Here is a 72,089-nt window from a genome sequence, read left to right as displayed (position 1 = left end):
AAAACTGGCAGCATATCATTATCAAAGGAGATGCTAAGTCCTGTTTTGACCCCCTAACCATATTTAAATTGCAGCCTGATTAGTCCATTGCTACTATTATTAGTAATATACTTAATCTTCGTAAATTCTTTTTTGAATTGTAATTTTAGTTGGGTTAGAAGATGTTGCAATACTGTTTCCCATGAGGCTGCAAAGTATGCAATCAGATTTGTAGAGCATTCTGTTTCAATAAGTGTAGTCTACCTGTAGTAATTGCAAATGCTTGGAAGGCTGACATCCATCATATTTGCTAGTTGAATGATAATGTTGTAGTTTAGCCCAAAACAAAAAAAAAAAACAAAAAAAACAAAAAACAAAAAAAAAAACATTTTTTAATAAAAATTTTCACAAAGTTAACTCCTTTTTTTTATAAATAAAACTAGGTTCCTAAAAGCACACGTAATAAGCTGAATAGTAAAATAAGCTGACAAAATTAAGACCCCGTTTGGTATAGTAGTTTAACAACATATTTTTAGTTTTTAAATAATATTACATACATTTTCACATATTTTTTTCACTCAAACATATTTTCAAAAAATATAAATAGTGTTACTAAAATAACGTTACCAAACTACCTCTAAGCATGCTAAACACACACGTAATATCTAAAAATACAATGACTTGTTTGGTATATATATTTAAATACATATTTTCAATTTTTAAATAACATTATATATATTTTCACATATTTTTTTATTAGTATGTATTTTTAAAAAAATTAAAAACTATTGTTTTAACATATATATCAAATGGTCCCAATTTTTTTTTTTTTTTTTTTTTTTTTTGTCTCTTTCATACGCGCACACACCGATATACGTAGATAAACTGTAAAGCCAAAGAAGATAGAATATAAACAGTATTTCTGATACTCAAAAGATTCTCATTTCATGAAAACAAGAGCACTCGATGTTTTAGCTGGGTGTCGTTGTCTGCCTCTGATGGGTCATGGGTTTGTAGGGGAGAATGATGGACGGCCACAACGTGTCTTATCATGGAATAGGAATTGGAATGATAGAGATGTGATCGTGATTGTGACTTTTGAAGCCATATGAAATCATGGGCGGCTGATAAATGACGTGATTGTATTTGTGGCCACACCTCTTAAAGTCTTAAGGGTGTGCTGACACAAATATGACGTATTTCATTATTTATGCCTATGGGGCCTACAATACCATCACGAGAGTGTACTACCATAACGAGCAAAGTGCTGACAACATGTGATAAATGATGATTGTGCTTGTGAAGCTTGCTCCACTCTATTTCAATTCTTTTTGTCTTTTACTTTTGTTGCTCATAGTTCATAAGCAAAGTTATTATCATTATTACTTTCTTTTTGGGATGAATTGTCATTACCAGCACCCATATGGTACAATTTGTCCATTGGGAACATAAATTAATAATTTTTTTTTAAGAAAATATATTATCATTCTCTTATGAACTTTTTTTTTTTTTTTTTTTTGAGAAAGTATGTTATCATTCTTTTATCATACATAAATTAATAATTAAAATATGTTAGGAAAGAGAAAAAAAATGAACATAAAAAATTATCATTCTTTTATGTATTACCTTTTTGTTAATCAAACTACCAAAAGAGAAAAAAGGAAAAAAAAAAAAGTAAGGTGTGTGTGTGTTTTTCTTTTTGGGACAACCATAACTTTTATTAAGAAAGAAAATTAAGAAACAAAAGGAGTGCAATAATCCCTACAAACATCAACAATAACAGGAGAGAGACTGAACTTATTACAAGAAAAAGGCTTTCTAATACTACCAACTAGCTTAGCAGTATCTTGTCTTAGGACATATGTGATTTGATGTTAGGAATATATGTCAATTTAGAATTAGCTAATCATTTGACAAAACGCATTTTACTTATAATTAGGTAGATTTAAGATGTGTTTAATACTTCAAAAAACAAGGTTTCAAGTTAAGTGTTAAAGCCATGCAAATTTGTCCAAGAAACAAGTGAAGAAGTGCTGGATTTCAAAACTCGACAGCTAGTATCTATCGAGGTTTAAAAAACTGCTAAAGCCTGAAACTCGACAGCTAGCTTGATAGATACCTTATCTGTCTAGGTTTATGAAATTCAGTTTTTCAGAGCTGATTTTCATCCAATCCATGTGTATATCTTTGGGCTCTCTTTTCTCACAGCCCTAAACATATATAAGGATTATTTTAAGGGCCAAAAAAAGTTGCACGAGTGTGAAGCAAAGTTTTGTTCATGCAAATTGTGACTGGAGACAGAATTTGTCCTAGTTCATCTTTCTCTTGAAGAAGCTGCTGTGTTTGTACATTGAAGTGTTTTGTGACCAAGGAGTTTCGCGACCTTCACCGTATGATGAACTGAAGAACTTTGCAGCCAACATCTTTCTCAAGTTGGTGATTAAGTCGTGTACTGAGATTCACGCATCTATTGGTTAGTTATGTACTGGGAGCCGTGCATTGAAAAAGAGAGATTGTCATTACAGAACAAATCCAATTGGGTATTGAGTTAAGGGTTCAACTGTAGGTTGGTATAAGATACTAGAATTTTTTTACTTGTAACCGCTTGTTGTGATAATAGTAAATTTTCGGAAGTGGTGACCTTAAAATCACCCGGTGGGGTTTTTGCCATGTAGGTTTTCCCCATTTGCAAACAAATCACTGTGTCAATTTATTTTCCGCTGCACTTTAACTTAGTTGGTGATTTGTTTATGCTACCACGTGTTTTACATATTAATTGAATTAATTAATTAACTTGGCTAAATCAATTGGTTAATTTATCACGAGGGTCAATATATTGTTGGCCTATCAAATGGTATCAGAGCAGACACACTCTAATTAGGTGTTAATATTTACTGTGTAATTCATCGACCCCTGTTGTTATGGCTGTAACCAGCTTGAAGAGATCTTTGTTTTCAAATGCATCTTGTCTTTCTAATCTCTACTTGTTTGAGTGTATCAGAAAATGCAAGTCTAAAAGTTATTGGAATTCTATTATGATGACTATTGGAAAAGATCTCAGCTTGACAAAGAAGAAACTAGACTGTCTCAAAATGAAAATGTGCAAAGGAGTTCATCTGAAAAGAGTGAAAGTTAAAGATTTTGTTCATAAAAGGAAAATGAGAGAAAACATCATTCCCACTGATCTGTCATCTAAGCATGAAGTGTGCTTTATGATGAAGTCCACATTTAAGGTTATGGACACATGTTTGTGGTACCTTGACAGTGGCTGCTCAAGACTGGAGATCGATCTCTTTTCAAGGTTTTTGAGTCTAATAAAGGTGGTAATGTCACTTTTGGTGATGGGAGCAAATCACATATTAAAGGAAAGGGAGTCATCTCTCTACCTGGACTGCCAGACATTGCAAATGTTCTATATGTAGAAGGTCTAAGAGTGAACCTATTGAGCATAAGTCAGATATGGGAACAAGACTTCATGGTACTATTTTTAAAGGGAAAATGCCTTGTCATGGATGAGTCTGGAAAAAAACTCATAAGTGGTATCCGCACTCTAGACAACTATTATGGCTTAGTTTCGAATGCTGATATTGTGTGCAATAGCATTCATTTACCAAATGAAGATCTATGGCACCAAAGGATGGGACATGCTAGTTACAAATATCTTTCAATTATATCTAAGCATGAGTCAGTTTTGGGGATACCAAAGCTCAGTAGAGTGAGCAATGTGGTGTGTGGACCATGTCAGCTTGGAAAACAGACAAAAGCCAAACATCCGGGCACTCAGACATCTGCTACATCTAGACCATTGGAGCTACTACATCTGGATCTCATGGGTCCAACTAGAATCGAGTCTCTTGGTGTAAAGAGATACATCATGGTTATGGTAGACGACTTCACTATGTACACTTAGGTTATACTATTACGATCCAAGTCTGATGCTCCTAAGCACATTGTAGCCTTGTGCACAAAATTGCAGAATGAGAAGAGCCTGAAGATTGATCAAATTCGAAGTGATCATGGTAAGGAATTTGAAAACTCATATATGGAGTCCTTTTGCACAAGATCATGTATATCTCAAGAATTCTTTGCTCTTATTACTCCTCAACAGAATGGTGTAGTAGAAAGGAAGAACAGGGTTATTCAAGAGATGGCTAGAGCCATGTTGCACAACAAAGATGTGGCTAGAAACTTGTGTGGATAAGCCGTTAACATTGCATTTCATACGGTTAATAAGGTATATTTTAAACCAGGTACCAAGAAGACTCCATATGAGTTATGGAACGGAAGGAAGCCAAATGTGAAGTATTTCATAATTTTTGGAAGTACTTGTTTCATTCTCAAGGATAGAGAGAATGTGAAAAATTTGACTCTTGAAGCAATGAAGGAATATTTCTGGGATACTCCTCTAAAGCAAGGCTTATCAGGTATACAACAAAAGAACCATGAAGGTGATGGAAATGGTGAATGTTGTTATTGATGAATCTTTAGACTCCGGTTTTGAGAAGTTTAGTGAGAAAATCCCCAAAGTGATTCTTCCTCTTGAGCCCATGAAAGTTCAAGAAATTGTTGAACAAGAACCCGCATCTCCAAGTACTCTCGGTACTCCAAGTGTTGTAGAAGATTCAGCAGATATATCTACTTCACCTGATTCTGAATCCCATAAAGAGAAAGGACCTTCCTCTAGGATCAAATTGAATCATCTTCCTGAAGTTATTGTGGGAAACATGAATGAACTTACACTAAGGAAGCGTACAGTTGATATATGCGTTGCTAACTTTGTATCTTATTCTTGTTACTTGTCATAGGTTGAACCCACTAAAGTTGAGGAAGCTCTTCAGGATGAAAGCTGGGTTGAAGCTATGCATGATGAACTGCTTCAGTTTCAGAGGAATGATGTTTGGACTCTAGTACCTAGACCGGAGGGTGAGCACATCATCGGCACAAATGGGATATTCCGCAATAAGACTAATGAGGAGGGTAATATGATCTGCAACAAGGCGTATCTCAAGGATATTCTTAAATGGAAGAAGTAGCCTATGATGAGACATTTGCTCCAGTAGCCCGTATGGAGTCCATCAGAATTCTCCTAGCCCTAGCATGCCACTTGAAGTTCAAGCTTTACCAAATGGATGTAAAGACTGCTTTCTTGAATGGATTCCTCAAAGAAGGTGTATTTATGACTCAACCAAAAGGATTCATTGATCCACACGTTCCAGATAATGTGTTGTACCTCAAAAAGGTACTTTATGGTTTAAAGCAAGCCCCTAGAGCTTGGTATGATCAGCTCACAAAATACTTGGTATCATATGGGTTCACAAGAGGAAAAGCTGATCAAACTCTCTTCATAAAAAGGGAAGATGGCGGGTTGATAGTTGCTCAAGTCTATGTTGGTGATATCATCTTTGGGTCGACTAAGGATGAACTTGCTTATAGTTTCTCAAAACTCATGCAGGGCGAGTTCGAGATAAGCATGATTGGAGAGCTAACTCACATCCTTAGCTTGCAGATTCGTCAACAAGATTCAGATATATTCCTATCTCAATCTAAATATGCGAGAAATCTTGTGAAAAAATTTGGTTTGGAATTTGCTAGTTCTGTTAGAACCCCTATAAGCCCAAATGTTAAACTCACTATTGACTTGTTAGGTAAAAGTGTAGATTCATCTCTTTATAGAAGCATGATAAGTTGTCTTCTTTACCTTACTGCTAATATACCTGACATTAGTTACAGTGTAGGAGTGTATGCTAGATATCAGGCTAATCCCAAAGAGTCTCATATGATTGCTTTGAAAAGAATCATAAAGTATGTTAAAAACATTGCCGATTTTGGTGTGTGGTATAGCAAGGACATAAATGATGTCATAGTTGGGTACTTTGACGCAGATTGGGCAGGGAATGCTGATGATAGAAAGAGTACTTCAGGGGGTTGTTCTATGTGGGTTATAATCTTGTCTCCTGGATGAGCAAAAAGTAGAATTCTATCTCTTTATCCACTACAGAGGCTAAGTACATCGCTGCTGGTAGCAGTTGTACCCAACTTCTATGGATGCAAAAACTTCTCCATGATTATGGTATTTGTCAAAAACATCTCACTATCTACTGTGACAATACCAGTGCTATCAACATCTCTAAGAACCCGGGTCAACATTCTTAAATCAAACACATAGAGATTTGACATCACTTCATTCGGGAGCTTATCGAAGATGGTACGCTCACTCTTGAGTTCATTCACACTGATGATCAGAAGGTTGACTTATTCACCAAACCTCTTGATAGTAAACATTTTGAATTCCTTTGCCAAAACATTGGTGTTATCTCCATGGATTAATCTCCTCTTCTCCTCCTCTTTCCTCATGCATTTGCATCTAGTTTTATACATTGCTTTGTTTAACATGTTTTTGTTTGTTTACTTTTCAATTTTGCTTTATTTTTTTTTTCATATAAAAAAAATTGAAAAATAAAAAAAATAGTGTGTGTTTGTGCACTTTGGTACTTGTGTACCTTGGATGGCCATTGAAACAAAGTTTTCTAAATTTTGTATCATTTGTAGCTTAGATGAGCATCTTTATGCACAACTAAGCAAGTGAGCTTTGTGGGTCATGTTTGTGATGAGTAAGATTAAGTAATCTCTTATACTTAACACTCGTATCACTCTTTTTGATGGAAAAGACTAGAAAATCCTAAGAGAAAGGCATAAATAACCATCTCACCACCGTTGCCCGCCAATCATGAAATGACATTTGTATGCTTTGGCATAGCAAAAATGGAATGTCAAATGCTTAACATCATTGGGTATTTCTTTTCTATCTCTTATATGCCCATGCATGGTTTGCTTAAAAGAAAAAGAATGCAAAGAACAACAAAAAGTAAAAAGAATCAAAATACTTTATACATGATTGCAAGCGTGTATTCTAAGAGATGTGAGAGTTATAGGATGTACCTCAAAGGTGATAATCCCCATCAAACAGTTATGCTTGTGTGAGAGTTAAAATGATTTTCTCATATCTCAAATCGTCATAACATGTAGACACTTATGCAATCTTGCGATTTTTTCATACACAACATGCAATATTATTTGCTACCTTTGATACATGTGCAAGTATAATATGATTTGGCCATCACAAGGAATACTTGTGTTAATGTATGCTCACTAAACTGTCTTAATTTGTTTTCGAAATATAAAATTGGTTACACTTGTTTAGTGTGTGTATGTGTATGTGTGTGTGTGTTTTGGATCTATAAGGTTAACATTTTTCTTGTTGAGAGATAATTTTGAAAGCTTAAAATGTTATTTGGATTTTTGGTTGTATAGCATGTTAGATTGCATTCATGTCTGTGTTTTTCCCTTCTCGAAAACTGTTTTTAAGTAATCTTGACAGTTGCTGGACACCTCTCGATAACTAGGTTATCTATCGAGACCCTTCAGCTACTTTTTATTGCATTCTCGACAGCTTCTCGATAGCTACTTCAATCCATTGAGAAACTTTCTAGATGCTCGATAGATACCTCGATCCATCGAGATCCTTTAGCTGTGGACACCTCTCGACAGATTCTGGACAACTTTTCGACAGATAAAACATGCGTTTTTAATTCTCGATACTTCTCGATACCTCTCGATCCATCAAGAAACTGAGATTTCTTATAAATAGGATCCATGCGATTTCTGTCCCATTTCTCTCCGATCTCTCTCAACAGAAAAGTATCTCTCCTTCTCCCAAACACCCAAAACTCAATCTTTTCATCTTCCTCACTTCGTTTTCGGTCTCAAGATCCGTGTTCTTCATCTGGTATGATGTTTCTCCTTCTTTGTCATGCATTTCATGATCTTTGACCTAACTTTTGGGGTTTTTTGAAATTATTTGAGATTTTTTTTCAAAAATTTTGAGTTTTTGTTAAAGTTTTGGGATGGGTTTTTGTTTTAATGATTTAAAATCATCATGCATTGCATTTCATAAACATTTTAACTGTATTTTCATGCATTATAGATGTGTACTATATACGTTGAATTGTTGTGTGCTGTTAGGTTTGGATTAGGTTGAGCCCATGATAGTTTTTTTTGTTTGCATGTTACATGATCATGCATTTTTATGCATACGTACCTTCATTTCTCTATATTCTTATATATTGATGTGTTTGGTGCCTTTTTGCGTGTCTCTCGTTCTCCCTATCTCTTTCTTTCAGTTAGTTGCATCATGGAACCTAAATGAAAATCCACTCCGTCCTAGAACCCTCTTCGTTCTGGGGCATCTTCTTCTTCTGACCTTACACCTTCTCATGTATGGTTCCATGATGATAAAGCCCGAAAAAGACTTTTTGGAGAACTTTTGTAGACGAGGCATTCATTCGGAACGCCAAGTCATCTTATCAGATTTTTCCGATACTGACCTACCCACTCAGTAGGGGTTGGGGGTCACTATGTGGCATCGCGATCACTTGTCCCTCCGTGCTTATATAGGATTTTTACTCCAATATGCATGGAATCGATACTTCTGTACCTCATTTCTTCTTTCATGTTTGAGGTACGCGTATAGTAGTTACTCCGGATATTGTATCAAAGGTACTACATGTTCCTAGGGTAGCGCATCCTGACTACCCTAGTTGTGCTAGTCTATGGACTGTGTCCAAAGACGAACTCTCGTCTCTCTTTTGTGAGACACCTTCATCTTGGGCTGATCGTCAAAACACCCCTCGCTCGGGCTTTGCAAAAGGTCCAAGATTCCTAAACATGGTGATGACATATATTCTTCATCCTTTATCTCACTATAACTCCATTACAAAGTCTCGTGCTCGATTTTTGTTATCCCTCTTAGAGGATATCTTTATCGACTTCCCTTCTCACTTCATTCTATCCCTTATAGATGTCTGTAGGGATACAGCGACCCGTGATAAGCTCATTTTTCCTTCGGCTATCATGCGGGTCCTTTACCATTTTTCTATCTCATTTCCTAAGTCTCCTCACTTCACGGTGATGTGTGCCATAAATGCAGCTACCGTTCGATGGAGCGAGACACAACTCAAAATAAGGCAGCCTCCAGCTTCTACTGCTTCATCCACCTCCACTTCTTTGTCTTCTGTGGGTGGAGTGACACTTGAGGCCATCATGGCACAGCTTGTGCACATGGATGCTCGCCTTGACACTCTTAGTGATGAGTTGTGTCAAATGAACATCCGTGTTGGTCGTATCGCATGATGACAGGCTGTCATGGGTGGTTTCACTATTGCTTCTTCTCCATCTCCATCGGCTTTCGAGGATGAGAGTGATGATGGCTCTGGTAGTGATGGTGCTGATGAGGACAATGGTGCAAGCTTGCCTAGTGATGATGAGATGTCTACTTGATATACTTACCCTTTGTCACTCATGACAAAAATGGGGAGTAGTTTTGAGATGAGAGTAGTCATACTCATAAGGGGAGGGTTAGTATAGGAGATTTTGTGATAGGGGGAGTGTTTGTGAGGGATGTAGTGAGGATTTTTGTATCTTTTCTTTTGTTTTCATTTTAGATACATTATTTTTGTACTTTGGTCTTGTGTCCACTTAGTGATAACAAACCTTGTACTTGTTGATATATATATATATATATAATATAAATTGAGGTTGTTATTACTTTCTTTCATATATCTTTTCATGTGTTGTTTCGTTTCTCTCTTTATACACATGTTTCTTATTTAATGTATGCAATCTTATACTTTTATTTCACACTAAGATGCTTTAATAAGTTTTGTGTAAAGTGTTTCAGAAATACAGGTTGTCAAAGTCTTCTTACCATAAACTCTCTTCTTGCAAAATTTTTCAAGAGTTTGTGTTAGGGTAGATTTTATTGTATTCAACAAGTGAGTATGAGTTGAGTGATTTATGACTTCTCTCATATGTTCATTTGTTTGTTGTGGTTTTGTCATGAATTGCCAAAGGAGGAGATTGTTAGGACATATGTGATTTGATGTTAGGAACATATGTCAATTTAGAATTGGCTAATCCTTTTACAAAACGCACTTTACTTGTAATTGGGTAAATCTAGGATATGTTTAATGTTTCAAGGAATAAGGTTTCAAGTTAAGTGTTAAAGCCATGCAAATCTGTCCAAGAAACAAGTGAAAAAGTGCTAAATTTTAAAGCTCGACAGCTAGTATCTATCGAGGTTTAAAAAGCTACTAAAGCCCAAAACTCGATTACTAGCTCGATAGATACCCTATATGTTGAGGTTTATGAAATTCAGTCTTTTAGAGCTAATTTTTATCCAATTCATGTGTATATGTTTGGGCTTTCTTTACTCACAACCCTAAACATATATAAAGATTATTTTAAGGGCCGAAAAAGGTTGCACGAGTGTGAAGCAAAGTTTTGTTCATGCAAATTGTGACCGGAGACAGAATTTGCCCTAGTTTATCTTTCTCTTAAAGAAGCTGCTGTGTTTGTACACTGTAGGGTTTTGTGACCAAGGAGTTTCGCGATCTTCATCGTGTGATGAATTGAAGAACTTTGCAGCGAACATGTTTCTCAAGTTGGTGATTAAGTCGCGTACTGGGATCCGCGCATCTATTGGTTAGTCACATACTAGGAACCATGCATTGAAAATGAGAGATTGTCACTACAGAACAAGTCCAATTGGATATTGGGGGTAAGGGTTCAACTGTAGGTTGGTATAAGGTATTGAGATTCCTTTACTTGTAATTGCTTGTTATGATAATAGTGAATTCTTGGAAGTGGTGACCTTAAAGTCACTCAGTGGGATTTTTGCTGTGTAGGTTTTCCCCATTCGTAAACAAATCACCGTGTCAATTTATTTTTCGCTGCACTTTAACTTAGTTGGTGATTTGTTTGTGCTATCACGTGTTTTGCATGTTAATTGAATTAATTAATTAACTTGGCTAAATCAATTGGTTAATTTATCACAAGGGGTCAATACATTCTTGGCCTATCATCTTGGACTATAACGTTACAAACACTACTAATCCAACATAAATTGCAACTCAAAAAACTCTTACTAATTTCTAAACTGTCTCTGATCAAGGAGGATATGGACCAGTCTACTTGGTTTCCATTAGAGCTCATAGAAGCTAGTGAGTCAAAGTAGATTTTTGCATCTCTCTCCATAATAATTCACACCCTATTTTTCTCAAGAGCAATTTGAAGAGCCCATAGAATAGCTGCAGCTTCAACTTGTAAGGGAGAGCACAAATCATGCGGCTTAGCTATACCTGGAACACTTCTCCATTCTCATTTTTAGGTATTACAGCTAAAGTAGAACACTTATGAGAGATTGCAGCATCTACATTCAATTTGATCCAACCTGAAGCAGGGGGAGCCCACTACTTCAATTCACCAGCTACTATGGAAGGCTTTCCATTAATCATTGTAGATACAAATTCTTGATGCATATTGTCAATGTTACTGGCAATAACAACAATGTTAGCTTGGCCACCATTGTGAAGAATTTGATTTCTCAAGTTCCGAATAGCATCCAAGGTGAAAGCCATATACAAAGAAAGCCTAAGTGTTTCTTCTTTGTTGAATTGTTGCCCATATAACAGTGCTTTGATGGTTCTGTCACCACTTTAATGATGTCCTCACATGAGTTTATAGGAGTAGTATCTAATCTTAAATCCCACCTTCCAGCAAGCCAAATTGCCTTGACAACAGGACATTTAATGTGTGAATTAGTTCGCAGGGAATACTAAGCATTTAACATGCCCAGAGTCTATGATAAATCAAAGGATTATACAGAACTAAATACTTTTCTAGATGAGTAAAACAATCAAAAACATAAAAACATAAGTATTAAAACCAATAAATAATTGTTAAGAAAATACCAATAAACAGTTGGGTTTCACCCCTTGCCTTAACAAGGCTTCTAGCAAGCCATAACACAAATAAAACTCTAAAAATTGTAACGAAACTTTAAGAAAACCTAAATTATGTTTTACAGCAGCTCTTCTCTGAATTTTTCCCTAAAGAGCCTTTAAATAGGTCAAGGAATCCTATTACAAGTTGAATTCTTGTTTGGAGAAAATCCTAGGTTTTTAGGCTTCACTTAATCGACATTTTTGGCCCATTTAACTTCAGAATTCGGACTTTTGGTAAACTAAAAAGTTGTAACCATTTAAGTTAGCTTTGTAGCCCAACTTAAATCATCTCAATTGGACATCTGGACCAAAAGTTATGCTCCAAATACTAACTAGTGTGTAAGCTAGAATTCTAATCCGAATTGGACTTGGATTAGGTGCAAATTTCCTTTGATTCCTTGCTCCAATTGGAATTGAATTTAATTGGGTTGGCCTTCTTTGACTTCATCATGGCCCTTGTAAAATTAAATTCCATTAGTTTTCTTCTTTGCATAAATCCACTTATTTAATTTCATTATCCTACAAAAGACAAATTCATGCATTAAAAATCAGTTAAGCACAAAATTGATTATTTAGCATTATTCCAAAATCAACTATAAAATGTATGAATTAACTCAAAATAAGTATGATAATGTTTTCTAATAATGATATAAATATGCAAAATTAAGATATTATCACACTCCCCAACTAGCTCATTGCTAGTCCCTAGCAATTTAAGCAACTCGAGACAAAAACAAAAAATAACAAAAAATTATTACCTTAGTAGAAATAGTTAATCAAAGGTCAAAACACTAACAACCACCAAAGATATTCCACATGCCATCAATACTTAGTGTGTGACTATTTTAGCCAACACAAATACAACCTTATTCTTAAGATAAAATATGGCTTGAATTTCTATCCAGCGTTATGTTTTAACTCAAATCTCATAGTTGTTAACCCTCAACAAATAAAATCACTTCGAAAAGGGTGTAACACTCTCAAACATATGTGAGAAAAATAATATAGAACAAACACTAATATCTCACATATATATATAAGATGAAGAACGGTGAAGCAAAATAAAGGATATTTATAGTCTCATGAAAGGATGCCAAACGCTAAGAATATTACACCACACACATTGATTAGTCATGTCAAGATCCAAACCATACCTTCCTTAAGATCAAATAGGACTTTCATTGGGACGTAATGTAGGGTAAAGAGGAGGAATTTAGAACAAATGGTATAGGTAAAAATAAAAAGTGTTCCCAAGAATAATTAGAGAGACAACTTCTTTTGAATATATGCCAATTAATTTATTCTCTCAAGTTTTTTGAATATCGCACTTTCACTTTTTTTTTTTCTTTTTTTCTTCAAAATTTCATCAACAAATTCATTCTCTATTTCTTCCTCTTTCACATTCCCCTTTTTTTTTCCAACATTTTTCCTTTTTTGTTTATTACTCTTTTTTTTTTTTTTTTTTGAGTCCTCATTCTCTTCCAACTATTTCACCACAAATTTATTGTAATAAGACAATTTGATTGCATTCATTCTTTGAACACCTTAAGAAAGGGTTTGAGAAATGTTAGGTTCTAAAGTCTTAGGATTTTATGTATTTAGAGCTCTAATTTGTATTGTTGGCAAACCATGATCAAAACAATGTGTTTAGAAGTGTTTTAGTCTTGCTCAAAGTTGTGCATTTATGTAAAGTTGGAATCGAGTTTAATGCAGAAAAGATTAATGCATTTCGGCCTGGCTCGATCGATCGAAGCTCGGGCAGAATGTTTTTTTCTACAGAATTTCCAACTCAACCCTAGTTATTTTAAAACGTTTTAGGGTTTCTAATTTGTCCTAAGTATGAAAGGCAAACCCTAGCCACGTTTTAGTGTTGCTCATATTGCGGTTTGTGTAAATTTCTTGTGAGATCTAGAGGAGCTTTCCTTTACACAAACTTAGGTTTTTCAAGGAGAAGATTTATTTACACCTTGATGATCAACTTAGTTGCTGCCATTGAAGCTTAAAGAAAACACAAGCGGGTGTGCTTGTATCTGGTGGTGAATCCAAGAAAGAAGGAGTCTGTGGATTCAGAGCTTGCACGTGGTCGTATCAGTAAATTCTACTGGTTGGTAGCAATAAGAAGTCAAGCGTGGGGGCTTGTAAGTCTTATTGTATGAACTTCGATTCTTTCAAGATAGTGGATTCAAGTTTACCTTGAGGATAGCTAGGTCAAATCCTCCCCAGGTTTTTACCGGTTTGGTTTCCTGGGTGATCATATCTTGTGTTATTTATTTTTCCTCTGCTTTGCATGATTTGATCTTTGTTATTATGATAACCTAGACTTGTTAAATTGGACTAAGTAACAACTTGGCTAATTACCTAGGTTAAATAAGTTGTTTTAAGGGGTCTCAAAACCATCAAGTGGTATCAGAGCGGGTTGCTCTTTTGTTGTTGATCTTTTGATCACGGAGCTGATCCTTGACCCCTGTTGTCATGGAACACGGACACTCTCTAGTTATTCCTCCTCACTTTGATGGGAATAATTATGCTTATTGGAAAATAAGGATGAAAGTATTCCTGAAATCTATTGATGAAAGGGTGTGGAACTCCGTTGAATACGGATGGGAGAAACCCACTACTCCTGTTAGTGAGTGGGAAACTTCTCAAAAAGAAGCAGCTGCGTTTAATAGCAAGGCTATGAATGCTATCTTTAATGTTGTTTCTATGGAGGAATTTAAGAGAATCTCTAATGTTGAGGTTGCTCATACTGCTTGGAATATCCTCCAGACTGTGCATGAAGGCACAAAGGCTGTCAAAATCAATAAATTGCAGTAATTAACTTCTAAATTTGAAAGCATTAGGATGTCTGATGATGAATCTTTTGATGAATTCTATGCTAAATTGAATGACATTGTTAATTCTGCTTTTAACTTGGGTGAAATCTATGATCAACCTAAAATTGTTAGGAAGATTCTTAGATCTTTAACTGAAGACTTTAGAACCAAGTTGACTGCCATTACTGAAAGCAAGGATGTGGACTCCATCCCTGTTGATGAACTTGTAGGATCTCTTCAATCTTATGAGTTGGATATACCCAAAACTACCAAATCCAAATCAATGGCTCTTAAGTCAATTGATGATGTTGAAGGTGGTGGATTTGATGATGAGCTCTCTGCTACAGAGATTGCTTACCTTGCCAAGAATTTTAGAAATTTTCTCAAGAATAGTAACAGAAAGGCAAGAGGCACGAACACTGCTGAACCTAGAAACTTTAGGAAGCATGATCCCACTAAGGTTAACAATAATGATAAACCTAGAGAAAAAGTAGGTCAATCTTCTAATAATTCTTTGGGTTCTCAGTGTTTTGGATGCCAAGGGTATGGACACATGAAATCTGAATGTCCTACCTATTTGAATTCTAAGGGTAAGGGTATGGCTGTAACCCTTAGTGATGGTGAAGTTTCTGATGATGAGTTTGATTGTGATGATGATGGAAACTTTATTACTTTCACCGCTACTGCTGTAGTCGATGAGAGCATATCTGTTGAAGAGAACCCTTCTGATGGGGAACTCTCTGAAGATGCAGATCTTCAAGAGGCCTATAATAAACTTTGCAAAGTTGCTGCAAAGGATGCTATGAATGTTGAACTTGGCCTGAAGAAAATTGAATCTCTTGAGATTGATAAGAAAAATTTGCTTGTAAAACTGTTTGATGCTACTGAACTTTTGAACAATGTGAAAACTGAGAATATGTTTTTACTTGATAAAGTTAAATCTTTGGAACTTGATTTATCTGTTGCTAGATCTGCTAATTCTAAACTTAATCAAATGCTGAGTGTTCAAAAGTCTTCTTCTAACAAATCTGGATTAGGTTATATTGAAAACATCTCTGTGTCTGCTCCCCATTCCACAAAGTTTGTCCCTTCATCTTCTTTTGAACCTTCTGTGAGTGAGATAGTGAGTGAAACTGTCAAACCCCCTATGAGTGAGGTTGTCAAACCCATAGAAGTTTCATCATCTAGGAAGATTAGGGTTGATCTGAAAGAATCTAAGTCTAAGAAGCCTACCCTATCTAAGGACAAGACACATGATAAGCCTGCATGGGTTTGTCACTTTTGTGGAAAGTCTGGACACATACGTCCTAACTGTTACAAGCTGCAAGCTGCAAAGAGAGCAAACAAACCAAAAGTACCTGTGCCTCAAGCACAAGATCCTATGGTACTTATTGGTGAATTGGTAAAGGCTTTAAACCTTTATTCCAATCCTAGAGTTGGTAATCATTCCCATGTGAATAAGAAATCCAATGCTCATGGTGCATCTAAAAGGTTTTGGATGCAAAAGACTCAAACTAACTGAGTCTTTCTGACATGGTCCTTGTGCTTCATTGCTCTACCCTTTGTGACCATTGTTCTTTGGTTTTGTTTTGTTTTTTGTTTTCTGGGATTTGCATTGCATAACATTCATGCATTTCATTTTAGGTGTTTTTTATTTTTTAATTAAAAAAAAAGGGAAGAAAAAGGAAGCAAATTGTGTTTTGTACTATTCTTCTTGGTTTTTGAAGAACAAGGTTGGTCAATTTATTTTCACATAACATGTCGTTTGTACCTTATTTTAGCTTTGATGAGCTTACTTATTGCACTTTACTAGTTGAAGCTTTGTAGTGTATGTTGTGTGGAAAAGATGTTTATGGTTTTTGATTACTCTGTCTTAATCTTGAAGTCACATGTTTTTGACTGTCGGACTTGGACTTTTAGAGAAAGGCATAAATAACCATCTCACCACTGTTCACTAGCCAATCATGAACACCTTAGTGCATATCATAAGATTTAGTACTCGAGAAAGTGTAGCACATGCACGAAAAAACATAAGGTGAAGCCTCGGTTTAAATTGATCAATACTTAAAATTGGTATGTACTATTAGGCTTGATGCCAAAATCACATGACTTAAAATTGGTATGTATATTATGAGGCATAATTTCAAGAAACTTACATGATTGCAAGCTTATGATCTAGGAGATGTGGGAGTTATATGATGTAACTCTTTAGATGATAGTCTCTTTTAAATTCTTTGTGATGAATTTTGTAGACTTTGTAATTGATTGTTATTCACATATCACCTCACATGTATCTCAAGCTTTTGCTAGTTGCACACACTACACGAGTTACTCTTTACTAAACTTTGTACATGTTATTGTGTGTGTTTATGGTTTGACCAACCACGTTTTGCAAATACTTTGAATTTTGTGCAAAATTAATTTGTTAATTGAAAATTTATGGAGAATGCAAGAAATTTCATTTTTGGGAAATTTGGGCTTAAAATTCTTGTTTTTGAAAATCACATCATCACATACTCATACATATTGCTCTTAAATTTCAATGCTTTGAGTTGATTCTGATTTTTTTTTTTTTTTAACTGTGTTTTTCCTCAAATTTAGTGAGCCTCTGCTAATTTCGATTGATTCATTCTATTTTTCGATCAATCGAAAATTTTTAAATATGTTAGAGAGAGCCTCTGTCTATTTCGATCGATCAAAACTAATTTTCGATCGATCGAACTTTTTTAAATTTGTTTTGTTAAAGTCTCTGTCTGTTTCGATCGATCAAGGCTGTTTTTTGATCGATCGAAACTCATGAATCTTTTTTTTTTAAAAGTCAGATTGGACTTTTTCAAAACTTTTCAAACTTTCCTCTCTCTCTCCGACTTGGCTAGGCTCCACTAAGGAATTTTTGTCGTTTTCCTCCGAAATTTTTGCAAGGTTTTTGTCTCCCAAGGCTGGTAAGTCCTTTATGCCCTTCCTTTTGCATTTTATTTCATGTTTTCATGCATTTTTCATGCATATTCATTGGGTATTTTCGGCACTTTTCATATTTTAGGGTTTTTGATGATTCAAACCATATTTTGTGAAATTGATCATTCGGTTTTTGTTCTAGGATGTTATTATCATGATCCTTGTGGTATAATTTGATCAATTTTGTGGTTTTTGAAAAATTGAAAATTCTAGGGTTTGAAATTGATCCGAATTGGGGATTTTGTTCAAATTGGGTTAAATTGATGAAATTGGCTTGTTAAATTGATGTAATTGGTCATTATTTTCTGCAATCTATCTTGTAAGATGATCAATTAGTCAATATCTTTCAAATTGATCAAGTGGTTTTCCAAATTTTGGGGTTTTTTTTGTTAATACCTCTATGTTCAAGCCAATTTTGTGAATTTGAACTTATTTGGATTTAATTACACTGATTCGGACATGCATTATGCCATTTAAATTATTCATGCATCATATAGATTTTTGTTCTATATTTTTTATGTGCTAACTTGCAGTCTGCCCTTGGTTTTTTCTTTTGTGTTTTTGTTCCTTTGCTCTGTGTTTTGGTCGATATCCTAGCACCATGCCTAGGAAAACTAGAGCCCATAGGACCCCTTCCACTTCCTCTGAGTCTCCCTCTAGGAGTGAGGTGTTTAGGAATGATAAGTGCAGAGAGGCCTTTGATAATTTGAACAGTAAGCGTAAGATTTGGGTTAAGCGTGCTGTGGTTTTAGATGAGATTGATCTGGCCATTAAGGCTAACTTTGAGTCTAGAGGTTGGTTGCCTCTCTTAGAGATAGATCATCCACCCCCAACCGCCCTGATTAGAGAGTTCTTCTCGAACCTCTCTTGCCACGTCTATGATTCCAACACCCTTGTTAGGAGTTGGATACGAGGTGTTGAGTTCACCATTGCCCCTCGGGTAGTGGCTGAGGCTCTTGGGGTTTCGGTTGTTCGGGAGCCTGACTATCCCTATGATGAGTCACCTTCTTTAGATGTTGTCATGTCATACATCACTAGGTCATCTATCCAGTGGAGTTCTGATCCTTGGATCACGTCCGCTGAGCTTACCGAGACTGCCTATCTTTTCTTTAGGATAGCGTGTCATTCGTTGTGGCGTATTTCTCATTTCCACACCATCCCTCTAGAGCAATGTGTGTTTTTGTATGCTTTTGTTTATGGTGCATCGATCAGTTTCCCTCATCTGTTCCTTCGTTCTTTGAACGAGGTTCATAGGAGTTCTGCCGTAGGGCATGCACTTATTCATCCTATTTTCATTCATAGGATTTTGCTCTTTTTAGGTCTAGATGGTTTCTCGTTTGGTGAGCCTGTGCATGTCGTTGCTCCCATAGGTGCCACCTTTCTTAGACAGAGGGCTGCTCACTTGAGAGTTGTTCCTTCGCGTCCTAGAGTTGCGTCATCTAGTGCTGTTCCCCCTCCTCCCTCTTCTACAGGTGCTGATGCTGCTAAGACATCGGGTGCTGCTGCTGCTGATGCTGATGTTCCTCCACCGACTACTTCGGATGATTCAGACATTCGACGTACGTTAGATCATGTCTTGACCGTTCAGGTGGCTCATGGATAGATTTTGGTGGACGTGCTCGATGAGATCTGTGTCTTGCATGCGGAATTGGCACAGTTTAGACCACCTCCCTTTTGATGATGGATTTTGTTTGCCCTTTGGCATTCCGTCACAAAAAGGGGGAGTACTTTGTAAAGTTTTTGTTTTCAGGGGGAGAGTATTTCTTTGGTTGGAGCTTGTGGAGTTTAGATTATATCTAGGTGTTTCACATTGTATTTTACCTTTTTAGCTCTTGCCATGTTTTGATGGGATATTCATGTTAGGGGGAGTATTTTTGTTGGTACTTTACATGTTTCTTGTTTCAAACTGTTTATTGATTTATATTTATGAGTTATTCATTGATATATGTCTCTATTATGTGTTGTTTGAAATCAAGAATTTAATTTGTTTACTTATATTGTTTCCACACATGCGGTTATGCATTTTGTTTAGTGTTTCAGGAAATATACAGGTTGATTCAATTGAGCTGCTGTCTACACTTGCAACTAATGGATAGTAGTTAGGATTGAATTTGTTTTATGAGCATTATTTTTGTAAAGGGCTTTTATTTTGTAAACTTTGAGTTTATAGTTGTGTTTTGTCACGGATTGCCAAAGGGGGAGCTTGTTAGGTTCTAAAGTCTTAGGATTTTATGTATTTAGAACTCTAATTTGTATTGTTGGCAAACCATGATCAAAACAATGTGTTTAGAAGTGTTTTAGTCTTGCTCAAAGTTGTGCATTTATATAAAGTTGGAATCTAGCTTAATGCAGAAAAGATTAATGCATTTCGGCCTGGCTCGATCGATCGAAACTTAGGCTTGATCGATCGAAGCTCGGGCATAATGTTTTTTTCTGCAGAATTTCTAACTCAGCCCTAGTTGTTTTAAAACTTTTTAGGGTTTCTAATTTGTCCTAAGTATAAAAGGCAAACCCTAGCCACGTTTTAGTGTTGCTCATATTGCGGTTTGTGTAAATCTCTTGTAAGATCTAGATGAGCTTTCTTTTACACAAACTTAGGGTTTTCAAGGAGAAGATTTATCTACACCTTGATGATCAACTCAGTTGCTGCCATTGAAGCTTAAAGAAAACACAAGCGGATGTGCTTATATCTGGTGGTGAATCCAAGAAAGAAGGAGTCCGTGGATTTGGAGTTTGCACGTGGTCGTGTCAGTAAGTTCTACTGGTTGGTAGCAATAAGAAGTCGAGCGTGGGGGCTTGTAAGTCTTATTGTATGAACTTCGATTCTTTCAAGATAGTGGATTCAAGTTTACCTTGAGGATAGCTAGGTCAAATCCTCCCCAGGTTTTTACCGGTTTGGTTTCCTGGGTGATCATATCTTGTGTTATTTATTTTTCCGCTGCTTTGCATGATTTGATCTTTGTTATTGTGATAACCTAGACTTGTTAAATTGGACTAAGTAACAACTTAACTAATTACCTAGGTTAAATAAATTGTTTTAAGGGGTCTAAAAACTATCAAGAAAGAACAGCTCAAATAATATGCTCAAATGGGTGACTAGCGGTAATGTATCAAGAAAGAAAATAATAAAGGCTCAAAATTAACAAAGATCGCCTAAAATCATCTCTTAAGGATTGGGATAGTTCTTCAAAATCCATGACTTATATTTAGGTGTGGCATAAAATTTGATGAATTCTTAGCATTTGACCAAATCAAAGAATAATGAGACTAAGGAACAACAAAGTTATGTGCTTCCAAATGAAAAATGAGATTAAAAGAAAATAACTCTCTAAAAAAATGAATGGCTCAAGAACTTACTTGGGTTATAGTCTCTACATTTTATTTTCAAGATTTTCAAAGTCATCTCTATCTTTCAACCAAGAAACATGTTCATGTGACTAAAGTGCATGTGCATACTAGTTGAGCATGAAAAACAGTGGAATTCTTTAGATAGAAGTAGCATAAAGAACTTTGACTTAAAACTCTTGCTAAAGCAACACATTTTTTTTTTTTTTTTGAAAATTGGACTAAAAACAAAAATGAAAACAAAAATCACTAAAAACAACCCAAAAAAAAAAAACATAAAATAAAACCAAATGCAAATCATCTCAAATTTAACATAAAATAAAACCAAATGCAAATCATCTCAAGTTCCTCCCCCTAACCTAAAACTTACATTGTCCTCAATGATAACAAGGAAAAACAATAAAGAGTAGAGATTACAATGAGTACCTTGAAGAGATGAACATAAATGAACAAAAAAAAAAACTTTAACACTTACAAAAGAGGTTAGAAAACAAAACAACAAAAATAATAATTAAAAAAAAAAAAAACACAATCTAAACTACGACACAAATACTAATGTTAATTGCTTGGCAAGTCTTGATAAATGGGATCCTTCAAATTAATGGATTCCTCCTCTTGTGAAAAATTCTCAAGAAATGGCTTAAGACGCTGTCCATTCACCTTAAATATGTTATCATTCTTAGGATTTTCAATTTCTATGGCACCATGGGGGAAAACATTTCTATGACATACTAAGAATATTTTTATAGGCAGTGCAGTATGCCCAAAGTGCATCATTCAACCTTAAAGACCAATTTTTACGATTTGGGTTAACCTTCTTTTCCAAAATTTGTTTAGTCTCCCTAGATGGTTTGTCAATGTTCGTCAAATAAATCCTATGAGTACAAACCAATGGACTAAGTCCTTTTATGTTAGCCATGTTCCTTCCTAAGACACCCTTATGTTTACTCAAAACATTTAATAACTTACATTCTTGCAAGGAATCAAGTTCAGAAGATATGACCATAGGATCTCATCGGTTCCTAGAAAAACATACTTGGGATCATTTGGCCAGGGCTTCAACTTCCATTTAAGTACTTGCTCACTAGATGGCAACAACTTTATCTCACAAAGTGGCAACTCCTCATATTTTAATTTCCAATTGCTTGCTTCCAATTCCTGTGCAGATTCCAAGAGACAATGAATGTATGCAATTTCAGAATTCTCATCAAAGTTAAAATCACATAAATTGACTAAAAAAGTTTCTAATTTTGGTCTTGAACAATTGTTTCAATCAAGTTAACTTCATGCACATCCTCTTCATCCCTAGTTTGCTTACAAGCATTAAAAATATTAAGCTCAAGGGTCATATTGCCAAAAGATAATTTTAAAACCCCACTTCTACAATTTATAAATGCATTAGAAGTTGCAAGAAATGGGTGTCCTAAAATCACAGATATTTGAGAATTAGCATTAGAAACAGGATGCATGTCCAAAATAATAAAGTCAACAGGCAAAATAAAATTTGTCCACTTGAACCAAAACATCCTCAACAACACCCTTTGGTAAAATTATAGATCCATCGGCAAGTTGCAAAATTATGAAAGTGAGTTTTAACTCGCTTAGATCTAATTGCTCATACATTGAATATCGCATAAGATTCACACTTGCCCTAAGATCAAGCAAAACTTTCTCTATTTTTGAATTACCAATCACACATGAAATAGTGGGACAACCTGGATCTTTAAACATTGGAGGTCTATTGTTTTGAATCATTGCACTAACTTGTTCAGTCAAAAATGCCTTCTTATGTACATTAAGCTTACACTTAACAGTATACAAATCTTTCAAAAATTTAGCATATGATGGAATTTGCTTTATGGCATCCAAAAGAGGAATGTTCACTTTAACTTGCTTAAGCACTTCAAGGATTTAAAATTTTTGATTCACATTTTGAGGGGAAATCAACCTTTGGGGAAAAGGAGCAGGGATAGGACACCTTTCAAATTCATTAGATTTAGACTCAAGGACCTCATCACTACTCTTTATTTTGGAAGACTCATCATGTGTATTGCTTTTAGGAATATCTTTTTCAATGATTTTTCCACTACAAAGAGTAGTTACAGATTTGACTTGACTCACTTTATTTTCAAAGAAACTACAATCATCAACACAAAATTGACCTTGGGGGTTTGATTGTGGTTGAGATGGAAACTTACCATTTTCTATTGTGCTCATGGATGTGGTCAATTTAGTGAGAGTGCTCCTAATGTCATTTATGGCTTGTGAGGTCTGATTATTAACGGTGGATTGAGTTTGCATGAATTGTTGCAAAGTGTCCTCAAGACTCTTCTTTGGAGGGGGATTATAGGGAACAAAATTTGAAGAATCATATGTAGGAGATGCAACCACATTATCATTCCTCCAACTAAAATTTGGGTGATTCCTCCACCCTAAATTGTATGTCTCTAAATAGGGGGAAGGGTATGATTTTTTCAACATGTTCATAGCATTTGCTTGATCATGCAACACCTCTTTTGAAAGCTGGAATGTAGGGAATTCATTGGTAGGGTGTTCCATGGTCTCACAAATTCTACAAACTTCTTCAATTTTAAGCACAGTATTGATTCCATTGACCTTTCTTAATTCCATGGCTTCAAGCTTCCTAGTTAGACTAGTCACCCTAGCACTAAGGTCATCATCTTCCCTAAGTTGGTACTTACCACCCCCAGAGGGGTTGGTGGATGCTCTAGACCTATCAAAGGTATCAGTGGTATCCCAAGATTGGGCATTCTCAACTAAGAGATCAAAATAATCAAAAACCTCATTAGGATCTTTATTCAAAAACTCTCCATTGCACATCATCTCTACAAATTGGCGCATCTTTGCAGTTAAACTTTCATAGAAAAAACTAATTATACACCAAGTTTCATAGCCATGATTTGGACAAGCATTAAGCAAATCTTTAAATCTTTCCCAACATTGATAAAATTTCTCATCATCTTTTTGTGAAAAAATCATTATTTGTCTTTTAAGTGCATTAGTCTTATGAATTGGAAAAAATTTCTTTAAAAATTCAGTTTGCATCTCTTGCCAAGTACCAATTGACCTAGGTCTTAAAGAATTAAACCAAGTTTTTGCCTTGTCTCTAAGAAAAAAAGGGAACAACTTCAACCTAATGGTCTCTTCATTACATGATTGGTCATGGAAGGTAGAACATACCTCCTCAAATTCCTTAAAGTGTAGGTAAGGATTTTCAAAATCTAAGTCATGAAATTTAGGAAGTAATGAAATCATACTGGGCTGAAAATTAAGATTATTTGCATTAGTTGGAAAAATGATGCATGATGGTGCACTACTCCTAGTAGGTTGCAATAATCTCTGAGAGTTCTAATGGGTTGGTGAGCATGGAAGTTTTCATTATTTAAATTATTCTCATCACCATGATTACTCTCTAAGTCCGCCATGATATTATGCTTGTGAGAATGTGTGAAAGAATCAAATAAATTGCTAAACAAATTATTAGACTCAATTTTAACCAACCAATTATTACTATCATGACACCAAATACGCATGCAATAGTAAAGCAAGAAAGAAAAAGAAAAAGAAAAAGAAAATAAAACAAAAGAAAACAAAATACCCTTAACAATAAAAAGAAGTAAAAAAAAAAAAAAAAAGAAGAAGAAAAACTCTAAAAGAAAACTAAACTACTTAAAAAGAAACAAGTTGGAGAGATATTACCAAATATGTGAAGAATAGGGAATTCTAGCCTTTTGCCCTTAATTTTTAAAAAATTTAGCAATATGCCCCTATTTTGAAACTATATAGGGATATGCCCTTGTTTCAATACTCGATTACCTTAAAATCGAGTTTCAATGAAATACTCGATTCGTAGAAAATCGAGTTATGCCCAATAAAACTATAAAAATAAAAATAAAAAATAAAAAAAATGCATGGAACTCAATTTTAGGGAAGTCGAGTTCCAAAACGCTGCTATAGGGCTTTAAAACATCACTATAGGGCTTAAAAACGCCACTATAGGGCTCCCTGAACTTGGGTATGGGGCGATCACACTTATAAAAAAAAAATTGCAGGAAAACGCCACTATAGGGCTTAAAAATGCCACTATAGGGCTCCCTGAATATAGGGCAATCACACTTATAAAAAATTTGCATGAAAATGCCGCTATAGGACTTTAAAACGTCACTATAGGGTTTAAAAATGCTACTATAGGGCTCCCTGAATATACGGCGATTACACTTATAAAATTTGTTTTGCATGGAACTCGATTTCTTGAAAGTCGAGTTCCATGCAATTTTTTTTTTTTTTTGTTTGATCGGGCATAACTCGATTTTCTACGAATCGAGTATTTAATTGAACTCGATTTTAGGGTAATCGAGTATCGAAACAGGGGCACGCCCCTATATAGTTTGCAAACATGGGTATATTGCCAATTTTTTTAAAAATTAAGGGTAAAATGCCAGAATCTCCAAGAAATTTAATGTTGAAAACCTCTCCAAACAAAGTGGAATGCTACTCTAATCGCCTTATCCCGACAACGGCGCCAAAAGCTTGCTGCGACTTAAATAATGCTCCTAAGTGCAAGATTGTCGCGAAGTAATAACTCGGAAAGTCTGAAGTTGAATCCTTACGGAAAAGGGAATTGATTAGCAAACCACAAGAGAATAAAACTAAAATAATAAAGTTTAATTGAAGATATTTTTAATAGTTTAGTGATAGTAATTTAAATTGAGAGAAAATAACAATATATTAAGGCACTAAGGTTTAGGGATCCACACACAACACATCTATCGGTAGTCTTAACAATATTTGTTTTATAACTCAACTAAAATTCATATGAAGGATGATTTTAGTCAGATGATTTGACAATAAAAGCTCAAGAATTAATTGTCTAAGATAGATTCATGCAATTGATTGATTTTAGGCAAAACAAAACTAGTGAATTAGTCCACAGGGAATACTAAGCATTTAAAGTGCTTGGAGTCTACGATAAATCAAAGGATTATACAGAACTAAACACTTTTCTAGATGAGTAAAACAATCAAAAACATAAAAACATAAGTATTAAAACCAATAAATAATTGTTAAGAACATACTAATAAACGGTTGGGTTTCACCCCTTGCCTTAACAAGGCTTCTAGCAAGCCATAACACAAATAAAACTCTAAAAACTGTAAAGAAACTTTAAGAAAACCTAAATTATGTTCTACAGCAGCTCTCCTCTGAATTTTTCCCTAAAGAGCCTTTAAATAGGTCAAGGAATCCTATTACAAGTTGAATTCCCGTTTGGAGAAAATCCCAGGTTTTTAGGCTTTACTTAACCGATGTTTTTGGCCCATTTAACTTCAGAATTTGGACTTTTAGTAAACTACAAAGTTGTAGCCATTTAAGTTATCTTTCCAGCCCAACTTAAATCATCTCGATTGGACATCTGCACCAAAAGTTATGCTCCAAATACTAACTGGTGTGCAAGCTGGAATCCTAATCCGAATTGGACTTGGATTAGGTGTAAATTTCCTTTGATTCCTTGCTCCAACTGGAATTGAATTTAATTGGGTTGGCCTTCTTTGACTTCATCATGGCCCTTGTAAAATTAAAGTCCATTAGCTTTCTTCTTTGCATAAATCCACTTATTTAATTTCATTAACCTACAAAAGACAAATTCACGCATTAAAATTCTATTAAGCACAAAATTAATTATTCAACATTATTCCAAAATCAACTATAAAATGCATGAATTAACTCAAAATAAGTATGATAATGTTTTCTAATAATGATATAAATATGCAAAATTAAGTTATTATCACACCTCATTTTCACATAAATGGCAGAGAGTATCATTGGATCCTAATCTTAGCATCAAGTTTTCTTTGGTTGGTAGAGAATTTGACCTTATTCTCCAAAGCAGTATCTTTAGTCTCTCATATGCCTTTAGCCTCCATATCTTCTGCGAAGGAACATTAAGTGGAATTGAGGTGGGATTTTCCTCTTGGTCTACTCTATATGCAAATTTCACTGAAAATATATCTTTAGATTCTTTAACCCAGATTACTTCATCAGGCTTTGGACTTAAAAGGGATTGGAATCCTCAGAATGGCTTGAATAGACTCAGGCTCAAACAACTCTCGAAGCATGGTTCTATTCCAACAGTGTAAATCATGGTTTATGAGGCTTGAAACCATAAGTGGATCCTAGATAATTTTTGTACTCTTAGGTTTTGGTTTGAACTCAGGTAACCAAGGAACCCAAGGGTCCACTCAAACATTATTGGAGTCCACATTACCAACCAGATAGCAAGCACCTTTTGAGATGAGAGCTTTTGATTTTTCTATGGTTTTCCAAATTGATGAAGCTTTTTTAGGAGGGTCTTTTCTCAACCAATCACTTCTCACCTTATATTTACATCTTAGAACATTCATGGAAAAGTTGTCCCTTTTGGAGACCACCATCCAAGCCAATTTGGAAACTAGAGCTTTGTTCATTGCCTTGGTTTTCTTAAATCCCAAACCACCCTTACTTTTTGGTTGGCACAGTTTGTCCTAAGCTCTCCATGCTAGGTACCTTCCATTAGTATTTTCCAGTTTCCACCAAAATCTTCTAGTCAAAGCATCCATGCTATCACAAATTTTTGTAGGAATATCAAAAGTAGTCATGGAGTATGTTAAGATAGCTTGAGCTACTGATTTTATCAAGGTGCACCTACTAGCCTAAGATAAGCTTTTGCTTCTCCAACCTCTTAATCTTGTCTCAAGCCTATCTTGTAGATACTTGAAGTCTTTTGTAGGTGCTTTAGACATGAATAGAGGAGCTCCAAGATAAACCGAGTCTTTTTTGAGAGATTTCATTTGCATAGCTTGTTTGATGATCTTGCTACTTTGTTTTTGGGTGGCTTTGAAAAAAAATATGCCAGATCGCCCCCTTTTATAAGTTGGTCTAACCATGTACAGTACTTATCCAAGCATTCATTGATTGCTAGAGCATCCTTCCTACAAGCTGTTGAGAATAAAATAATATCATCTACATACATAACATGAGTAATGACAAGAACCCTAATATTGGCCTTCACATCACTAATGTTCTTCTTCCCAAAATCCTTCTCCAACATTCTAGACAATACTTGCCCTAAGATGAAAAGATAAGGAGATAATGGGTCTCCTTGCCTCAAACCCCTCCCAGGCCTAAATTGTCCAAACTTACCCCTATTGATCAAAATTCAAAGGATGCAGAGGAGACACATTCCATAATCCACCTAACAAAAATCCCACTATGGCCAAATTTAATCAAAACATAAAAAATAAAAAAAATAAAAAAACAATCCAATCCACCTTGTCATGGGCTTTTTAAAGGTCTAGCTTGATGGCCATCATACCCGATTTTACTTTTCTTGCTCTAAAACTGTGAAGCAATTCATGCATAACAACTTGATTTTCAGTTATCCATCTTCTAGATATGAATGCAGATTGGCATGGAGATATCATTTTATGAAGTAAGGGCCTTAATCTAGACACTAATTTTTGCAATTATTTTATATACAATATTGTATAAACTGATAAGTCTAAAATTGTTGAAGGAGGAAGGATTTTGAGTTTTTGGGATGAGTACAATGAGAGAAGAATTTACCTCACAAGGCATTCTACTTGATTCAAAAAAAGAAAAAAAGAAAAGAAAAGAAAAAGATATCACAGCTCTTGTGACAACCTTTCCTACAATTGACCAGTACTCTTTGTAAAAGATGGCTAGGAAACCATCTAGGCCTGGAGCTTTTAAGTCTTGCATTTGGAACAAAGTGTCCCTAATATTTGATGGGGTAGGGATTTTACTAATTTTCTCATTTTCTTCCACTAAAATGCAGGGGGTAATTAGATCTTCAAGCTCTGGGGAAAAGTCCACTGTCTCCTTGGTGAAATGATTTTTGAAGCTCTCCAAGAAGAACCCCCTAATCTCTTTACTATCAGTAATCCATCTTCCCAATTCAGATTTTACAGCATCAATAGCATTTCTTCTTCTACGGATGATGGTTGACAAATGGAAAATTTTGGAGTTCTTGTCTCCTTTTAGCTAGATTTCTCGAGATTTTGGTTTCCATAGGATCTCACTTCTAAACAACCATTCATTTAACTCATTTTGTAAATCAGTTTCTCTTCTATAATTCTCTTTAGTGCCATCTTCCTTTTGGATCAATTCATCAATTCTAGTTTGGCAGTGACCAAAACTTTCTTATTCCACACCTTTAAAGCATTTTGGGTAGCATCCAGTTTCTTATAAAGCTTCATGAATTCAGTTCCTCTCACTTCTTCATTCCAAGCTTGGTCAATTACATTGTAGCACATGGGATCCCTAATCCAAGCAACCTCAAAACGAAATAGTCTTGGAGCAAAACTATCTTGGGGGTTGGTTACTTGGTTTCCAAGATAATAGGACTATGATATGAATTTATGGTTCTCAGATTTTTAATGCAAGCTTTTGGGAATACTAACCTCTAAGAAATGTTAGCAATTCCCCTGTACAGCCTTTCCTTAATTGCAATTTTTCACCATTACTGCCTAAACCATGTAAAGTTTTTGCTGGAGAAACCAAGATCCACTATACCTAGCTCAAACATAATATCCTTCAGAAAGTTTGGGGTTGATGACCCTTCTCTTGTACCACCCCATTTCTCATCATCACTATTGGTCAGATTGAAATCTTCCATACATATCCAAGGACCATGAATGGTTTCCAGCAAGCCATTTAGATTTTTCCGTGCTTTCCTTTTCTTTTCTTTTCTCTCTCTCTCTCTCTCTTTTCTTTTTTTTTTCCTGCATATGGTGGCCCATTAAATCCTATGAAGCACCAATCATAGACACTATCACTAACTTTGGCTGCAATCAAGTGCTTGTTGAATTTGATTACTTCCACTTTAACATCACTTCTCCATAGTAAGCACAACCCTTTTGCTCTTCCTTTTGCTTCAACTACTTTTTTATAATAAAAAAAATGAATATTTCCCTTCATCAATTCCATGCAATCCACATTTTCCTTCATTTCACATAGAAAGATAACATTAGGCTTTGTCTTCCTTATTTGAGCTTTAAGAGCTCTAGTTGTAGAGGCATTGCAAATACCCCGACAGTTCCACTCTAATGTTCTCATAGTGGTTTGGAACTTGGAATACTTTCCTCTTAATCCCTCCATGCAAAATAGGGAAAGCTTTGATCATTCAAATCCACAAATAAATGCTCACTAGACAACAAAAAAAAATGCTCACCAGACAACAGAGCATAACCACTAACCAAACTTAGTTCAATACAAATAAAGATACCATCCAGCCAACAATATTAGCAAACCACTAAAGCACCAAATGATTCCGCAACATCCAAACAGCAAAATGGAAAGTAATTTAAACCTCAAAACAATAGTATAACACAATTAAGGAGAGAGTAACATACCACATAAATTAGATCACCACTTCTTAGCAAAAACAAAACACAAAGGAGGCCAATAATGTTGAGGAGTAAACAGTTTGAGGAAGCTAGCTAATCCACTTGACCCTTACCAACACACCAAGCGGCTGAAATGTTGATAGACCAAGATGAGAAACTTGGCAAGAGAGACCAACACGACCCACACAGAGTAAGTATAAACCCACAAAAGGGGTAAAGAGAAAGCCATACGAAGTGGCGGCACAAGATCCATAAAGGGGCAAAGAGAAGCCACACAAAGTGGTAGCACAAGACCCACAAGAGTCTAGAAGGAACCCACAAAGGGTAGAGACCAACCCTCCCTGAGCGTCGCTTACGAGAGGACGACAGTGGATAAAGCCCAAATCTCAAAGCACAAGATAGTAAGGGCGCTTATCGTGCATTGAGAGAGAAAGCTTGTACTACAAAGCCAGCTTTGTGTGTTCTACATTGTCTCGTAATGTCCCTCATGAACATAATTATGAGGGAGTGGGTTTGATTCTAAGTGTTTTTGGCTTCTTAGGAAGATCAGCCTAATACCTAGCAATAGAGAAAAGCTATTGGGCTCAAGGAATTAAGATCTGGCATCTCAGGGAAAATGGTTTGAAGCTCGAGGTCTGTGTAGCCTGTGTCCTTGGATGATCTTGACGATGAACTCAGTGTTCTCGGAAGAAATGTCCGAGGATCCAAAGGGTGCATGGCTCTTGGATGAAGTAATAGTCATTTCCGCATTAATTCGACCACCTGCTTGGCATAGTCGTATTTATTGCTGAATGACTTACCTGAACAGTACTTTAAGCTCGAAAAGTCCAGATATCATGAAAATAAGGGATAACATGTCTAATAGGACAAGTATCACCCCAGCTGTGTGGTGAGAAAGGGTTCCAAAAGGGAAGGAAGAGGGAAGTATAAAGAGAAGCAAAACATGCATAAAAGAGGGACGAGTGATCAAAAAAGAGAGAGAGAAAAAAACTAAGTGAAATGTATGTTTATACAAGGATTTTTCTATGAAATAAAGAGTGTTATCTTTTCTTTGAATGTTCTTGATTGTTATTTGTAGTTTCTTACCTTTGTTCAAGTTTCCCATTGTAGATTCATTCCAACACATTCATTACAAATTAGTTGTGATGTTAGAAAATTGTTTTTAGCCACCACAATAATATTAATGAAACATACATGATGATATTTATTACAAGAACAAAAAACACAATATTTACACTTTAAAGGCACTATTGAGGTCCAAAAAATTACAATGTTGTACCAAAGGCCCAAAACAATGCAAAGGATTGAAACGTAGGAAAAAAAATAAAGCATTTAGGCTTCCAATAAAGAAAAAATGGGAGAGGCCCAAACCTATTAAGGGTCCATAAGGAGGGACCCAAATCCATGAATGGGCAAGTTTTGGGCCCCATGAAATAAAGGAAATAAAAAGCCCAACTCGGCCCTCAAAGGTCAGAAAAATCACTTGGGAGCCCTGGAAAATAACTGGGCTAGGATACCTGGGGATTCCCAGGAGTTTGGGATCCTCGGGATATGCAGCAAAGCCAGGTTTGGATTAAGACAGTTCAGGGGGGGTGCCAAGAAACACAAGAAACAAGAACAAATATGTCCCTATCAGCCACCCAATGATGTAGAAAAGGGCTCAGAGGGCCTAGGAACCAACAACTCATGAGCAAGAGCCTAGTACCTTGTGGAACCTAGGAAGAAGAACAAGGAAGGAAGGTGGCTTGGGATTTTACGGCCTAGTAGAAAAGAATCAGCTCACCTGGGAAAAGTGACAAAAGGGAAAGTAGCCAAAAGGTGGGTTTGAAAAAAGGTGGGTGTAGGAGGCAAAATTTTAAGCCAATCATAAAATTCCATATCAAAATTTAGTAACAAAATTTAAATTAATATGTCACTAAATTAGATAAATCAAGTGTTGACATGTGTCATTTAAAGATGATATTTATCCTAATTAAATAGAGATAAATATCTTGATGATAATTATTCTAATTAAATAGAGATAAATATCTCAATTAAATTGGAATGATAATAGTTAATCATTATCTCTATTAAAATAAATAAATAATAATAGAGATAATTATCTACTAGGAAGTCAATCTCAAGTGAGACTTATCCTTTGAAACCACTATAAATAGAGGGCATACCTCCTCTCATTGATGTAGAGAATTTTTCTAAGACATCAAAATTCTAGAGAAATTCTACCTCAAAAACATATGAAGAACATTCAAATAAGTTCTTTGAAGTTCTATTGGAATTAAGCTAAAAAAAGCCTCCATAAACTTCAACGAACCTCAAATCCTTGAAGCTCAATGAACCAAGCCTCTAAAGCCCCGAAGAACTTCAGCCTAAAAACCTTCACATTCAAAGACTTGAAGAACAATAAATCTCTAATAAGCTCGAAGCTAAAGTTTTGTTGTGGAGACCGCTCAATCTATTTTCCAGCTAAAGTCAAGAAGATTTCTTGTTTGAGTCAAGTTCAATGAAGATAGAATCAAAGGGTATTCTTTTGTAAAAGAATTGAAATAGAGATTGCACTCATTATTCATCAATACAAATTTATATTTGCAAACCATATTTCTTTTCAATTGTTTGATTTTTTGCAATTGAGGAAATTTTTTGTTTACAGTGGGATCTAGAAGCCTTAGAGCCTTCTAAGACCCCCCCAGAATGGGAAAGTCAGCAAAAGGATTTTTGAAGAAGAAACCTCAAAAGAAGAAAATAATAAAGAATGAGGAAAGGACCAGCCACCAATGTTGCTGGCACAACATTGGTTCTGGTACCTAGGGGAGCAAATGAAGGGAATCAGTGGTACCTCAGAAACCCTAGGATGGTACTATAAAAGGGGAAGCAGCCAATAGTGAAAGGCATTCATCAACAGTGAATTAGAATAAAAACCATTAAGGAAACTCTGTTAGAATTCAAAAAGAGAGAAAAAGGAGGGAAATCCTGTCTGGTATCCTCAAGCAGCCATTAGAGAACACACTTGGATTCAAAGGGATTCAAACTTTGCAAGTCTTAGAGGCCTGAAGGGCCATCTAAGTCTGTGATTTTTGAACTTATTTGGACCTTGTAACATGTCCTAGTGAGCGTAGTGTATTACATAATAAAGAAAGTAACGAAGTATTTTACATTATTTTAAGGGTCCCTAATGCTTTATTTTATGTTCCTTCTTTATCATTTCGTTCCTTTGCTGTTTCTTGTTGTTCAATGCATATATTTCCTGTATGTTAGCATGTATGTGTTATAGGATTTGTGCCCTGTGCATCACCTGGTTCAAAATCAACCTAATTTAGCTGCGGTGAACCAAGCCCAGTCCCTTAAAACAATAAATATTAGGCCTGGGATCCTTGTTTCTACCTGGGCTTGTGTGCTAAAAAAAAAAAAAAAGAACCCACATAGGCACTAATAGAAATTGATGGTGAGAGAGAGAAAGATAGAGAGATTCCTTGTATGTTATTCTCAACAATGTCACTGAAACTGATTTTCTGACAATAATATGTAATATTTTAAGATTTAAAAATTACAGGCTTTGCCAAAAATTGGAACCATTTACCAAGAGTGCATCCCTTCACCCAAAGTCACAACTCTTCATTATGGGCTAAATCAAACCCATCATAAGCATTACTCATTTAGGTTTAGTCAGCCTTATATTTCTAAGGTCTCTTATTGCTACATAGTAAACACAAGGCAAGTAGACATCTCTCATATCAATTTTCAACAATGTTCATACTTGGCAAGTACATCGTGTGACCTACATGTATGCCTACAAAGAAACAATTAGAACATTGTATTAAGTCTTGTTAAAGACTAGCATAACAACATTCTCATCAATGTCTCGATATGCCTCAGACTCATTTGATCACAGTTTAACACCTATGACCTCTTTTTAACATAATTATTTTACTGCCATGTTAAACCCTCTAATAATCGTATTATATCGACAATTATGTCACAACATACAAGCAATACAACCTTACTTTTGTGAATACAAAATGTGAACATGTTACCAAATAATTTCTTTCACTCTAATGTAACTTTACCTACTATTCTCGCCACCACCATTGTGCCAACATGAAATATTAGTCATTTTCTTTGTGAAATAAATAATGAAAAATATTTTAAGAATTATTTCAGAGGTTGCATTTAAATACAAGAAAACAAGCTATTTTTACTTTGGGAAAAACTTTTTGCTTAAAAGAAATAGTGTAAATTCAAATCACCCTGACTTTACATATTATTGTAACGGGAACTCAATGAAAAGAGTGATAAATAATTGATACATTAGGAAACTGTTACCTGGCAATGCTAGTGAGTGTGAGTTTTCACGTGTTATCGGATATATATATATATGTTTGTGTGTGTAAGATGATCAAATAGTTATCCGTAGAGGTTAGCAAAGTATCTATTTACAAAACTAAAAAGGAAATAAGAAAAAGCATCGAATGTTTGTTGAAATAAACAAATAAAGATTACTCTCACAACAAACTTCCGTTGTCGTCCAGCGGTTAGGATATCTGGCTTTCACCCAGGAGACCCGGGTTCGATTCCCGGCAACGGAAGAATGGTTTTCCGTTTTGTTTTTTTCATTCATAATCTTTATTTTACATAAAATATATTATTTTAAATCGTTGGTACCCAGTTATCACTCTTCTGGTTTGCTAAACGCCTTTAACCCAGGAGACTGGGGTTTGATTCCTGGCACTGGCAGAATGGTTTTCCTCTTTTTTGTTTTTGTTTTATTATTCATAATCATTACTTTAGATAACATTTTTTTTCTTTTAAATCATTATTTTTTTTTTTTGAGGAAGCTTTTAAATCATTATTGATTACTCAGAGCCCACTCTTTTTGGTTTGCTGAAAGCCTTTTTTGATAGCTGATTCTAAAAATAAAAAATTGATTGCTTTCATTTCGAAAAATGAACTCAGAGCCACTCTTTTTGGTTTGCTGAACGCCTTATCCAATAGCTGATTCCAAAAACAAAAAAATTTATTGCTTTCATTTCGAAAAATGAACTCTACAAAAAACAAAATTTTAAATGAACAATTATTTTTAATTGTCTTTATTTCCATTTTTTAAAGACTTCGTTTTTATAACTTGATAAATAGAATGCGATTCCCATAATAAAAAAGAGCAGTCTATATTACTTAAGAACAAGACGATTGACCTTGTAAACGATGCATATAGAATTTTAACTCAACATATTACGCAAATGAAACAACATTCGTTGCGTAATCTCTGTCGTCGAATGTCCTGGTGACAAAAATTTCATCACCAAATAGTTTAATTATTTTAAAAAAAATTGTTGGTGACGAAAGGTGACAAAAATTTCATCACCAAATAGTTTAATTATTTAAAAAAAAAATCGTTGGTGATGAAATTATTTCGTCACCTAATATTTTCCTCACTAAATACTTTATTTAGTGACAAATATTTTTGTCACTAAATGTATTTTATTTTTTATTTAAGCATATTTGGCAACAGAATAGTTCATCACCAAAACTAATTTTATTTCTTTATTTTTTTTATTTCACCATATTAGGTGATTAATTTTTTTTTTTGTCACCAAATGCTATTTATGTTCATTTTATTTTATTTTATTTTTTGAGAAAGTATCTACGTTCATAGCTCAACTTATTGATGACGAAAAATTTTGTCATCAATTTTGTCTTATTTTTTATTTTATTAATACAATATATGAGTGGTGAACCATTTTGTCACTAATTCTATTGGTGGTGTAAATTTTCATCACCAATTGTTTTTATCCCAACCTATTGGTGATGAAAAATTGTCGCCAAATATTTATTAATTTAATTTAATTTTATATTTTAATTTATTTATTTCCATTACATTAACCTATTATTACATTATAATAACTTATTCACATTAGAACAACACATTTATAAGCAAATTATCCATACAATCCAAAAGTAAATAAAACAAGTGTAAGATTCAATTTGTCTGATGATGTCGAAAAAATCACCAGTGAGCCACACGGTTCCAACACGTTCGATACCAAACCTGCCCAACACAGAAAAAGACCTTACAGAGAGTATCGGTGTGGTATCGGCCAAAGACTCTCTGAATGTTAAGTTAAAAAAGAGCTCCAACAATGTTAGAGATTATGAGCTTTAGAGAAATTGTGCGTACCTTTTCTTGAGGGTCTTTAGGTTTTATAGTCGCGTAGGGCAAGATTCCTTTGCTTGTGAAACACGTCTTTTCCTTATGGGGAAGATACTCATTAATGTGTGTATATTCTAGAATTCTACTCATGTTGGGATTCTACAAACCAGGGCTAATCGTGTGTCACAAGTATTTTCCATTTAAGGTTCCTTGGAGACCATATAATAATGGGCTGGATGCCATGTCGTCGTTCGGTCAGTACATGCCACATCTGTCCATGCCACCTCCGTCCATATAGCTCCATCATGCATAATTTTTCCTCTTCAGTTGCCCCCTTCATCCTATGGGTTTGTGATCTCGGAGTGGAAGGACCTGTGGGGTGACGATTCGATTTGGATCCTGAGAGACTTGTCAATCTTTAACAGGCTGGCCTAAAATTATTTATAGCACAGGGGACTTAAATTTTGACCAAGGCCCTTTTGGGTGACAGGGCTCGTCTGTCCTCCCGTAGGTAGGAAGACTTCGAATTTTCACCAAGGCACTTATGGGCGACTTGGTTGGTCATTCCATCCGTAGGTAGTAGGACTTAAAATTTTCACCACGGCACTCGTGAGTGACTTGGTTCATCTTTCCACCTGTAGGTAGAAGGACTTAAATTTCGACCAAGACACTCGTGAGTGACTTGGTTCATCCTTCCACCCGTAGGTAGAAGGACTTAAATTTTGTACCAAGGCACTTGCTGGTGGCTTGGTTAGTCCTTCCACCTGTAGGTAGTAGGACTTTAAATTTCAACCAAGGCAACCGTAAGTGATGCATGTGCCCTGCACATGACTGGAATGCGAAGAGTCAAGACAGATGGAGACAGCTGTGTTTCGCGAGTAGCTCGCGGGTAAGGCCTTCCCGTGAGACACTCGTGAAACATTTTGTTTTGCCAGACTGTGCTATCTGATACACACTTTCTGTACCCACACTATATATACCCACATTACCCACAAAAGTTAAGGAGTGCTTCAGAGAGAAAACCCTAGCCACAAACCTTGAGAGTTAGAGATTGTTATACCCATAATCATTTACACAATTGCTTGTGGATTTTCCTCAACTCCTACCTCTCAATTTCCATATCATTGAGAGGTTGATAGCCTAAACACTTACCACACCCTTTCAGAGTGTCAAGTAAGGTTTTGGTACTGCTGAGAAGTATTGGAAGAAGCCAAGGATGGCAGATGCAACATGGTGCTTGTTGCGGGATCCAGAGAGCTAGACAAGACACGGTTCCGTGGAGTCTTGTTGGAGTAGGAGCTTGGAGGGCTTAGGTACATCGAGAAGATTAAGCTTGGAGGGTCTCTTGCTAACCCATGTATCCCAATTGATTGTCTAGTAGATCGATTACCGCTTGGAGGGCGACGGAGAGGTTTTTCACCGAGTTCTTTGGTTTCCTCTTGGATAACACATCAGTGTGTTATCTTGTGTTTGCATTCTTCTTCCGTACTCTTTTACCTTTCATTTTACCGCTGTGTTATAATGTTTATGGGTTAGAGTAGCTTGTTTGTTTATCCACTCGCATTTACTCTATTCCGCACTTAATATTAAGTTAGAGTAAAATCAATCGAGCCGTAACTTTAATTTGGGGGTCTAAATAGCTCTTGTGTTTTCACACATTTTCAAGCATTCAGATAGTATCATATATATCTTTCTTCACAATCAGGGGTTTTTTTCCTAGTCCATCATGGACTTGGATTTCATTGAACGTTTACAACGATTTAATCTAACAAAGGAAGAGGGTGAAGCCATCACTGTCCAATCAGAACATCGTGAAAAAATTCTTGAGGAATGTTCTCTCAGTCTCGTTGGTCATTTCAACATGACAAAACTCATCAACCTTCAGGCGACAAAAAATCTCTTAAGGGGTGTATGTAAATTTGGTAAAGATTTGAAGATTAATGATGTTGGAGAGAGGTTTATCCAATTTAAATTTTCTTTGGAAAGCTAGTTAGTATGGGTTATGAATAATGGTCCATGGAGTTTCAACAAACACCTCTTATTACTCCGGCGATGGGAAAAGGGGATGACGGCATTCTCTGTTAACTTCTTACACATCCCTATATGGGTGTAAGTATGGGGACTTCCTTTCAACCTTATCAATGAAGAAGCAGGTAGAGATATTGGAAGTGGAATTGGTCGGGTTGTCAATGTTGATTGCAAAGCCATATCATCTGACCAAGCTCATTTCCTTCGAGTTCGACTCGAGATGCCATCGGATAAATCAATCCGAGGAGGAGCATCGGTCCTTAGTCCAGAAGGGGATAGAGTGTGGGTTGCCTTTCAATACGAATGACTTTTGGGACTATGTTTCAATTGTGGATTTCTAGGACATGAGGCCAAGGCTTGTACAAAAGGAAAAGCTAAAGGATGGTAGCAATAGTCCATATGGGGACTGGTTGAGAGCAGGTTACCATAAACAGAGTAACAAATTCAAAAACAAACCACCTAGCTCACCAAGACGGAACATGGAGGAGAATGATGTCTCCCGGAATGCCAATCTACCACTGCAACCACCAACTGACTCAGAGCCAAGTACTTCAAGAGGCAAATTTGGTGAGCATGTAACAGTTATGGAGTCTGCAGAGCAACATGTAACTACCTTTACAGATGCATGCGAGATTGTTGGATTATCCCCTAATCCTTTAGGTGGTAGTTTGGATAACTGTGTTACTATGGTTTTAAATTGTGAAAACGAGATAAATCAAGAAACCGAAATTATTGGAGACAGCCTAGTGAGTGTCCCTTACTTGTATGAGCAGTAGAGTTTGGATAAAACTACACCTCTTGCCAGTAAAGTCCTAGTTAAGTTGAGCATGAATTCTTTATCAAGTGACCAACAAAAACATGGCATGCCATAAGTATGTAGGTGGAGAAAAATAAAAAACCCAAAGGCCATCTACAAGGCTGAAATGAAGCACATTGTTAGTGGGGTGAGGAATAAACGAAGAAATAAGGTGGAGACTAGTGGAGATCAGAAACGTTCAAAGACTTTGAACGATTCCTCAACAAGCACAACAGTGGAGGCTGAGTTTCAGCCCCACCAAGCACAATGAATATCTTAAGTTGGAACTGTCGGGGGCTTGGGAACATCCGTGCAGTCACTATTCTCTCTCACTTAGTGAGGGTAAAAGCTCCCAAAATTTTGTTTTACATGGAAACAAAACAAACAATAGATGAGATGTGAAGAATTCAAGCTAAACTACAACATCATTCTATGCTCGCAATCCCATGCGTTTGAAAAGCTGGTGGTTTAGCCATGTTATGGAAACAAGAAGTTGATTTATTTGTTCAAACTTATTCCTTCAATCATATTGATGTTCATGTTATGACTAACCCGAATTCACCATGGAGAATTACTGGCTTTTATGGGAGATTGGAAGAACATCGTAAACGAGAATCTTGGGGATATTTGAGAAATTTGTAGTCTAGAAGTTCACTACCATGGTTATGCATTGGAGATTATAATGAAATTTTATCCTCTAATGAGAAACAAGGGATAATTCCAAGGCCAAACAAATTAATGGAGGAGTTCCGTAGTGTTTTGCTACAGTGTGGATTAATTCATCTTGGCTTCTATGGCAATATATTCACATGGAGGAATGGAAGACCAGGAGAGGCCTTTGTTCAAGGGAGGCTAGACAAAGCATGTGCTACAATTGAATGGAAGGCTTTGTTCCCACGCAGCAAGGTTACCCATCTTCAAGCATCCTATTCTGATCATGATCCAATAATGCTTACAACTAGTGTGGACACATGAGTGACAGGCAGGAAAAAAGTTCCGAAGAGATTTGAGGGGAAGTGGGCAACGCATCCAGAATGTGAGGGAATTATTCATGAAGCTTGGAATGGTGTAATATCCACGGGTTGCCTGATGTACAGATTATTTGAAAAAATTAAGACAACTCGTATGTCTTTGGTGGGATGGAGTAGACAATTGGGAAACTCAAAGACAAAGCTAGAAGAGAAGAAATTGGAATTAAAGCATCTTACGGTGATGAATAATGCAGATAATCTCGATGTGATCCAAAAAGTGAAGGATGAGATAAATGCTTTATTACTACAAGAGGAATTATTTTGGAGGCAGAGATCTAGATCAATTTGGTTACTTGCTAGGGATAAAAATACAAAGTATTTTCATCAGAGAGCAAGTTAGAGATGTAGGAAAAATCAGATCTTAGGGTTATTGGATGATCAAGGGAGATGGTGTAATGCAGAAGCTGATGTTGCAAGGGAGGCTGAAAATTACTTCAAAGAATTATTCACTTCTGGTAATCTGACTAATCTAAATCTGGTTCTGAACTTAGTGGATAGAATAATTACTCCTAATATGAATCAAACACTGCTTCAACCGTATACACCTGATGAGGTTAAACGAGCTCTTTTTCACATGCACCCATCCAAATCACCCGAGCTAGATGGTATGTCTCCTTTCTTTTTCCAAAAATATTGGCATGTTGTAGGCAATGATTTAACTGAAGTAGTGTTGTCTATCTTGCATTTTGGTCATATGCTCCATAAGATTAATTACACACATATTGTTCTAACACCCAAGAAGAATGATCCAAAAAATGTCTCTGATTATCAGCCTATTAGTTTAGGCAATGCTGTATCTAGAGTTTTTTCAAAAGTCTTAGCCAATCGGCTAAAACTTATCTTGCCCAATGTTATATCAGATTCACAAAGTGCTTTTGTTCCTAACCGGTTAATAATTGATAATACTACTGTAGCATTTGAAGTATTACACAGGATGAGGAATAAAAGAGCAGGGAAGAAAAGGCAAATGGCTATTAAACTGGATATCAACAAGGCATATGATCGGGTTGAATAGGAATTTTTGAGACATATTATGCTAAATTTGGGTATTGATGCCCAATGGGTACAGCTAGCAATGGAAACAGTGACTACTACTTCTTATTCGATGCTATTTAATGGTGAGCCGAAACGTTTTGTTATCCCTTCTAGGGGTATAAGACAAGGAGTTCCTCTATCCCCATACTTATTCCTATTATGTACAGAAGGCCTCTCATCTCTGATTAGGAAGGTAGTGGAATCACAAAGTCTTCATGGAATTTTATCATGTACAAATAGGGTATGTATTTCTCATCTTCTATTTGCGGATGATAGCTTTATTTTTTGTCAAGCTACTATAGAGGAATGTCATCATCTTATGAATTTGCTTGAATGCTATGAGTCAACATCCGGTCAAGCTATTAATAGACAGAAGACCTCAATCTTTTTTAGCAAAAACACAAGATTATAGGTAAAGTAGGATATACAGGCATTGTTGGGTGCAAGAATTATGGAGGATTATGAGAGGTATCTTGGTTTGCCAATTGTTAGGGGAAAATATAAGGTTAACTTTGTACTAAAAAGGAGTGTGGTGGTATGGGATTTAGAGACATACAAGCTTTTAACTTGGCTATGTTAGCTAAATAGGCTTGGCACTTAATCCATAATACTCACTCTTTGTTCTACCGGGTATACAAATCAAGATATTTTCCAAATTGTTCCTTTATGGATGCGGAGATAAGCAGCAATCCTTCATATGTATGGAGAAGTCTTTTGCTAGCTAGGGACCTTATTAAGGAAGGCTCACAGTGGCAGGTAGGGGATGGAAGCTATATTAAAGTTTCAACTCATAAATGGTTGACGCATAAACCAATTTTTTTGGGAGAGGTTAGGCATAATCTGCTGGTGAAGGATTTGATTGATGGTGCCACCGGACAATGGGATAGAGATAAGGTGTTTGATCTCTTTGCTTATAAGACACGAATAGAAATTCTGCAAGTGCCACTATCAAGGCTGTCCTCAAGAGACAAATTGGCTTGGAAGGAAAATAGATCTCAATGTTTCTCTGTAAAAACTGCATATCAAGTTGCACTTCGGATGGGGTAGCAGCAACGGGTTGAACACTTTGGTATAGTGGTAGATCGTGGAATTTGGAGGAAATTGTGGAGCTTGAATGTACTGCCTAAAGTGTGCATGTTTGTATGGAGGGCGTGCTCAAATATTTTTCCAACTCGGGATAACCTACATTGCCGAAAGATCAATATTAACCCAAGATGTGAAATCTGCTACCAGCATTTGGAATCTGCTGCCCATTTGCTTTGGGAATGTCCTCTTGCACAAAATGTTTGGGCCCTTTCCTGAGGACAACATCAAAAATGTTCAAATGTGGCTCAAGATATCTTCATGCTAGTTAGAACGTTGGTGGACAAACTTTCTCAACAAGAGCTGGAAAGATGGGCGATGACGATTTGGGCAATTTGGAATGCTCAAAATAAATATTATTTTGAACATATCCAGATTCACCCCAAGACCATTCTTGATGGAGCACTTGGTTTTCTATAGGAGTATCAACGTTTGGTAGCTGATCAATCAAGCAATTGACAGTGATCTGATCGCTTTCTGCATGTCTGATGTACCTCTACATAGTGTTAATTTCTGCGTAATTATTTGTTTCTGTAGAAATTGTTTTGTTTTTCTGCATAATTACTATTTCTATAGAATAGGTCCAGTATTGCTGTTTTTGCAACAGGTTGTCCTGTTTTGTTTTAAAGGTTTTGGATGTATTGTTTTTGTTTCTGCAGAACTTGTTGTTTTCTGCATAATTGTTATGCTGTTAGTAGAGGATTGGGTGTCCCTCTTTGCTTTAGGTAGTGTTCAGTTTTTTGTCTAGGTAGAAGTTGTTGTTTTTATATATAATTGTTGTTGTTTGCTTTAGGTAGTTTTCAGTTTTTTGTCTAGGTAGAAGTTGTTGATTTTATGTATAATTGTTGCTATTAGTAGAGGGTCAAAGGTCCGGTTCCCCCTGTTTTGTTTGCACAGGGTTCTTACGTACTGTTTTGCATGTTCATTAAATAAATTTTCTATCTTTTATCTCAAAAAAAAAAAAAAAAAAAAAAAAAAAAAAAAAAAAAAGCTAAATGAAATATTTGGTTTCCAACGAAGCCAGATATAGAGGTAGTTGTGTAATGATTATTGACATTTGAGTGCAATTTCTGGATAAGATTTTTTTTTTTTTTGGGTGCTGAATTTCTGTATAAGAATTCAAGGGGGAGGCTTTCTAATACAAACATTATCTATACCACTATTTAATGGGCTTCCCTTGTTTGGACCGGATTTTTTTTTTTTTTTTAAATTTTTATTTTTATTGTTCCAAAATACCCCTACACCCCTAAGTGTAAGTAGAGACAAAACTAAATGATAGTCGGATAAAAATACATGTCTAACTTGCACTAAAATATTGCCTACAAAATAGGAACACTCTCCTACTAACTCATTTCTTCAAAGCAATTATACATTTTTTTTTTTTTGAAGTAGAAAAATAAGCTAAACAAAACTAAATATCAAAACCTAGCCTCTCATAGTAATCCCAAATTATAATTGATGTAAATTAGTTATTAACATTTACCAAAAATATAGAAGAGCCTCTGAAAAAAGAGATCTTTCTCCACGAAATTTTAATATCTAAAAACTACTTTCTGATAACCTCTCCTTTCTTCACAAGTTCACATCTTCTTCTCCTACATCAAAAACTTCCTACTTCCCACTTCCTACTACAAAACAACTTCCCATTACGTTTAAGTCAAAATAACTAGAGCAACATACGTCTCTCTCCCTCCCTCCCTCCCTCCCTCCCTCCTATTTAAAAGTGAGAAAACTTCTTCTACCACAGTTACATTAATTTTCTCCTGTACGGTTTTTGGGCTATTTTGCTTCTTTGAGCATCTTAAAAAATTATGTATAACCTTGAGTTTTTCCACTGAGACTTTATGTAAGTTTCCTTTAATGGGTTTTGTGTTTTTGATGTACAAATTGCAAGATTAGTAGGAAAAACCAAAAATTTCCTAGGAAATACCCCAATTGCTGTATACACTCTCTGTATATTGGGCTTATTTTCACAAAAAGATATGTAGTTTTTCTTTAAGCTACTTAGTACTGAAGTATCTATACTATTATTTTCCTGTTTGGAATTCTCAATTTTGATGCCAAAATATCATTAATCTATTCTCTTACAAGTTTTTTAACTGACAGGATAAATACGTAAAAAAAAAAAAAAAAAAAAAAAACAACAACAACAACAAACAAACTATGCGCTCAAAGGTTAATAATTTGCATCAATTATAAATTGAGATTACTAAATTTTTTAATCACAAAAAAACTGAGAGGTGTGATGATTATTATGTATTTGTTAGTGAAATAATTTTTTCATCACACACCTAGGTTTTTTTGTAATTGAAAAATTTAGTAATCCTAATTTATAATGGATGCAAATGATTAACTTTTATCCCAAAAAATAGAAGAGCATTTAGCTTAGAGGCTAGTATATATGATAAAGAGGGAGAAAAAACTGATTAGGAATATATATATATATATATATATATCTTAATCACGATCGCTATGGTCAAAGGTCCGTAATTACCTGTCATGAGGTTCTTGATTTTTTGGATGAATTCAGGGCCCGTATAGTAATGTTGTTTTAGTAACTTTGTTTATATTTTTTAGAAATACATGTAGGTGAAAAAGTGTATAAAAATACATACATATATATATATATATCTTAATCACGATCGCTATGGTCAAATGCCCGTAATTACCTGTCATGAGGTTCTTGATTTTTTGGATGAATTCAGGGCCCGTTTAGTAATGTTGTTTTAGTAACTTTGTTTATATTTTTACAAATACATGTAAGTGAAAAAGTGTGTAAAAATACTTATAATGTTGTTTAAACACTAAAAATTGTTATTTAAACAACAGTAACAACAAACAGGTTCATCTTTCCTGTCAATGAATGTAGCATTTTGTACTTTTAAGGTTAGTTGGTGAATTTTAAGTTGTTACCTGAGATGAGAACAATTTCAATCCATTGTGAGTTGTAGTGCACATCCACACAAGTCATTTCAGTGTTTGCCTCCTCCAATAGGTATTAGGATTATAAGAGAAACACCTGACTGACATGCCACACCTGCAATTCTAAAATCTAGTCAGCAATTCCCACACGAATAGCGAAAACTTGTAACCAAACAACATTTTCGCTTTTGCCCAAATCAAAATCCCTAAAATCTCCGTCGAATTTTCCTTCGTCACCGTGAACCTCCTCCTCCTCCTCGAAGTTCCAGCAACAGCATCTCTATCTGAAACTACAGCACTCTGATCCGTAAAAGTCTCGTACAAATACCATTCTCTCTCTATCTGTCTCTCTCGCCGGAGTAGCTTCTCCTCCTGTGGAAATCTCTTTCTTGCCTTGCCGGTGAGTCCTCTCTCTCTCTCTCTCTCTCTGTGTGATCTTGTTCTGTCTTTTAGTTGGTACGGAAGATAACAATAAGTAAGTAGAGTGATGAAAGAGGCGTTCTTGGCTTTGCTTGGCTCTGTATTTGATACTAACTAGTACAGATTTATCATTTGGGGCTTTAGGGTTTCGAATGGCCCGTAGAGTGATGAAGAAAGAGACAGAGTGAAGAGTAGAAGGGATTTGTGGCAAAGGCTTTTACCTAATGATTTGGATTTGGTGACTTTGCTTTTCTCTGTTTATATCTCTGAGTGCTATGTGCAATTTTGATATTAGTCTTTCTTTCTGCTTATTATATCTTGTATGCATCATCCTTGCACTTGGGCGTACTAAATAAAATCTTAGTATTACATTTAGCAAAACAGTAGAATCTTATTACTTATCTTTCTAACCTTCAATATCTGTTGCTTGTGTCAAATAATTGATTGCATTGTTAATATTGTCTTCTACTTGCTGCAATATAGTGAACTGTTTCTGGCTTTAACTGAAGTTCTTCGTGGGCATCATATTGGAACTAGCAGCTCTGCTTTTAAGAATCATGTCATTGCCTAATGAGGACAATATCGCTTCTCAGGTATCCCTTTCTGTTCGCAAGAACACATTTTCTTTTGTGGCTGGCTTAGCTGTTGAACAATGGTAGATGATAAGATTAAAACCTCCAGTTTTTTAGTTTCACATCTGATTGATTTTTCTTGCACGCTACAAGATTGAAGTCCTTACTTTTCCTGGTTTTAGACCTGTCTGAGACTGAAATCTGGGTAGACAAAGAGGGAAGAGTTATGTTGACCTTGTATGTAGAGCACACAGCAAGAAAGGCGTGTTGACGGGTGGTAATGGAAAGAGTTATTTTATCCTTTTTTTTTTTAAAAAATGGTTACACACGCCCCCCGTGGATTTGTACCCACGAGCCACCATCTACCCTTCACTTATCTTTCTTTTCTCCCTTTTTGTTGTGATTTTTTGGTTCTTCTCAGAGTACCAAGACATATCATACATGTGTCTTTGTATCAATATACCTTCTATTTTATTGGTTTGATTGCACGACAAGTATGACCCTAGATATTGCAGAAGGGTTTCATACAATGACCTAAAGTCAAGATAGTCAGACTTTTGTTTGGCTTCTCATTACCATAAGATTTAATAACTTGTGTGTGTGGAAATTTTCCTACATGAAATCTTTCATATTTCCTCACTTTTGTTGGGTTTTGCTTGCAGCTTTCATCTCACTTTTTCGGAGATCTCCTTGATTCCATTATTGTTGATGTGGCATCTGAATGTCATCGAATAGCAAGGTTGGGTCTTGATCGTAATATGGAAGATGAAGAAGAAGAACTGAGGTTGTCAGCACAAGCCCGGGTAAGGGTAGCTGATCCTAGTAATAGTGGTGAAGCTAATAGCAAGTATGTGGTTGACATATTTGGACAGTCTCATCCTTCTGTAGCCAGTGAAGTATTTGAGTGCATGAATTGTGGTCGATCTATCGTGGCTGGGAGATTTGCTCCTCATTTGGAGAAGTGCATGGGAAAGGTGATCCTATGTTCCCTTGATTTGATAGTTGGTATTCCATTTCTTAAATTGAGAAAATTATATTTTCTGGTGGTTTTCATAGATTATAAGGGACATCAGCTCTTGTTTTCCTTAACAGTTGTGCTTTTGTACTCCACTACAGGGTAGAAAGGCTCGACCCAAGGTGACAAGAAGTAGCACAGCTGCACAGAACCGGTATTCACGAGGCAGCCCTGTTTCCACATATTCTCCTTATTCAAATTCCACCAGCTCAAACCGGTTATCAAATGGAACATCCGGTGTTGCAGGTGAGGAGTATTCGAATGGCACATTTCAAGAGCCATGAAGCAGATGAATTGCTAAGGCTTACTTCAAGATATAGTTGAACGGCCAATACCATATACCTGGCTGAAAAATAATATTTTAATTTTTCTTTTGGTGGGAAACTGGGAATGTATGGCTGAACAATTAAGACGATTTTATCAGTTTGTGCCCAGCGGCTTGTCATCTGAAAGTCTGGTGAGTTCATTGTTCTTTAGATGTTTGGACTCGACAGTTGTGAATGGGTTGGGGACCAATATTGTTGACACCCGGCTTGCGAATGTAGTTTGAACTTCGAATGGCATCAAGAGTAAGAAAGGCAAATGAAAATTGTTAGCCTTAGTTTTAAGGGTTTTCTTTTCAATCCCAGTTCGCATATTAACACAAAGGAAATTCAAAATTGAATTATCCCTGATAACGTAAACGTAATTGTTCCCAACCAAAATAAAATAAAAAGTAACGGACCTTTGCTGATCTAACATACCCTGAATCACATGTATATCAGCATATTAGGTGACAGCTATATCTTTGGGAAGAGGAAGTAAGGGTTAAAAATATAAAGTAGAACAGTGTGTAGATGTAAAGATGAGTGCAACGGGTTTTGGTTTTCTTTAGCATCAGTAGGTTTCCTTTTCCTTTTCCTTTTCCTTTAGCGTCAGTACCCGGCATTGTATATGGTATAATATGCTATATTTTAGTATCAAAGCACAAAAAAGCTCATTACCCACTCTTTCAATTGTAAAAAATTCTACAGGACCATCCTAAATTTATGATAGTATTGTAGCTCACTTGCAAAAATATAATATTCTTTTATATTACACAAGGCCAAAACATGTCATTCTCTCTCTCTCCATGACTCATTTCTCTCTCTTGTCCAAGTCTCCCTCCCTCCCTCTCTCTCTCTGGTTGAAGGCGGCGGGTTCGTGGGTTGCTCTCTCTGGTTGACGACGGCAGTGTGGATCGGCATGGGTTGCTTTCTCTCTTTGGTTGATGGCAGCAGCGTGGATTGGTGTGGTTGTGAGAATGGGTTTTAGGCCGGTGGTGGCGGCGGCATGGTGGGCCGTGGGTCGTGGTGTCTTTCATGTGAGTTTGGTTAGGGGCTTTCATGTGGGTTTGTGTTGGTTTTATGGGTATGTTGGTTTATGGTTTGATTTGTGTTTATGGGTTTGGTTTGATTTGATTTGTGTTTTTGAGTTTGGCAGATCGGTGTGGTGCCGTGGTGGGTTATGGTTATGGTTGTTTTGGCAGATCAATGAGTTTTAGTAGATCGGTGGTGGGTTGTTTTGGCAGATCGGTGTCGTGGCTGAGGTGCTACTGCGAAAGTGATTGGAAAGTTTTGGATTTGGGTTGTGGTTATGTTGTTGATAATGGTGGTGACAGGTTGTGTTTGAAGATGACTTTGGAAATTCAACTGATAAAAATAAATTTAGGTACTGAGTTTTGGAGATATTTCATCATTATATAAAATTTATTTGGGTTTGGGTTTGTTCGTGGTGGTGGTGGCAGTAGGTGGTTTGGGTTTTGGGTTATATTATTTTATTGAGTAGATATATTATTTTAATATGTTGTATGATAAAATAAAAATTGGGATATTATGTGTATTATAAAATGGTATTATATAATAAATAAAGTAGCTTTTGAGATGGTAAAATGAGATATTTTTTAGAAACCGGATGCTAATGCTTAGTGGTTGTCAGAAACTTCATGTTTATGTCATGATTTTACTTGTGGTTTGGTTGAGGATGGCAATGGAGCAAGATGGGGGAAGGGGAGCAAATTTGTACCTGCCATGTCATCTCTATGGAATGGAAACCCATACGAGACAAAGTAAGACATGAAAGGTCATCTCTATGGAGTGGTAAACCCATACGAGACAAAGCAAGGCATGAAGGGTCAATTGGGATGGATGTCATACCTAGGTCGCTAAAGTGGTTATTGGAGTCTAAAACTTTGTAAAGGTGTAGTTTTTTTTTTGGAAGTAGTTAGTGGGAGAGAGAGGATGGAGTTTGAATAATAGATATAGGACATCATAAAAGATGTCATTACTTTAAATTATCATTTTAAACCCATGAAGGTATAGCAATTTTTTTTATTTTTTTTTATTTTTTATTTTGCATAAATTGCATTAATGTCTAATATCACACATTATACTTCCATATTTCAATCAAAAAGAAAATATCACACGTTATTGTACCCTCTTATTTTTCATGTTTATACGAACAACAAATTATGCTCACCGGAGGACATTGATTTCTTAGGACTTAGCAGTAGCACTCTCGGACCTCAGGCTTTAAAAAGTTTGCCAACGCCAGACACACTGAAGTTTAGAATTTGTCTAAGATTCATGGGCTATTAAATAGTGGACCCAATTACTGTGTTAGGCAGAAAGAAAAAAAAAGGACCTCAGTCTTTAAAAAGTTTGCAATGCCAAACACACTGAAGTTTAATTTCCAACCATCAGTAGAAATTAGTCTGAGATTCATGGGCTTATTTTGTCTTAGGCAGGAAGGAAAAAGAGAAGAAAATTCCGTTGCCGGGACTTGAACCCGGGTCTTTCGGGTGAGAGCCGAATATCCTGACCAACTAGACTACAACGGATTTGTTGTTCATTTTTAAAACCTAAAATATTTAATATTTTCACGTTTTTAACCCTTCGCTTTCACAAACAAGGTTTTGACTTGGAAGATTTAAGCAAAGGTTTATGGGAGCAAACTAAAAATTGCAGGAGTGAAAGAATATTTAGAATATATGGTATTCAACTCACTTAGCATTTAGCACCCTCTTAATATAGTGTATACATTAAAAGATTTGTTATTATTAGTCTCCTTAAATTCTTCATGATCTTTTATAATGTAAGTTGATTAATTTCTGTTTTCAAATATACTTTTCATGCTTGTTCTCTTTCAAAAATAATAATCAACAATTTGCAGATTTAAAATTAAAGATTGTTATTATAAATTCATGCTATGTCCTTATATGTGTCATGTGACTCAGATTTAAATATATATATATATATATATATATTTAAAAAGAGCTATTTAACAATAATGTCATTTTTTATTGTTTGCTAACACTTTGATGAAAATCTTATCACAATTTCTTTTTTCAAAAATCATATTATAGATATTGTGATTGGTGGGACAATGATTTGCTTTTTTTTTTTTTTTTTTTTGGAGGGGAATCGATAGTAGACTTTATTGATTAAATAATCACACTATACAATTGGAAAGAGAAAATGGGGCATTCTTCAAACCAAGAAATAGCCTCCTCTTTCTCATTAGTAACATAGCAAAAGCTAGAGCAACTCTATTACAATTCAATGACACAGTAACAAAAGAAACTAAATGAAAACTTTCACAAATTAGATTAATGTCACTATAAGAAAAAGGGGCTATTGCGGCGCTCTAAAAGCGCTACTAAAACCAATAAAAGGACGCTAAAGGCACATCTAACCGTTAGCGGCGGCTGCTATTGCAGCGCTTCAAAGCGCCACTGCTAAGGTACCGTAATAGACCTATAGCGGTGGTAATAAAAACCATCACTGTATAGGTACCTTTTAGCTGCAGATTTGGTTTATTGAGGTGAGCTTTCCACAACCGCCATCGAAGGCAAGGAATTGGGTAAATCAACCTTTAGCGGCGGTTTATATGCACCACTATAGGTGTCCAAATTTAGCGGCAGTCAAAAGCGCCACGATAGGGTTTCATTTAAAACATTCCAAGTACACTTTTAGCGGTGCTTCTGACTGCCATTTTAGGTATAAAAAAAAAAATTCACTAGGTTTTAAAACCACATATTTACAAAGAACTTGTAATACTGATAACTTGTTTACAAATAACCTATAATAGTTTTGGCTCTACTAACACAATATCACAAATATTTCCAAACTAACACAATACCAAATGTTTCCAAACTAACACAATATTAACATAGAATAAAATAGAGAAATATATTATCAATATGCATAACAATGTCTACAATACCATCGTCATTAGATTGACAAAAAGATGTGGTCTTGATAATAAAACAACCGCCCAAGCTAAGTTAATACCATAATCAAAGTTCCAAAGTGTTAGAAAATATCATTCAACACTTGCAAAAAATGCAGTTGTTCAAAAACAACTTTTTAGTATGCTAAAAAGTCCTTGAACACCAAGATTAAATTGATTAGTTTGTTTCTTGATGGTGGGATGCACCTGATGATCTTTGGAGAGCTGGAAATTGTTGGTCCGGAGGAACACCCTAAATACAGATTATGATTAGTTAATAAGTTCGTATAATAACCATATAGAAAAAAACAATAATATGCATACAAAAAAAAAAAAATATGCAAACAATAATTACCTTTATAGAACCAACCCACCACAACACAACCAAGACAAACCCATAACACAGCCACCACTCAAACCCACAACACAGGCATAACCCACAACACAACCACCACCATAACCCACAAACCATTTCAGCTACCCACCACAACCCACAAACTAGTCACTACCATGATTCACAAACCATTCTAGCATTTGCTCAAATTATTTGCACGTGTTTGTTTCATGGTAAAATTAAAAAATAAAATTCCTAAGAAAGAGGTTAGAAATAACACACTTGTTCAATTCAGTCACATTTTCCCCTGCTAAGATCAGTTTCTTAACCACCTGAAAAGGCAAACATTTGTCAATTACCCTTCTCCAACACATATGTAAGAATAATGATAGGCATTCCCAGCAGATGGACAACGACTTGCAAGCTCTGCATAGCAAAAAGCTGAAAGAGAAGCTGTTATTCTAGCTATTAGAAAGGAAATGGTGAGGGCAACCATTCCCACAAGAATATACACTCCAACTCCAATGGTTGAGCCAACTCCTGATAATATTGTAAAAAAATTCAATAATAAGCTATGAACTCAAAATTCAATAGACTCCTAACCAAAAGACCAAATGTTAAAAGTAGATAAATTACAATCTAAAAAGTGGATTGAAATGGCTAGAATAATCAAGGCCACATGTGAAGCTAAGTTTTGAATCCCTAGGCAATGACCATGACATCAAGATGAAAGCACTCCAACTTGGTTTTGAAGCATTTAATAAGAATATGATTCTATTAAGTTTTTTACAAACTTAAAATGACTAAGGTTCCCTTATGACACCTTTCTAATTAGCTTCATATCTCCCCCAATTATGATTAATTAATATTTGTAGTTTGGTCATTACCTCATCTTTTGGTTTTCCTTCTAGCAAAGCATCAAGAATCAAGTCAGCTATTTGGGGATGATCATCAAAAGGATCATCTAGTATGTACGTGTGTTTGATTCTGTTCAATAAATGAAAATGCAATAAATTGTGGTATCAAGAGAAAGTCAAGAAAATTTAATTTCAGAAGCATAATACATTGTCACTACATAAACAAAATAATACATAAAGAGAGAAAGAAGAATCAACCAAATATTCTTAAATGGTCGGCCCTTCTCATCCAAATAAGCTTCATTTATCCTCGTCAATGTATCAAGCCCTTCCGCGATCTCCCTAAAAACCTACAATGTCCCAAAAACACTATTTAGATAGATTATACACCAATAAACCCTCTTCACATATGGAAATAGAAACATTTTTATCAAGAAGGGGAGTTCACTCTTTGCAGCCTTATACAATAGACTCATTATTTCCTAGAAAAAGGTTTGGTCCCCAGTCTTAACAAACCAGTTCTTCATTCTTCAAAGTGATGGTTGTTAAATTGACTAACATCCCCCTCCCCCAGGGAGGCAAATTTAGTTATCATGCCCTAAATATGCCCTCAAATGTAAAAGTGTAATACAAAATAGAACCTCTCTCATGTCTTTCCATGCAAACAGCTTTTCAGAAGATCAAGCATCCCACACTAATTTTTTTTTTCTTTTTGTTGATAAATCAAGCATCCCACACATGTCAAAGCAAGAACCTAATACTTTTATTAGACAACCATCAAGGGAAATTAATGCATGACAAGCTTAAAGTAAACTTTATCACTCATTTTAATGCTGCAATTTGGAATCATAAGGAGCTCTTAAATGCCAATTGGATGGTGCATACCATAATGACTTTACAGAAGGAAGGGATAGATCCGATGTTACATGGATTTCAGAAACCTCAATCGAGCTTGCCCCAAGGACAAGTTACCATTGCCCAACATGAATTCGCTAATAGACTCTACTACTGGACACGCCATGTTCTCCTTCATGGATGGGTTCAGTGGCTACAACCAGATTCGGTGGCACCTAGAGACGATGAGAAGACTACTTTCAGAACACTTATTGGAAATTTTTATCACACAGTGATGCCTTTCAAGCTAAAATATGCAAGCGCAACTTACTAGTGCACCATGACCACGATATTCCACGACATGATGCATCGTGAAATGGAGGATTATGTGGATGACATTGTGGTAAAGTCAAGGAAGTGGGAGGACCACATCAAAGTATTGAGAAAGGTGATTGAAAGATGCAGGCTTTTCAAGCTAAGAATGAACTTGTTGAAGTGCACTTTTGGAGTTTCTGTCGGGAAGTTTCTAGGGACAGTAGAGGGATAGATGTAGATCCAACCAAAGCCACGACAATAGCGACGATGAAGCCACTAGCCACTATTAAAGAATTGAAGAGCTTTCCAGGCAACATTAGGAGGTTCATACCAGGCTTAGCATCGATTACTTTGGCATTTACAAAGTTATTGAAGAAAGGATGGAGTTTTGAATGGGGAGGCGAACAAAAAGAAACTTTCTAGAAGCTACAGCAAATTATGATGAATCTATCAACAGTGTAGGCCTCAGTTCATAGGAAACCATTGTTGCTCTATTTGGCCTCAAGCTCGTCTACCATTAAGGCATTGATAACCCAAGAGGATGGAGGCAGCATTGAGCAGCAAATGTATTGTGTAAGTCGCGCTTTAAGAGATGCTAAGACACGCTATCCCCAGGCGGAAAGGATATGCTTAGAAATTGTATATGCGTCACAGAGGTTATGTCACTATTTCTTGGCCTACAAGGTACATCTTATGACAAAGCCTCACGCAATTATGGCATTTCTCCGACAACCTATTCTGTCTGGTAGAATATCCTAGTAGTTGTTACAATTATCGTAATATAACTTGAAAGCGGGCACACCTAAAGTAGTAAAAATCTAGGCCATAGGAAATTTATTGGCCCAATTTCCTAGAGGAGAGGAGTTCCTATTGGACGATGAGGTACCCGAAGAAGTGGCTACAGCAGAGATAGTAGTAGACCAGTGGATCATAAAGTTCGATGGCTCCTCTATAGCAAGCTTAGGAGGTGCTAGAGTGGTCCTCTATCATAGGGATGGGGAGACCATAGCACTAAAATTCAAATTGGAATTTCCATGCTCAAACAATTCAATAGAATATGAGACATACCTGATAGGATTGGCAACGACCCTTGAAATAGGGATCCAACATCTGAGATTAGTGGGTAATTCCAACCTGGCAGTCTGCCAAGTGAAAGAAAGCTTTTCCTTAAAAGAGTCAACCTTGGCCTTTTACAGGGCACTGGCCCAAAGGATGGAAGAAAAGTTTGGAACGTTTGAGATAGAGCACACCTAGAGGAGCGAGAACGGATACACAGACGCGTTGGTTGCATGGGGCTCACAAATAACCTTTGAAGGAATTAGCAACACAATAAAGGGTAAGAAGCTAAAGGAGTCTATAAATAAAATACTCAAGGAAAGGTTCCTAGAAAGGGAAAGATGTAAGAAAGATTGGAGGGCTCCCATCAAGGAAGCCTTATTAAAGGAAGGTGTAGCAAAATTGAAGACCATAAAGGATTACGTCCTGATGAAAGGAGAGTTGTATCGCAGAATGCTAAGAGAAACCCTGTCGAGATGTGTGGGGCACGAAGAGACCTAAAGAAAACTAGAAGAAGTGCACAGTAGAACTTGTGGGTTCTACAAGGAAGTTAGCATGTACCTCAAGGTATAAAGGGCGGGCTTCTATTGGCCAACCATGAATAAAGAAACAGATTAGATTCAAAGTCAATGCAAAGCCTACCATTTGGCCATAGACCGAGAAAAGAGCTACGCCATGTTTACTATGGAAGATTGGAGGAGCCCGTTTGTGGGATACTTGGCAGATTGAATCTTACCACAGAAGCACAGAGAGAGGTACAAGCTTAGAAAATTGGTAATCTACTACTTCCTACACGAAGGAATCTTGTTCAAGAAAGGGTATGATAGAGACCCACTATGATGTTTAGGGCTAGAAGAGGCCAAGGAGATGTTAAAGGAAGTACACTCAGGCAAATGCAGGGAACATCAAGGGAGGAAGAAGCTGTACCAGTTCATCTTGCAGATGGGCTACTACTGGCCCACTATGAAGAAAGACACAATAAAATTTGAGAAGAAGTGTCATGGCTATCAGGTTCAAGCCAATCTGATCCACACCCACCTACAAAACTTGCAAAGCATGGTTACCCCATGGCCCTTACACACGTGAGAGCTCAATTTAGTGGGGCCAGTCAACCCACCTTCCAATAGGTATATTTGGATCCTGGTGGCTACAGAGTATTTCACCAAGTGGGAAGAGGTCGTACCACTTTGCAAGGCCACCAAAGGAGCTATAGCTAACTTCATCAAGGAGAATATAATCGCATGTTTTGGAGTACCCCATAGAATTATAAGTGACAATGGCACGCCGTTCATGAACAAGGAAGTTAGAAAGATGTTAGAGTTTTATTAGGTAAAGCATCACCGGTCATCATTGTATTATCCATAAGGAAATGGGCAAGCTGAAGCAATGAACAAGACCCTCATTAAAATTATTAGCAAAATGAGCCAAGAGTATAGTGGAGGCTAGGTAACACACTTGGCAGACGCGTTGTGGGCTTACTAAAGTTCACCGAAATCTACCACAGAGTTTTCTCCTTTCTCCTTAGTCTATGGGACAGAAGCTTTTAGCCTAGTAGAATTGATAATACATTTCTTGAGGGTTATGCAGATGCAAAGAAAGGAAAGGGAAAAGGAGGTATTCACGGCAGAAAGGTGTAAGGATTTAGAAGGACTAGACAAAAGAAGGGAAGAAGCCCAAGAATGCAGCTGCAAATATAGGCAGAAGATGACTAAGGCTTATGAAAGAACCATAAAGGAAAGGGTATTTATGGAAGGTCAGCAGGTGCTAAGGACAGCAAACCATGTTAGAAGAGGTTTGGCAAGACCGTCTAAGTTCTCACCAAAATGGGAATGACCCTTCGTGATAAGAAAGGCCAATGCAAGTGGATATTATCACTTGGCCCAAATGGACAAAAAAGATCTTATGGATCCCATCAATGGCAAATGGCTTAAGCATTATTACACATAGGAAGTGTTATGTAGTTTTTCTTTTTTGTTTTGAATTTCCTCCAAGTGACCACCCTTGCAAGAGATGTTATGTCACAAGAAAGTAATGTAGTTTGTAACTATGGAAAAGAGCAGAAAGTAATGAAAGCCATATGTGAGGTATTAACAAAAGTACACAATATCATAAAGCATAATAAGTGTTGTAGCAGATGTAGCAATAGATTACAGACCAAAAAGTATAAGTCATACTGGACTTACCAAAATAGTTATAAGTGCTAATAAATGTATCATAAAAAAGAAGAAAGAAAGGAGAGAGATGAAAAGCTAAATAATAATAAGTGGCTGAGTACATAATCAAAGGCCAGTAATAAGGGTCTCACCCTAGAAGCGGTCAAGGGTAGTCACACCGAAGAGAAAACGCTCACGACGAGCCTCGAAGTCTACTACCTCCTTCCTCGAACTCTCAAGGCGGGTGTCAATAACATCAACAGCAGGCTGAATCTTCTGCATGAAAAAGACTCGGGCAAACTCTCGCAAGTGCTTCAATAGAAATCCCACATAAAAATCAACATGGATCACCTCCTAAATCGCAGCCCTCCACTACAGAATCCTCTCAGCAGAAACGGTGTCCACAAATTTGTGCTCGATATCATTCATCACGCACCCCAGCAGCTTAAAGAAATGCTCCCTAGTAGAATGGCTAAGAGGGAACCTCTGCATGAAGTCCCTATGGCTATGATAAACTGCCTCCAGATGCCTTACATAGTCGTCAGGTACCCAGTATCCATGGAAGTCCACATAGGGAGGCCTAGTGCCCCAGAAGTCTGTTGGATCAAGACCGTTCATCTCCACCTACTTAAAGTGAATAAAGAAGACAGTGGCCTCGCTCATAGGGTCAGGAACAGTAGCAGAATTGCTCTCAGCCTTAAACATAGCACTTGGAGTCCCCTTAATAAGCAACGGACCTAGGAACAAGCATCATATGAGCTTCAGGTGATGAATTAAAGAGGAAAGGTGGACAAAAAAGAAAGAGAGAAGGAACACAGAGGGACAAGAAAGAAAGGAAATTACCAAGACTGGCAGGAATAGGGGTTGTGGGCTCCGTAGAAACTGCTGCAACCTAGGGCTCTTTAGGAGTATCTGTGACTACATGACAAGGACAACATGCAAAGCAAATAAAAGAATGTACAAAGAAATGATAGAAAGAGAAGAAAAAGAAGATATAGCAAAGGTTGAAGGTGCGTACCCATGGCCTCGAACTTATGCTCATCATTAGAAGCCTCATCAGAATAAAAAACCTATGTCTTTAAAATTGGTTCATCATCTGAATCCTCAAGGATCTCCTCAGATCCCTTATCAAGGAATAAGTCTGCATCAAGCCCTCGGGTGGCAGAGGTAGGAATGGAAGATGGGGTGACAACCAATGTGGACCCATCCTTAACGGCTCGTGAAAGGGTAGCAAAAGGATCGCTAGTAGAAATAACTGGTGAAAGGGTAACAGGAGAAGCACTCTTGGCCTGAGTCATCACTGAGGGAGTGGCTCCTTTTGGGGAGTAGCAAGCTTGGCAGAAACAAGGGCAGATTCTCAAATGAGGTCTCCCTCAACAAGGGTACCCTCCTAGGCAAGAACAGGCCTTGAAGGAGGAACTAGGACTTCAACAGAAACCTCCTTGGTAGTAGTAGTCATGGCAAAAGCCATGGCCTCGGCAATAACATCGGCACCGTCAAAGAAGCTCTTCAAAGGAATGTCAATAGTGGTAGGAACCTCCTCCTCAAAAATAGTGCTCTCAGCAAAAGCCACACCAACACCAGCATTGGCCTCAACAAGAGCCTTCTCACTCATAGGGCGATAAATAGAAATGGGCTCAGGGTCAATCTAAAGAAAAAGCAACGAAATGGAGAGGAGGGTGAGTAAGCCGAAGTGTGGAATAATGGAGTCACCACCTAAATTAAGTCTAGGAACCATAAATATAGTGCCCTTATGTGGAAAGACAAGTCTTACTATCAGAGTATGAGTTTGGAGTTTAGGTATGGGGATGGGAAGGTGTTAGGCACCCAACCCCACCCGACCCATGGGTCGACTTCCAATCATTATGTCTTACATCATAATCTCATTAAGGGCTCATTCAATATTGTATCTATACTCACACACACACTAGCATACATCTTGCAATTAACATGGCATTAATCACCCCAAAAACCCTAACATACATCTATCATGGCAGCTCACATCAAGCCTAGCATACATCTATCATGCATATCATATCATCTCATCAAAGGCAGCAAACAACAAGATATCATAAGGGCAAAAACATAGACATGGAAACATCAAGGAAAAATTGCATTCTAGACATCAAGAACACATCATCCAACCAAGCATGTTCAACTCATTATTAAATATATATCCAATGCATGTTCATGTGGATGCATGACTTACCTTACGTACCCTAATCTAGCATGTTAAAGACAAACAAACAATTAAATAGAGGAATAGAGACTCAAAAACATAAAAGAGTCAAAACAGAGGCATATGACACAAGGAAATAAAGAAAAAGAAGTAGAAAAACTCGAATTAGGGTTTTTGGGCTAAGCATGCATGCGTATACATAAGCTGACGTACATAGGCTAGTTGTATGCGTATGCATTCTTCAAGCCTGCATGCACATACAGAATTATGCGTGCGCAAATATGCCCCCAAAAACCTTAACCCAGAAACTTAGAAACATAGAAATAAAGCAGAAACAAAAACTAAGGAAACTAACAACCTAAAATGCTTCTAATATAAAAATAAACTACCTAAACTAACAACAAAAATATCCAAAAGAAACAAAACAAACAAAACAAAATCTATTCCTAAACATGCATTGGATCTAACAAAAAACAAGAACACACTTAACACATCAAAACATGTTCATCAAAATATCTAAATATTCAACTCAGTAATCAAAATATGGTGAGACATAACAAATCAAAACCAAACAGAATCAAATCATATTTCTATAGAATACACAACATATAAATCCATTAAGAATAATAAGAACAAGTTATAAAAGATCAAATTCAAGGAAAAGCCATGAAGGGAGACTCACCTTGCTTATTGAAACACACTTGATTGATATTTAATCGGCCCCTCAGTACCTACAACACAAAGATTAAGTTGAGAGAACAAGAGAATTAAAGAATACAGTAGTTTTTGATAATCACAATTCAAGAACAAGATTAATTTTGAAAAAGGTTATGAGAAATCAAACTGGAAAAATAGTTTTTGCCTTAGAACTAATTAAAGAGAGGTTTTTTAATTTGTAAAAAATGTGCAAAGGTGCTGTGTCAAAGTTTTGGAAAAGAGAATTAGGGTTTTAGAGAAGATGGCGGCCAAAAGATCACTCTCTCTAGCTAGAGTTTTGATTGGAGACATAAGATGAGTATTTATAAGTTACAATTAAGGATTTTAAACTTTTTAATGATCTTTGGACGTTCCCAAGTGTCCATGAGCCGGCCCACATCAAAGCATTATGTTTTGGGCTTTTAAAATGAAGTTTTAAAACCCAGAAAATCGAACTGCCCAGTTGGCCTAACTTTAAACAGTCATAACTCACTTAATATGGGTCCAAATTAGGAAAACTTTTGTTCAAATTGAAGCCCAGTATGTCTACTTTCCATTAAAACAAATCTCACTTAAAACTTCTTTGTGAATCAACATTTATGGTCAAAATAGTGAGCAAATGTCATTTTTCAGTATCGATTTCAAAGCGATTTGAGTACTTTTGAGTTGTAATTACTTCCAAACTATTGTGAACTCTTTAATTACCATTGGTTGGCATATGTCAAGCTCATCATTTGGGCCAGGGACCAAAATTTATGAATAGGTACAAAATGCAGTGTCTATACAAAGGAAATGAGAAATACGTGTATGAATGAGGAAAAGCAAGGTGGGGAAAGAAATATACCTCACCCTTGGGCTCATCAAGTAATATGGGGCAAGCAGCAAAAGTGTCTTCTTTATGCTTGGCCTGCCAAAGAAAAGTAAGATACATGCATATGGTTAGTCACAAGAAAACACACCAAATGGGGTTGGAAGAGGTGTCTTCCTTTTATTGAGCATTTGAAGGTAGCTTCAATGTGGGAGGCCTAAACTGAGCTACAGTAGATCTCCTGGTAGAATGGGATCTAGTAGAAGAAGGAGGGGTGCTCTCAAGGACTATGTTGCCAATGGGAGGAAGACCTCCCTTGTAGGGGACTATATCTAAACAAGTCTCAAAGGCATCTCCACCCTTCTTGGCACACTTGGAAGCCAAGTCCTTCTTTGTTGATATAGGAAGGTTCACCACTTTCACCTTCTTCTCCCAACCATAGGGAAACTCACCTGCATACCAAAACCATCCTTGCTCTTTCTCCCGCCACTTGAATATAGCAGACCAACTTTGCTTCCTGGTACAGGTAATCACGAATCTGGTAGGGAGGAGCAATCGAGGGTTTAGGGAGATATGGCATGAAAACCTTCAAGAGGAACAAGGGAAAGCCCACGACTACCTAATAGCTCATTGCCAAAGAAGTCATAACTGCCTACCAATGACCATGCATTTGGGCAATGCAAAGGCCCACTCTCTAGGAATTGGGGATGGTGACTGCTGTGAAAATTTTCTCCAAAACTTAAATGCACTAGGGCTTAGAAAGGGTCGGACTAAAGTGGTAGTCTCCAAAACTAACGTAAAGTCATCATCTATGTCCTGATCAAGACCAAACTACCTCCTCACTCTGTGGGTAGAATAATGCACATACCAAATACCCTCGCCAGTCAAATAAGGCAACCACCCAACATTGGTGGCAGCCAAATAAGTGATACCCCTCTCATCATAGGCTACCAACGGGGTAGTTGTCCCAACAGTGGCCATGAAAGGCCCCATCACAGAATCGATACAAGTATACCCAGTGCTAAAATCCCTACAAGCTCTCCATAAAAAGGCCACCTCCTTATCAAAAAAGACCACAGCAAGATGTTCGAAGGGCTTTAGTCCAACCCAACGATACGCCAATGAAAACTCAATAACAAAACTACTGTAGAAATCTATAATCACCTTAGGGCAAGACTGGAACTTCTCCTTGGCATGGCGAACTGGCTTGTACTTAGCCAAATGCCTAGTGCAACACTTCTAGAAAAGGTACTGTAATATGGTACTATGAATGGATGAAGTAACTATGCGGCAGGAACCTGCTTGCCTCTCATCACTCTGCAAAATATCCAACTAAACATACAAATGGCCAAAAAACAAAGGGGCTAATGGCAAACTAACCCCTGCAAAAATCTTTATGGCTAACTGAAAGTAAACAGGCTTCACGGCATAATGAGTGCGAACCAAAAACAAACTTACAGAGCCAAAACGTGACAAAGGTAGCATGACAAGTGGCATTGGAAGCCTTCAAGAGACTATGGCTTTCAACAAGCCGGCCTGCTGTAGCATACCCATGAAATTCATATTAGAAAGCTATTTATCAATCCACTCCTTCCAATTAAGTGATTTACCTGACTTGAATTCAAAGAGGATGGGCATGGGTAAAACGTCTCCTTGACAAATAGCAAGATTGAGGATGGAGGAAGCCAACGGAGCCTAAGAAATGTTGGAAACGCGTCGTTCTAGAGATAGCCAACACGGCCCAGCAAAAGAGGCGAATAGTCACCGAGTACCACCGGGAAGTGCAAGTGAGTATCATACCACGGATCGATGAGAGGAGGGCATTCACTGCCAGGGTCGTGACTCCCTTCCTCCTCCTCAGAACGATCCGATTCGAAATAGGGAGCCTCTTCACCTTTCTTGGCCTCCATGGGTGGGTCATCAACAACGATTTCCTTTCCCTTATGGCGAGAAGAACCTTAACTCTTTGCCGACAACATGGAGGATAGATTATGTGGTGAGAGAACTTGGGGAAGATGAAATGGAGAAAGGAGTAAGGGAAGAAAAAAGGGTTGTGAGAAAAGTAAAAGTAGCATGAAGAAAAGAAAGAAAAGAGGTTGAGACAAATAAAAACACTAGGAACAGAAACGATGGACCAGCCATCAAAAGAGGTGTAGCATTAAATGAAGCAGAGGTGGTCTTTCAGAATAACTAATAAACTGGAAAATCTAAAAAGACAAGCTTGTTCATAGCAGAAAAGTGAGCAAGATGGAGACCACTATTTAAAAAACTCGTGAAAGAAAACTGCAAAAGTATTCACATATGAATTGCAGGAGCAATTCACATGTTTAGGGGGCTAAATGTTGATGCCCATTTTTGACAAAAGGCCCAATGGCAGAAAAAGGCCAACAATAAGGAAAATGAGAGGAAAAAGGAGTATAAGTGGTAAAAGTAAGGTAATAAACCCAATGGGCCAACATGGCAGAAATGATGAACATCAGGCCCATGTAAACAATACGAGGTAAAAGTAAAGTAAATGGGTCGAGGTAGCCCAAGAAAAGAGGTAATAAACCCAATGGGCCAACATGGCAAGAATGACAGCCAACAAACCCATGGACACAATAAGAGGTAAAGGTAAAGTAAATGGGCCAAGGAATCCCAAGAGAGGAGGTAATAAATCTAATGGGCCAACGTGGTAGAAATAATAGATAGCAGGCCCATGGGCATTGCAACAAAAGGAACAATAGAAATGGAAGCCCAATGGGCTGAACAAGACAAGGCAAGAGTAGTAGGAATGGTGTGGGAGTAAAAGAAGACAAATGCGGAGGATAGTGGAACTCACACAAGGGCTAGGGTACCACATACTTCTACCCAGCCAATACAGGAAAGGACAGCTTTCGGTCAAGGGATTCAGAGAGTGTGGTTCGGTGGTGGGGAGAAAAAGGGGGTCTATTCTAGGTTCCTGCTGAGACTTCTTTTCAGGAAATGCCTTGCTGGGATGGAATTTTGCCCAAAAGAGGCAAGCAAAAGGACAGGGCCATTTGATGCATGCCATAGGGATAGGTATAAAGAAAGCCTCCAATTCTTATCCATTGAGGAAGGCAGCTATTGAGAGAGGAGAGAAACAAAACAAGGAATTTTGTTTGGGGATAGAGAGTGGTGCATCAAGCACATTCTAAGCAGAGGTAGTGGTTGGGGCAACCAACATGTTAGTGGGCAACCCTAGAGAGATGCCCACGAGAAAGCAAAAATGGAGAGTGGTGCATCAAGCACACTCTGAGCAGAGGTAGTGGTTGGGGCAACCAATAAGTTATTGGGCAACCCTAGAGAGATGCCCACAAGAAACCAAAAATGGTTGGTGAAGCCTTACGGACAAAAGGGAGAAATCCTATAGAATCAAGTAGTATAAAAGGAAGAGAAGTAACCACGAATAGAAGGATAGATGGAGAGAAGAGTAAGAAAAAAAACTAAGAACTAGAGAACAAAAGAAAACTAAGAGGTTAAAAAGGAAGAGAGAAAACACGGCAGAAATAGAGGCATGCATCAGTAGACCATCTTTTCTCCCCTTTTGACATTCCCACTCTCTAAAACTCTACCAATCGGAATTCAAAACCATTTAGGCCCTTTCCCCAGCACTAGTAATTTCAATGGTGGAAACTTGTAACGAGATTACCCGTGTTGGCATTTGGTTCCCTTCTTGGACCTATTGTAGACACTGCATTTTGTATCCCTTACGACTCGGGCCCCAGTTTCCCAATGATGTTGAATTCTAAGACTCAAGGTTGGTTTAGGGCCCAATCACAATTTTAAATTGACTTGAGAAATGTTAAAATGAAAAATATAACTTTGAATAAGAAAATAAATCTATTTTTGAAAAATAAGGCCAAGGAAACCCTCACTATGCGCACACAAGAATCAACCTGCGCATGCAGCTTTCTACATGCATACGTAGGCTGAATCTTGCACACACATAGCAAATTCCAGAAACTATATAAGACAAGTTTTCTGCATTAATGTTGAGGTTTGGAACGAATCCCATATATTCTAGGAGTTGTTTCAAACCCCTATTTTCACATTATAAACCTTACATGGTATATTTTCAAAAAGATATAGAAATCTGAAGGGAAAACACTAAATTTCACTAGAAATAGTGAATCAAAGAGGGAGTTTTTTACAAAACATCCTCAAGTCAATTTTCTTTTGATTAGGGCATTTTCTAGACTTGATCTTTGAGTTTAAGATTACTAACAACTCTTTTTGTTAATTATGAATAGATTTGAATGAGGGAAATGATAAAAAATAAAACTTGAAGAGCTTTTCTCTAAGGTATTAGTCTAAACTTTTCTTTTTTTCCTTTTCTTTTCTTTTCTTTTTATGCTTTGAATCCTTCTGTTTGCTTTATTTTCTTGTTATAATATGCTTTAATATATTTATCTAGCTTAGGTTTACATTTTTGTATGTTTAAAATGCATGTTTGGACGTTAGATCTAGTGCTTTAAGTATTTGCTATGTTTCTAGGGTTTTTGGACAGGAACCTACATACGCATAATCTTGCCTGTGCACGCAAGGTTAATTATGCGCACGTAGGGAAGTTCATGTGTGCGCATGAACTTGCCTAGAATCCCTAATTTTATTTTTTTTGTTTTTGCTTCCGTCTTCACAAGTATGCTCCTTTTTAGTTTCTTTTCCATTTTTTATGCTTTCAAAGCTTCTATTTCACATGTTTAATTGTCGGTTTGCCTCTCACATGTTAGACTTAGGGTTTTATTATTTTGATACTATGGACATGCATTCACATGCTCATGCATGATGCCATAGGTGCTGAGTTGCTACAAGGTAAGTAAAAGGTAAGTCATGCATTTATAATGTACATGCATTTGTGATATGATCTTGCTTAGGTTTGATGTTATAATTGTGATCTTGATGCCTTGGATGATGACATGTTTTGATTGGCCTTGTTTATACTTTTGATCTTAAAAGCTCACATGTTTCTACCTTGGATATGATGAAGAATGTTTAGATGTATGATGATGGGGTTTGTGATAAAGCATGTTTAGATGTATGATGGTTAAGGTTTGTGATGTGATATGTTATGCATGATTAGATGAATGTTAGCTTTTGTTTGATTGCCATGATAGATGTATGGTTAGGGATGTTTGATGCCATGTTGACTGTTAGATATATGCTAGTGTGTGTGTGAGTTAGATTCAAGTTTTGAGTGTGCCTTTAATAGGATTAAGAAGAGACAATGATGGGAAGCCAACCTTAGGGTTGGGTGGTTTTGGGTGCCTAACATCATCCCGAGATCGTACCTTAACTCCAATCTCATATCTTTAGTAGTAAGATCAAAAGATCCTTCCTTGAAAGGACACTATATATATGATTCCTAGGCCATTGCAAAAACTAGGTGGCGACTCTTAAAAACGACCCCTTACGTCTGCACCTGTTCCTGCTGAATGATCCAACCCAAGATTGGGAAAGCAAGCCATCTCTATTACACTTGTTCAGAATCATCATCACCACTTTGTAATGGCATCTTTTAGTTTATTTGACATTTCTGTTGTTATTCATTTTGTCGTAGTGTTTTATGTTTCTAGCTGTTCTGCTGTGATTGCTCTATTTCTATTTGTTTTATCAGTTGTTTTGCTATAACCTCGTTTATTTTATTTGCGATATTAGTTGTTTTGCTATAGTTTCACTTGGCATACTTTATTATAGAAGTCATTTTGCTGTAGTGTCTTTTGTTGCACTAGCTGTGACAGTTATTCTACCACGACTATACCTGTTGTGCCCAGCCTACTGTACCATTCCCAAGTTGTCTCAACATTGAGCATGCCTAACTTGCGCACAAGCTGGCCTGCGGTATAATTCCCATGAGGCCAGTCCCAACTCCCTTACCCACTAACTCACGAGCCTTGGTGTACGTAAAAAGGCCCCCACAATAAGTAGCACCCAAAAAAAAAAAAAAAATGCTTAGCATGATATTTGCTATCTAGTTCACCTAATTAAGATTTTTCAAATAAAGCTTAAACTACAAAGAGAATAGTAGACAATAGCTTCCCAGTTAACAATATGAGCAATATGAATAAATAAAAATAAACAAATAAAGAAGAAGTAAAAAGACCAAAAAAAAAAAAAAAAAAAGGTAATTGAGGCATGGATAGAATAAAATAAGTGAAGGGGGGAAAATGTCTTACTTTTTCTTTGGTGATCATTAAGTAATTCTTTACCTGCAATGGACAATTTATCTAGGTGTGGTGTTCCAGTTGAAGCAGTTTGTCTAATATGCAGAACTTCTATGAAACTATAACTCATGTTTTGTGGACATGCGTGATTGCTAATGAAGTCTAGACTTCCTGGACTAAAAAAAAAAGTGTGCTATTGTTGAGTGTAATTCATATATGATATATAAAATAATAAAACATCATGTCTAACCATATTTAATGATTGATTCTCAAAAAATACCATATAATTAGGATAAAACTTAAGGAAATTAGGTTAAACAAAAAACAAAAAATACACAAAAGCTATTCAATTTGATGAAAAAAATTAAAATAAACAAATACATAAAAAAAAAAAGAGTAAACAAATACATACGTGTAAAGTTGTAGGTAGAAGAAGGGAAGAATAGAAGAAAAACCGTATGGTAAGTATTCATTATGAATTATCTTATATATATACACTCCACATTGAAGAAGTTGACATGAATAAAAGTCTAATGTCAGTCTAATTTGTGAAGGTGTGAAGCTGAAATCTATATCTAAAATACATTACTGTTTTTCTTTTTTAATTAAGAATTATATATATATATATATATATATAAAGGATTAGATGGAAAATTTGGATTGTAATAAAATTAAGATTTTTATCAACTTAAAAATTATAGGAGAAGAAGATAAGAATAAAAAAAAATTATATCTATTATATAGTATATAATATGATGTATAGCTTTTTAAAATCTCATTTTTCCCCCCTACATTTTCTCACTTTTTCAAGGTTCAAGTATAGTTTAGCACACTTTCATCAAAAAGTTAGATAAGTTATTCTCAAATGAACACTTAGCATTGGCTTATATGCCAGATTTTTTGCTTTTAACTTTTATATGCAACTTTTTAAAACCTAACTATTTAATACTTTTTCTCACTTTTTCAAAGTATAAGTGTTGAAGACTCTTTTTTCGCGCCAAATAGCATTACTTCATTGGCAACTCATGCCACATCAACATATTATTGATTTCTAGGTAAATCTCTTTAAAACCCAAAATAAGCTTATATATCATTCAACTACAAGAATTAGGTTCACATGGCCCACAACATCTTCACTTCTAAAGGTAGATTCATGGTCCACATTTCCTCTTCATCAATTGGAATCATAACCCCACGACATCATCAACATCAACATATGGATTGGGCTCAAGTAATGAATCAAAGCTCATAGCTCATATTACCTCTCTCATATTCTTGGAAAGTAGCTTATCCAACAAAAACCCATATTTACACAAAATGACAACAAACCCAAGGTACGTCATCTCATCCTCGACTTATGATCTAAGCTCATAAGTCTCTTTGGGGAAATTTTGGGTGTCATGGTTTGGAGGGCCAAGAGGTATGTTTAGTAAAGTTCCAGCGGTTTAAATTTGATAAAAGAAACATATTGCTTGGCATGTCATCTCCAACTCCCTAAACTTTGATGAGTCAATGTGTAGCAGGTAACTTAAGGTAAGCCTCTCTTATTACATATCACTTAAGATGATAAAACTCCCTATTGCTCTTTTCCTAAAACTTAATATTCATCATATGACAAAAACTTAAAAAACTCCAGCCATCTAAATGCTGGACAAATAATTATTCATTCAATCTCCAGTTGTTCCTATACGAATTTAGAAATCTAATTTTATTATTCTACATAAACTTATTACTATTTTCAACTAAAATCCAACTCAAACACATGGCTAAATCTGATTGGCTATCTTCAATCTTCAAATATAAAATATTCATAATATCTTTAATATCCAACTGCCATCTACCATAATCAAACCAAATATTCCCCTACCAGCTGCTAGAGTAGAGCATTAAATGCTCTTCTTGATCACCAAGATTAAGTCACAACACAATGAGACCTTCACTAGATCTTTAAAGCTTCATTAATTATCATTGAATCATTCTATTACTATGTATTGTAATAGAATCTTGGACCAAACATATAAATGCCCAAAAGAGGAAACCTTTCCAGGAAAATACCAGCACTGTGTTCAACACTTGACACCTGGCTGAAAGTGACATCACTAGCCATTTAATACTCAATCCCAACAGCCAGCTACTATGCCCAAAATAGAAAGATATCCTTAAAAGAGATATTACCATTTTTAGCTAAATCCATGAAACAAATGCTGAATATTCCCTCCAGCAGCTTGACATCATCCAGCTGACCTCATCTACTTCAGCCCCAAGCAACATCTGTCTTATGATAGTTGTGACAGCTTTTTCAAACAGTTGGGAAAGCTTTTCCAAAACTGATGTGACAGCTGGCCCAACAGCCTTAACATTACAGATTTTCCCTATTTGGCTAAAAACCAAAACCAACCAAAGAAACTATCTTTCTCTTGCTAAAATCCTTTCCTTTTTTGCTGGTCTTTCCTCCAGCTGCTATTACCCAAAACAACAAGAACACCTTAAAGCTGAATATACCATTTTAGGCCAAATCCTATGATGGATTTTCTGAAGATTCATTGCTAATTGGGACAGATTTTGGCTGAGATTCTTTGCTAAATACCCCGTTAAACTCAACAATAAATAGAACCCCTCATCAACACACCAAAATACACCAATAGAGAAGAACAACTCTCTCATAAATTTCTCTATTCTCTCTCCCTTTAATTATCTTCTTAAGCTCTTAATGAAGTTCTAAGCTTCTGAGTTTTCGATTTCCAAATTAGGAACTAAACTTTTCAACCCTTAGCTCATAACTGCCCTTCATAAGCCCTTACCCATCCTCCAACAGAAAATCCTAGTAACATTGCTAAACACACTACAACACTATTACTCCTCTTATACTCATTCTCTCACTCTCCATATTCATAAAATACATCTATCTTGCTACCCATATCTCTAAACATCTCTTTCTCCATTTCTCTTACACAATCCCATACACACTTACTACACCATTACATATAACACATCACAACTCTTCTAAACTCAACTCTCATACTCTCTCATTCTGAAATTCTACTGTTTTGTTACCCATTAACACATCTCAATACTCTTCTCCATCTCTCTTATAAAAGCCCTTCTCATGGAAGGCATAAACTTCTAATACTAAAGCCCTTCTCCTAGAAGGCACCAATATCTCATATCAAAGCCCTTCTCCTAGAAGGCACAAATACTTCTTACAAAAGCCCTTCTCATGGAAGGCACAAACCTATCTTACAAAAGCCCTTCTCATGGAAGGTAATACTATTTATAACTTCACAATAACCAAAAGAGCATTATCAAAGGGGAAATTCATTAAGTGCATGATAAAGGGGACAAACTAAACCAGCCTCTACACACAGCTAGACATACTCTCTCTCCCTCCAGTTGTACCCATTTTCCCCCTTCAATCTTGAAGTTATCATGGCAAACTGCCTCTCCACCGCTGAAGTCATCTTGTTGGAATACTATCAACTGATTGATGCTATACAGCTAGAGCTACAAACCATACAAAGATAAGTGACTCTGCTTTCATGTCTTTAAATTTACATCATTAAGTACATGATTACTTCACTTTTAAATACATATTACTTTATTTCAACTACTATTATAACTATTAATCAAAGTTGTTATATCAAACACATTATTTATTATTTCAACCATTATCAAACACATATTATTTATTATCACTTTTAAATTTTCATGTCTTTAAGTGACTCTGCTTTCATGTCTTTAAATTTACATCATTGAGTATATGATTACTTCACTTTTAAATACATATTACTTTATTTCAACTACTATTATAACTATTAATCAAAGTTGTTATATCAAACACATATTATTTATTATTTCAACCATTATCATGATTCTTAGACTTTGAGCTTTACCCATTTTGTAGGTTTAAATGATGCCGGTAGCCATTGGACTACGTGGCCCAATGTCGAGTTTCGAACGCAACTCCCCAAACACATTCTGGTCTAGCAAGGTCACCTTTCCAATGGACAACATGTGGCTGAGCAACGAAAAAATGCCCCCCAACAACAAGTATAGTTTAGCATACTTTTAGCAAAAAACTAAATAAGTTGTTCTCAAATGGACGACATTAATGGTTAGACTTGAATAGTTGATTTGATTCGCAATCATATCACCTGCAATTTTCCATTTATAATTAAGCACTAGCATCAGCTCTTCTAAAAGATCTAGTAATTGACACATCAAAAAACTACTTTATTAAACTTAGCACATCATTTTACAATCCACTCTACATCACATCTCTTATTTTTCATATCTTTTCATATTTTTTTTCCTCTCTCTCTCTCTCTCTCTCTCTCTCTCTCTCTCATATTCCACAGCAGCACCACCACCCCATAATCGTCCACCACCATAAACCCACAAACCACCACCACTGAAAAACCCACTAGAAATCCACCACAAGCCTTCACAAAATCCAAATCTGAAGAAAAAAAAAATTTGAGAGTGAGTGGACAACTTGGAGGTCAGTGGTGTAGAGAGGTCGAAGGTGTGGCTGAGGGTGATAGTGAGAGAGAAGCCATAAGAGAGAAAGGGTGAGAGGAGAGAGAAAAGTGAATAAAAATAAGAAAAAAAAATTATAGCATTTATGTCCGTACTGTGCCAATAGTAGAAGTGTACTGCAGCAAATACTAAATTTGAAATATCAGATGTTAGTGGATTTTTGGTGTGCTAAATGCTAAAATGTTAGCATTTAACTCACCTGATGCTGATGCTCTATGCAATTACTAGACATGGCAAAACGGGTCAAAATGCATTGACCCGACCCGAACACGCCCATTTTGGCCTAGTCCGAACCTGAATTGTTTGGCCCGAATTTAATATAGGCCAGCCCATGGTCCACCCAAATTTTTGTGGGTCAACTGGACCTGGCTAACCCGTGGCCTGGCCTGTTTTTAAACTTTTTCCCCCTAAAAAAATATTTAAAAAGTACATGGTAAGGTGTGCTAGATTGCTAGGTGCATAACATTATCACAAAGGCACAATGAACTTGTGTGTGCCCCCATTTATTTAA

General features: G+C 36.3%; 1 protein-coding gene, 1 long non-coding RNA gene and 3 other non-coding genes across 6 annotated transcripts; 3 read left to right on the top strand and 2 right to left on the bottom strand.

Moving 5' to 3' along the window:
• The first annotated feature begins 23,843 nt into the window (after positions 1-23,843).
• Positions 23,844-23,950, top strand: LOC126693275 (small nucleolar RNA R71). The gene has a single exon (XR_007645265.1). It is a non-coding gene; the product is annotated as a small nucleolar RNA R71 (small nucleolar RNA).
• A 1,984-nt stretch (positions 23,951-25,934) lies between these two features.
• LOC126689225 (uncharacterized) lies at positions 25,935-31,311 on the bottom strand. The gene is made up of 2 exons (XR_007644447.1): positions 30,361-31,311; positions 25,935-26,580 (listed from the first exon to the last, which is right to left on the bottom strand). It is a non-coding gene; the product is annotated as an uncharacterized LOC126689225 (long non-coding RNA).
• Positions 31,312-34,862: 3,551 nt separating this feature from the next.
• On the top strand, positions 34,863-34,934 carry TRNAE-UUC (transfer RNA glutamic acid (anticodon UUC)). The gene has a single exon. It is a non-coding gene; the product is annotated as a tRNA-Glu (tRNA).
• A 10,568-nt stretch (positions 34,935-45,502) lies between these two features.
• LOC126689215 (SAGA-associated factor 11) lies at positions 45,503-48,021 on the top strand. Of its 2 annotated transcripts, XM_050384334.1 has the most exons (5): positions 45,503-45,791; positions 45,956-46,049; positions 46,295-46,404; positions 47,046-47,357; positions 47,500-48,021. In XM_050384334.1, the coding sequence occupies exons 3-5, from the start codon at positions 46,369-46,371 to the stop codon at positions 47,680-47,682; spliced, it is 531 nt and encodes a 176-aa protein (XP_050240291.1). In that variant the 5' UTR covers positions 45,503-45,791; positions 45,956-46,049; positions 46,295-46,368; the 3' UTR covers positions 47,683-48,021. The 2 variants fall into 2 exon arrangements, with proteins under 2 accessions (XP_050240291.1, XP_050240282.1); XM_050384325.1 differs by lacking the exon at positions 45,956-46,049 and having other exon boundaries at positions 45,504-45,791.
• Positions 48,022-50,182: 2,161 nt separating this feature from the next.
• On the bottom strand, positions 50,183-50,255 carry TRNAE-CUC (transfer RNA glutamic acid (anticodon CUC)). Its single transcript has one exon. It is a non-coding gene; the product is annotated as a tRNA-Glu (tRNA).
• Between the last annotated feature and the right edge of the window lie 21,834 nt (positions 50,256-72,089).

This window comes from Quercus robur, chromosome 1 (assembly GCF_932294415.1).
Source record: "Quercus robur chromosome 1, dhQueRobu3.1, whole genome shotgun sequence".
Lineage (NCBI taxonomy): Eukaryota > Viridiplantae > Streptophyta > Magnoliopsida > Fagales > Fagaceae > Quercus > Quercus robur.
Note: the sequence above shows the minus strand (reverse complement) of the source record. Positions and strands in the feature narration are given on the sequence as shown.

Bases quoted from the DNA above. Each gene is read 5' to 3' on its own strand.
- LOC126689215 (XM_050384334.1), top strand. From the start codon at position 46,369: ATGTCATTGCCTAATGAGGACAATATCGCTTCTCAG. The intron at 46,405-47,045 runs GTATCCCTTTCT...TTTTGCTTGCAG, and splicing joins AGGACAATATCGCTTCTCAG to CTTTCATCTCACTTTTTCGG. The intron at 47,358-47,499 runs GTGATCCTATGT...ACTCCACTACAG, and splicing joins TGGAGAAGTGCATGGGAAAG to GGTAGAAAGGCTCGACCCAA.